This window comes from Salvelinus alpinus, chromosome 29 (genome assembly GCF_045679555.1).
Source record: "Salvelinus alpinus chromosome 29, SLU_Salpinus.1, whole genome shotgun sequence".
Taxonomy (NCBI): domain Eukaryota; kingdom Metazoa; phylum Chordata; class Actinopteri; order Salmoniformes; family Salmonidae; genus Salvelinus; species Salvelinus alpinus.
In genome coordinates this window covers 13,140,661-13,198,543 of record NC_092114.1, presented here as the reverse complement: position 1 = coordinate 13,198,543, position 57,883 = coordinate 13,140,661, and the positions used below count along the sequence as shown (strand labels likewise).

At 45.2% G+C, this 57,883-nt stretch overlaps 3 protein-coding genes across 4 annotated transcripts; 2 read left to right on the top strand and 1 right to left on the bottom strand.

Annotated features, from left to right (window-relative positions):
• Positions 1-7,093: 7,093 nt before the first annotated feature.
• On the bottom strand, positions 7,094-38,660 carry LOC139559052 (homeobox-containing protein 1-like). 2 transcript variants are annotated; one of them, XM_071374702.1, is made up of 11 exons: positions 38,418-38,660; positions 37,805-37,895; positions 34,770-35,208; positions 26,652-26,737; positions 26,126-26,236; positions 24,235-24,495; positions 19,551-19,707; positions 16,526-16,608; positions 16,242-16,337; positions 15,297-15,415; positions 7,094-15,179 (listed from the first exon to the last, which is right to left on the bottom strand). In XM_071374702.1, the coding sequence occupies exons 2-11, from the start codon at positions 37,881-37,883 to the stop codon at positions 15,036-15,038; spliced, it is 1,575 nt and encodes a 524-aa protein (XP_071230803.1). In that variant the 5' UTR covers positions 37,884-37,895; positions 38,418-38,660; the 3' UTR covers positions 7,094-15,035. The 2 variants fall into 2 exon arrangements, with proteins under 2 accessions (XP_071230803.1, XP_071230804.1); XM_071374703.1 differs by lacking the exon at positions 24,235-24,495.
• A 12,952-nt stretch (positions 38,661-51,612) lies between these two features.
• On the top strand, positions 51,613-53,367 carry LOC139559008 (gap junction beta-4 protein-like). Its single transcript, XM_071374600.1, has 2 exons — positions 51,613-52,331; positions 52,578-53,367. The coding sequence occupies exons 1-2, from the start codon at positions 51,796-51,798 to the stop codon at positions 52,879-52,881; spliced, it is 840 nt and encodes a 279-aa protein (XP_071230701.1). The 5' UTR covers positions 51,613-51,795; the 3' UTR covers positions 52,882-53,367.
• Positions 53,368-54,588: 1,221 nt separating this feature from the next.
• LOC139559007 (gap junction beta-3 protein-like) lies at positions 54,589-57,554 on the top strand. The gene is made up of 2 exons (XM_071374599.1): positions 54,589-55,194; positions 56,205-57,554. The coding sequence occupies exon 2, from the start codon at positions 56,277-56,279 to the stop codon at positions 57,069-57,071; it is 795 nt and encodes a 264-aa protein (XP_071230700.1). The 5' UTR covers positions 54,589-55,194; positions 56,205-56,276; the 3' UTR covers positions 57,072-57,554.
• The last annotated feature ends 329 nt before the right edge of the window (positions 57,555-57,883 follow it).

Genomic DNA, 57,883 nt, shown 5'->3' with positions numbered 1-57,883 from the left:
CCAGACAATAGTCTCTCCCAGGCTATAGCCAGACAATAGTCTCCCAGGCTTTAGCCAGACAATAGTCTCTCCCTGGCCCTGGCTTAAGCCAGACAATAGTCTCCCAGGCTTTAGCCAGACAATAGTCTCCCTGGCTTTAGCCAGACAATAGTCTCCCAGGCTTTAGCCAGACAATAGTCTCCCAGGCTTAAGCCAGACAATAGTCTCTCCCTGGTTTAAGCCAGACAATAGTCTCCCAGGCTTTAGCCAGACAATAGTCTCCCAGGCTTTAGCCAGACAATAGTCTCCCTGGCTTTAGCCAGACAATAGTCTCCCAGGCTTTAGCCAGACAATAGTCTCCCAGGCTTAAGCCAGACAATAGTCTCTCCCTGGCTTAAGCCAGACAATAGTCTCTCCCTGGCTTAAGCCAGACAATAGTCTCCCTGGCTTTAGCCAGACAATAGTCTCCCAGGCTTTAGCCAGACAATAGTCTCCCAGGCTTTAGCCAGACAATAGTCTCCCAGGCTTTAGCCAGACAATAGTCTCCCAGGCTTAAGCCAGACAATAGTCTCTCCCTGGTTTTAGCCAGACAATAGTCTCCCTGGCTTTAGCCAGACAATAGTCTCCCGGGCTTTAGCCAGACAATAGTCTCTCCCTGGCTTAAGCCAGACAATAGTCTCTCCCTGGCTTAAGCCAGACAATAGTCTCTCCCTTGCTTAAGCCAGACAATAGTCTCTCCCTGGCTTAAGCCAGACAATAGTCTCTCCCTTGCTTAAGCCAGACAATAGTCTCCCATGCTTAAACCAGACAATAGTCTCTCCCAGGCTTAAGCCAGACAATAGTCTCCCAGGCTTTAGCCAGACAATAGTCTCCCTGGCTTAAGCCAGACAATAGTCTCTCCCTGGCTTAAGCCAGACAATAGTCTCTCCCTGGCTTAAGCCAGACAATAGTCTCCCAGGCTTTAGCCAGACAATAGTCTCCCAGGCTTTAGCCAGACAATAGTCTCCCAGGCTTTAGCCAGACAATAGTCTCCCTGGCTTAAGCCAGACGATAGTCTCTCCCTGGCTTAAACCAGACGATAGTCTCTCCCTGGCTTTAGCCAGACAATAGTCTCCCTGGCTTAAGCCAGACAATAGTCTCTCCCAGGCTTTAGCCAGACAATAGTCTCCCTGCCTTTAGCCAGACAATAGTCTCCCTGGCTTTAGCCAGACAATAGTCTCCTTAGCTAGCTTTTTTTAATGACCAGCACTGTAGGTGCACGAGACAACTTTACCAGCATCATAGCATACGTATCGATGTATTGTTGTGACATATGAAATACGAGTGATAGTGTAATCAATGTATAAAAACGAAGAAAAACATTTATGAACGTGTTAAATTATTATGTGACGTGCAGTCATATTCAGATCCTGATTGGTCATCAAGCTTATTTGACACTTTAAATAGTGCTTTTTAACGTGTATCTTTTTTGACACGCAAAGACCCAAACGGCGTTCCATATAAATCCTGGTTGAGAATGAAATGACTGAACAAATGAACAACGAAACAGCACAGCAAGTAAGTGAAAGAAATAGGTTTTGATTATGTTTTACTGGTAATGGGGACATACGTAAATGTCAACAAAATAACTGTTTGGTCAGTGTGGTGTGGTGTGTGTAACCTTTATTTAAATAATAGTTAAGAACAAATTCTTATTTACAATGACGGCCTACCCCGGCCAAACCCGGACGACACTGGGCCAATTGTGCGTCGCCCTATGGGACTCTCAATCACGGCCGGATGTGATACATTCTGGAACTATTTAACTGTACTATAATGCTTAAAAGGCAGCTAAAATGTAAAATGCGGTTATCGGTATCGTTTTTTTGGGTGAGGCAAGGAAAATATTGGATATCGGTATCGACCAAAAACATATCGGAGCATCCCTAGTTAAAACATGGTAATAACGGTCCTCTGAGTATATTAAAAAAGGTTTGGTATACCTCAACTGGTCCATCCAGCCCTGGAGATTTCCCGGACTTAAAGGCTTTAAGAACACCTCCTCCCAGCTGCCCACTGCACTGAGGATAGGAAACTATGTCACCACCGATAAATGCACTATAATTGAGAATTTCAATAAGCATTTTTCTACGGCTGGCCATGCTTTCCACCCGGCCACCCCTAACCCGGTCAACAGCACTGCACCCCCACAGCAACTCGCCCAAGCCTTCCCCATTTCTCCTTCTCCCAAATCCAGTCAGCTGATGTTCTGAAAGAGCTGCAAAATCTGGACCCCTACAAATCAGCCGGGCTATAGAATCTGGACCCTTTCTTTCTAAAATGATCTGCCGAAATTGTTGCAACCCCTATTACTAGTCTGTTTCAACCTCTCTTTCTTGTCGTCTGAGATTCCCAAAGATTGGAAAGCAGCTGCGGTCATCCCCCTCTTCAAAGGGGGACACACTCTTGACCCAAACTGCTACAGACCTATATCTATCCTACCCTGCCTTTCTAAGGTCTTTGAAAGCCAAGTTAACAAACAGATTACCGACCATTTCGAATCCCACCGCACCTTCTCCGCTGTGCAATCTGGTTTCAGAGCTGGTCATGGGTGCACCTCAGCCACGCTCAAGGTCCTAAAAGATATCTTAACCGCCATCGATAAGAAACAATACTGTGCAGCCGTATTCATTGACCTGGCCAAGGCTTTTGACTCTGTCAATCACCACATCCTCATCGGCAGACTCGATAGCCTTGGTTTCTCAAATGATTGCCTCACCTGGTTCACCAACTACTTCTCTGATAGAGTTCAGTGTGTCAAATTGGAGGGCCTGTTGTCCGGGCCTCTGGCAGTCTCTATGGGGGTATCACAGGGTTCAATTCTCGGGCCGACTCTCTTCTCTGTATACATCAATGATGTCGCTCTTGCTGCTGGTGAGTCTCTGATCCACCTCTACGCAGACAACACCATTCTGTACACTTCTGGCCCTTCTTTGGACACTGTGTTAACAACCCTCCAGGCGAGCTTCAATGCCATACAACTCTCCTTCCGTGGCCTCCAACTGCTCTTAAATACAAGTAAAACTAAATTCATGCTCTTCAACCGATCGCTGCCCAGGTTCATAACCCAATTTAAATATATTACTCAGTCTGCAAACCAGAATTTGTAAGATCCTGGTCGAATGAAACAGAAGGAGGCCCAGCTAAATAGTCAAAAAAGGTATATTCTCGGAACGTTCTAAAGTCAGGAATACAAAACAATTCATTTTATACTGACTTCTCACGCCCATACATTCACACAACCATTCACACACACACACACACACACACACACACACACACACACACACACACACACACACACACACACACACACACACACACACACACACACACACATACAAGACGCACACACACGTCTTGCTACCCAGCCGCCAGAGATTAGTGACCTTGTCCTTGAGACATACTCCCTGTTCTCTCCCAAATCTCTAGTCAAGTCGGCACCGAGCTCAGACAGTCTGTGTTTATAATACCATAAAGACATATTGTCTTTACCCTAATTCTGACTAGACTACACATTTATTGATTATGATGTTATACATTCTAATCACTTCCATACAATTATATGTTTCAGGGCGGAATATTCTAATCATTCAATTAACCGATAATTCTCACCTAACAATCCACCCTCAATGACTAAATAATACACACTGATACATCAATTGTATACAAGAATAATCCAGACCAATACATTGTTTATCATATCCTGCCATATGTTACCCCATCTATTGCAAGCCCAACGGTTTCCCCTCTCTCTGGGTGGGAAGACCTCCTTCCCTGCTATCAGATTCACAGTGGTCATAAGTTGTCTGCCACAGTTCCTTGTCTGCTATGATTCAAACACATTTCACATGTTTTACAGTGACAGGGTGGAATCCTTTTAATTATTGCCTAAACATTTACTACAAAAAATTACACATCTATTTTTATTAACATTGTCAATGTCACTCAAAATCAAATCTCACAAAACCAATATGTGTATTTTTTCTTTGGACACTGTGTTAACAACCCTCCAGACGAGCTTCAATGCCATACAACTCTCCTTCCGTGGCCTCCAACTGCTCTTAACTGCTAGTAAAACTAAATGCATGCTCTTCAACCGATCGCTGCCTGCACCTGCCCGCCCGTCCAGCATCACTAGTCTGGGCGGTTCTGACTTAGAATATGTGGACAACTACAAGTACCTAGGTGTCTGGTTAGACTGTAAACTCTCCTTCCAGACTCACATCAAACATCTCCAATCCAAAGTTAAATCTAGAATTGGCTTCCTATTTCGCAACAAAGCATCCTTCACTCATGCTGCCAAACATACCCTTGTAAAACTGACCATCCTATCGATCCTTGACTTCGGTGATGTCATTTACAAAACAGCCTCCAATACCCTACTCAATAAATTGGATGCAGTCTATCACAGTGCCATCCGTTTTGTCACCAAAGCCCCATATTCTACCCACCACTGTGACCTGTATGCTCTTGTTGGCTGGCCCTCGCTTCATACTCGTCGCCAAACCCACTGGCTCCAGGTCATCTACAAGACCCTGCTAGGTAATTATTATTATTATTTATTTTCACCCCATTATTTCTATCTTTACTTTGCACATTCTTCCACTGCAAATCAACCATTCCAGTGTTTTACTTGCTATATTGTATTTACTTCGCCACCATGGCCTTTTTTTGCTTTTACCTCCCTTATCTCACCTCATTTGGTCACATTGTATATAGACTTATTTTTCTACTGTATTATTGACTGTATGTTTGTTTATTCCATGTGTAACTCTGTGTTGTTGTATGTGTCAAACTGCTTTGCTTTATCTTGGCCAGGTCGCAATTGGAAATGAGAACTTGTTCTCAACTTGCCTACCTGGTTAAATAAAGGTAAAATAAAAAATATATATAAAAAAAATTGCATCCAGAAGTTCCTCCGAGTTACAGCAGGAACGCACAATTCCTCCATCAGTGCTCAGACTGTCCGCAATAGGCTGAGAGAGGCTGGACTGAGGGCTTGTAGGCCTGTTGTAAGGCAGGTCCTCACCAGACATCACCGGCAACAATGTCGCCTATGGGCACAAACCCACCGTCGCTGGACCAGACAGGACTGGCAAAAAGTGCTCTTCACTAACGAGTAGCGGTTTTGCCTCACCAGGAGTGATGATCGGATTCGCATTTATCGTCAAAGGAATGAGCGTTACACCGAGGCCTGTACTCTGGAGTGGGATCGATTTGGCGGTGGAGGGTCCGTCATGGTTGTCGTAGCTGAATCAGAATTAGTTAGGTAACATATATAAATAAGATGTTTTATTTATCTTTATGCTTGTCATTAGAATGTCTTCTTTTGGACTATACTGTTGGCAGTTGCATTTTCCTTTCTCTCTTGGGAAAAGTCACTTGGGGCCCAGAGAGGGGAGAGGTCAGGCTTGTCTTTTACATGTCTGGTAATATGCGAAACATCTGTGAAACCATGTGAAGGGCTCCACTATGTCTGTAATCCAGTCACTCCCTTCTTTTCCCATTGGGGGAGGAGTATGGCAGTGTCTGGAACCATTATACAATCTCTTCTGATGTTGAACTTATCTTTCATAGTATATGCCCTAGAGGTTCACTCCCCTTAGTGAGCTTCTCCAGGAGTGGGGAGAAGATGGGGTGTATTTGAGATGGGCGTATCTAGAATTGACAATTGATATATGCCATTGGATGAGGTAATGTTTTGGTCCTAAGTGGTACCAAGAACGAGATTAGAATCTCGTCTAAAGAGACCAAACTGAACGATAATTTATAGCTAATTCTATCTGGATGGGATACTCCTCTTTCAAGTAAAAGACATGTGACATGTGGTTCATCATGTGAGTTGAGAGGGGTGTGTCTTGGCTATAAAAAAAACTAAGAATTATTTTGTAAGCACTCTCAGAGAATTCATTTATAGACACTGAATTGATCTGAGAGTCAAAGGGCTATGGTGAAGCACATATAATTACGGATGAACTTTAAAATATAACTCTGACGTGTGTGTTTTGTAAACTCATCATTTAGTAATACAGGAAATTACCATGACATGGTCTGGGGCGGTGTGTCACAGCATCATCGGACTGAGCTTGATGTTATTGCAGGCAATCTCAATGCTGTGCGTTACAGGAAAGACATCCTCCTCCCTCATGTGGTACCCTTCCTGCAGGCTCAGCCTGACATGACCCTCCAACATGACAATGCCACCAGCCTTGCTCATTCTGTGCGTGACTTCCTGCAAGACAGGAATGTCAGTGTTCTGCCATGGCCAGAGAACTGCCCGGATCTTAATCCCATTGAGCACGTCTGGGACCTGATGGATCGGAGGGTGAGGGCTAGGGCCATTCCCCCCAGAAATGTCTGGGAACTTGCAGGTGCCTTGGGGGAAGAGTGGGGTAACATCTCACAGCAAGAACTGGTAGATCTGGTTCAGTCCATGAGGAGGAGATGCACTACAGTACTTAATGCAGCTGGTGGCCACACCAGATACTGACTGTTACTTTTGATTTTGACCTCCCCCCTTTGTTCAGGGACACATTATTCCATTTCTGTTAGTCACATGTTCAGTTTATATATATATCCATGACATTCATGATTTCCTTAAGAGCACGAGGGTGATAGTTTGTAGTGCGATTTCCTTTTCAGTCCATTGAGGTATTTTAAAAACAGTATTATAATATTAGAGTCTTATATTGCCTGTAGGGTTGATCAATTATTATATTTTCAAAGACCTGTGGATCATCATGATTTGGTCCGTATAGGTTAATAAGCCATATCTGATTATGGTCCAATAACATATTTAAAATCATCCATACCCCCATGCTTCCCACAATGTTACCAATTGCCTTAGGTCTGGGATGTAAGACTAACAGGGTAACTTTTAATGTCAGCCAACAGTGAATGACTATATGTCACCACCTTGTGGTAAAAATGAGGAGTTACAGGCTTGATGCAGCTCGTTATTACAGGCAGGTACATTGTAATGATATGAGAACTATGTAAACCTACACTGGAATTACACGCTGTAGTTTTTAAATGACTTTACATGGTCAGACTGATGGAACCAAAACACTAGTTTGTTTACATGTTTTCTTTTATTAATTTTTTGTTGACAGGTAAAAGCAGACAGAAAAGAAGAGCTTTAAGAGTCTGTCCATACAGCCCCTTAATACAGATCTATAGGTGACTAAAATATAAACGCAACATGTAAAAGTGTTGGTCCCATGTTTCATGAGCTGAAATAAAAGATCCCAGAAATGTTCCATACGCACAAAAAAAGCTTATTTCGCTCAAGTTTTCTGCACAAATTAGTTTACATCCATGTTAATGAGCATTTCTCCTTTGCTAAGATAACCCACCTGACAGGTGTGACATATCAATAAGCTGATTAAACAGCACGATCATTACACAGGTGCACCTTGTGCTGTGGACAATAAAAGGCCAATCTAAAATGTGTAATTCGGTTACAACACAATGCCACAGATGTCTCAAATTTGAGGGAGCGTGGAATTGGCATGCTGACTGCAGGAATGTCCAACAGAGCTGTCGCCAGAGAATTGAACGTTCATTTCTCTACCACAACGTTGTTTTAGAGAATTTGGCGGTACATCCAACCGGCCTCACAACCGCAGACCACATGTAACCCTGTCAGCTAAGGACCTCCACATCCGGCTTCTTCACCTGCGGGATCGTCTAAGAAGGGGGGGTTCTCAGGAGTATTTCTGTCTATAATAAAGCCCTTTTGTGGGGGAAAAAACGAATTCTGATTGGCTGGCCCTCCCAGGTCCACGGATGCCGTCATGTGAAATCCGTAGATTAGGGCATATTGACTGATTTCCTTCTATAAACTGTATCTCAGTAAAAACTTTTTAAATTGTTGCAAGTTGCGTTTATATTTTTTGTTGAGTATAGGATCAGATTAGCTTCCATTAAACATTATGGCGGAGGACACATAACTGACTTGATATCAGTGTCGGTGGGTAACTTGATCTAGGATGATCTTATTCTCCATTTAAATCTATCCTGATCCTATAGCGGGCCTGATAATGTGTCTAGTGGCAACTTCAGACCCAGTCCGAGGGGGACGGGGTTGTAGTAGGGTTACACAATCCCAGAAACTTTCCTAATATTCCTTGGTTTTACAGAAAAAGCCTGGTTGCAGAATTCACAGATTTACAGTTTATGCTCTCCTAATTCACGGATTTACAGTTTATGCTCTCCTAATTTTCAGGAATGTTCCCACAGCCAGGATTACTGGAAAACCTGGGGGAGTTTGGGGAAAATTACCGTAGCGACCCTAGTCTGTTGTTATAAACAGGGTAACACTACTTTACGCCGACCCTCTATCATCCGGTCTACATAACGCTGTCATGGCAATAACGTAAGAGGTGTCATAAAACAGTCATAACAGCTAATGTTATGTATACATCCGCTGACTTTATAACCTCCCTAACCCAGAGGTCAGGCTACTTGGCTAAAGTTACTGTAGATACTGCCAGTCAGTGACTTAGCAAAAGTTACTGTAGAAATTGCAGGTCAGGCTACTTGGCTAAAGTTACTGTAGATACTGCCAGTCAGTGACTTAGCAAAAGTTACTGTAGAAATTGCAGGTCAGGCTACTTGGCTAAAGTTACTGTAGATACTGCCAGTCAGTGACTTAGCAAAAGTTACTGTAGAAATTGCAGGTCAGGCTACTTGGCTAAAGTTACTGTAGAAATTGCAGGTCAGGCTACTTGGCTAAAGTTACTGTAGATACTGCCAGTCAGTGACTTAGCAAAAGTTACTGTAGATACTGCCAGTCAGTGACTTAGCAAAAGTTACTGTAGATACTGCCAGTCAGTGACTTAGCAAAAGTTACTGTAGATACTGCCAGTCAGTGACTTAGCAAAAGTTACTGTAGATACTGCCAGTCAGTGACTTAGCAAAAGTTACTGTAGATACTGCCAGTCAGTGACTTAGCAAAAGTTACTGTAGAAATTGCAGGTCAGCTACTTGGCTAAAGTTACAGTAGATATTGCAGGTCAGCTACTTGGCTAAAGTTACAGTAGATATTGCAGGTCAGCTACTTGGCTAAAGTTACAGTAGATATTGCAGGTCAGCTACTTGGCTAAAGTTACAGTAGATATTGCAGGTCAGCTACTTGGCTAAAGTTACAGTAGATATTGCAGGTCAGCTACTTGGCTAAAGTTACAGTAGATATTGCAGGTCAGCTACTTGGCTAAAGTTACAGTAGATATTGCAGGTCAGCTACTTGGCTAAAGTTACAGTAGATATTGCAGGTCAGCTACTTGGCTAAAGTTACAGTAGATATTGCAGCGACTTTAACCCAACACCCTCATCAAGGGGTTCGGATCTCTTGGCGTAACGGCAAAGCTGTTTGGTTGACAGTCCCTGGACCCAGTATCAAGTCAGTATCAAGAGGCTACTCCCAAATCCCATACAATATACTAAATCAAGATAATGAGGTAACCTAAACAGTGGTATGTGTCATAACAGGGATAAGTCAGGGGACATAAAGTGCATTCGTAAAGTTCAGACCCCTTGACTTTTTCCACATTCTAAAATGGATTAAATTGTTTTTTGTTTTTTATCAATCTATACCCCATAATGACAAAACAGGTTTAAAAACTTTTGCTAATTTATTTTTAAAAAATATTAAAAAAATATTAAAATAATTATTCAGACCCTTTGCTATGAGACTCAAAATTGAGCTCAGGTTCATCCTGTTTTCATTGATCATCCTTGAGATGTTTCTACAACTTGGGAGTCCACCTGTGGTAAATTCAATTGATTGGACATGATTTAGAAAGGCAATCACCTGTCTATAAAAAGGTCCCACATTTGACAGTGCATGTCAGAGCAAAAACCAAGTCATGAGGTCAAAGGTATTGTCCATAGAACGCCGAGACAGGATTGTGTCGAGGCACAGATCTGGGGAAGGGGATCAAAACATTTCTGCAGCATTGAAGGTCCCCAAGAAGAGTGGCCTCCATCATTCTTAAATGGAAGAAGTTTGGAACAACCAAGATTCTTCCTAGAGCTGGCTGCAAATCGGGGAGAAGGTCACTGACAGAGCTCCAGAGTTCCTCTGTGGAGATGGGAGAACCTTCCAGAAGGACAACCATCTCTGCAGCACTCCACCAATCTGGCCTTTATGGTATAATGACCAGACAGAAGCCTCTCCTCAGTAAAAAAGGCACATCACAGCCCGCTTGCAGTTAAGGACTCTCAGAGCATTAGAAACAAGATTCTCTGGTCTGATGAAACCAAGATTGAACTCTTTGGCCTGAATGCCAAGCGTCATGTCTGGAGAAAACCTGGCACCATCCATACGGTGAAGCATGGTAGTGGCAGCATCATGCTGTGGGGATGTTTTTCAGCAGCAGGGACTGGGAGACTAGTCAGGATCAAAGGAAAGATGAACAAAGCAAAGTACAGAGAGATCCTTGATGAAAACCTGCTCCAGAGCGCTTAGGACCTCAGACTAGGGCGAAGGTTCACCTTCCAACAGGACAACGACCCTAACCACACAGCCAAGACAATGCAGGAGTGGCTTTGGGACAAGTCTCTGAATGTCCTTGAGTGGCCCAGCCAGAGCCTGGACTTGAACCCGATCGAACATCTCTAGAGACCTGAAAATAGCTGTGCAGCGACACTCCCCGTCCAACTTCACAGAGCTTGAGAGGATCTGCAGAGAAGAATGGGAGAAACTCCCCAAATACAGGCGTGCCAAGCTTGTAGCATCATACCAAAGACTCAAGGCTGTAATCTCTGCCAAAGGTGCTTCAACGAAGTACTGGGTAAAGGGTCTGAATACTTATGTAAATGTAATATTTCAGTTTTATTTTTTTAATAAAATGTGTACCAAAAAAAAACTATTTTTCCTTTGTCATTATGTGGTATCGTGTGTAGATTAATGAGGGGATAAAAAAAAAATCCATTGTAGAATAAGTGGTAATGTAACAAAATGTGGAAAAAGTCAAGGGGTCTGAATATTTTCCAAATGCACTGTAAGCTGTACATGTCTACTGGTTCCTAAATGAGTCTACCTCACTAGTCGTCTGTACCTTGGCATTGCTTTGGCATTAGGAAGTAAAATGTCAGCGGGCTTGTATAGGGGTGTGGGGGGGTTGTCTGAGCTTGCCTTTTCAGGCTTATCTTTCCTATTTGCTTAAATGTATGATTTATGGAGAGGTCACAGAGTTCGGTCTGTAAAGTTAGGATTCAGGCCCTGTGATAACAGAAATGTCTTGGTGCATTGCATGACCAATAGAGAATAACAACTACTAAGGCCTTGGGCCAGTGGCTAGGGGGGAGAACAGCTCAATCCATATTGGAAACAAAGTGTTTCCTTAAACACTGTCTATATCATTTTAAGAAGGGAAAACACACGGAGAGAAATATTTTTCATATGCATAAATGTCATTTAGTTTCACCCCCCCCCCCCCCCCAAGCTTTTGACCAAGAGCAAAGAGTTGACAGAACATGAACTTGTACATTAACAGAGTTGTGTGTTTGTTCCTTCCACTTCCTGGAAAAAACATGTCATAAAAGGGAATCACCAGGAAGTGCAGCTTTCAGTCATACACACATACCATATGTAAAGAGTAGCACTAGAATGGGCAGAGGTGCTTATAGCACAACAGACATTACAAGTCATGATTAATGATTAACAACACATTTTATGTCGCCTAGAACACTTTTAGAAATTAAACCTGTAGACTACAGACTAGCTTATCTGGGTTTCAGAGAATAGTAGACTTGAGTGGTTAATGTATGTTGATAAGAGAAAAAAAAAGGACATAATTGAACTAATTATAATTAGTTACTAATACATAATGTTCCTTTGATTAATAGAGACATTCATTGACAAAGAAAGACGAGTAGACGGAAGCATATAGAAGGGAACCCTGGGCTAGCTTGGCTTGCTGACATTAAAAATAAGACATACAGTTGAAGTCGGAAGTTTACATACACTTAGTTTGGAGTCATTATAACTCGTTTTTCAACCACTCCACAAATTTCTTGTTAACAAACTATAGTTTTGGCAAGTTGGTTAGGACATCTACTTTGTGCGTGACACAAGTAATTTTTCCAACAATTGTTTACAGACAGATTATTTCACTTATAATTCACTGTATCACAATTCCAGTGGGTCAGAAGTTTACATACACTAAATTGACTGTGCCTTTAAACAGCTTGGAAAATTCCAGAAAAGGATGTCATGGCTTTAGAAGCTTCTGATAGGCTAATTGACATCATTTGATTCAATTGGAGGTGTACCTGTGGATGTATTTCAAGGCCTACCTTCAAACTCAGGGCCTCTTTGCTTGACATCATGGGAAAATCAAAAGAAATCAGACAAGACCTCGGGAAAAAAATGGAGACTTCCACAAGTCTGGTTCATCCTTGGGAGCAATTTCCAAATACCTGAAGGTACCACGTTCATCAAAGTGCAAATCAATCCCAGAACAACAGCAAAATACCTTGTGAATATGCTGGAAGAAACAGGTACAAAAGTATCTATATCCACAGTAAAACGAGTCCTAAATCGACATAACCTGAAAGGCTGCTCAGCAAGGAAGAAGCCACTGCTCCAAAACCGGCATAAAAAAGCCAGACTACGGTTTGCAACTGCACATGGGGACAAAGATCGTACTTTTTGGAGAAATGTCCTCTGGTCTGATGAAACAAAAATAGAACTGTTTGGCCATAATGACCATCGTTATGTTTGGAGGAAAAAGGGGAGGCTTGCAAGCCGAAGAACACCATCCCAACCGTGAAGCACGGGGGTGGCAGCATCATGTTGTGGGGGCGCTTTGCTGCAGGAGGGACTGGTGCACTTCACGAAATAGATGGCATCATGAGAAAGGGAAATTATATGGATATATTGAAGCAACATCTCAAGACATCAGTCAGCAAGTTAAAGCTTGGTCGCAAATGGGTCTTCCAAATGGACAATAACACCAAGCATACTTCCAAAGTTGTGGCAAAATGGCTTAAGGACAACAAAGTCAAGGTATTGGAGTGGCCATCACAAAGCCCTGACCTCAATCCTGTAGAAAATGTGTGGGAAGAACTGAAAAAGCGTGTGCGAGCAAGGAGGACTACAAACCTGACTCAGTTACACCAGCTGTCAGGTGAAATGGGCCAAAATTCACCCAACTTATTGTGGGAAGCTTGTGAAAGGCTACCCGAAATGTTTGACCAAAGTTAAACAATTTAAAGGCAATGCTACCAAGTACTAATTGAGTGTATGTAAAGTTCTGACCCACTGGGAATGTGATGAAAGAAATAAAAGCTGAAAAAATCATTCTCTCTACTATTATTCTGACATTTCACATTCTTAAAATAAAGTGGTGATACTAACTGACCTAAGACAGGGAATTTTTACTAGGATTAAATGTCAGGAATTGTGAAAAACGGAGTTTAAATGTATTTGGCTAAGATGTATGTAAACTTCCGACTTCAACTGTACATAATACACAGTAAATGCAATGAGGAAAACAAGTTGAAAAGACGTCATTTCAACCCATTTTTGCTCACTGGGTGTTCATGTTTTGGCAGAAAAGAGTCAATATTATTATATGATATGAAACATTCCTTTGAACAAGCTTATTACAGAGAAATATTGGACGATTCATCAGCCTCATCCACCATGTTTGGGTTTACCTGAGATTCCGTTTGTCCCTCAGGGTTGGACTGTTAACACTGACCGGACGACTTGATTGATCACTTGACCCGATCGATAGATTGAGCCCAAAGTCTAACAAGGTTTACTAAGATCAGGTCAGACATTCAAGCGAGCAGAGAAGGCGGATATTATCACGCTGATATTAATCGAAACACTATCGTCACACCAGAGATCAACCAAACTCAGCCTCGCTCGCTTCAACCAAACACACCCGACTCACCTTATCATCGAACACACCTGACCTGCAGGTTGAAAACATTCCTTACTCACTCCACTTAGCTACAGTTCCATTTTACACAACCACTCGTCAATGCCTTTTGAAAAGAAAAATCGCAAATACATATTTTTAAAGAAAGGCTTTTAGCTTATAGAAGAGACGATATATCCGCTTACCGGTACAACCCTCTTCCTTCTAAGGAGTTGTCTTTCGTTTAAGACAGTCTTGGAATGCACTATATATATATATATATATATAGAGATAAATATTGCCATTACTATAAAGCATGATTACTGTATACATACAGTGACCTCCCTACCACTAGAGGCACCAGAGCGACCTGTAGCACCCTTTTCCACTATTAACTCTGACTGTCATAGCCCCTGAAGACCTCTAGGAGGACAGACACTCAGAGCAGACATAACCCCTGAAGACCTCTAGGGGAACAGACACTCAGAGCAGTCATAACCCCTGAGGACCTCTAGGAGAACAGACACTCAGAGCAGTCATAACCCCTGAAGACCTCTAGGGGAACAGTCACTCAGAGCAGACATAACCCCTGAAGACCTCTAGGGGAACAGACACTCAGAGCAGTCATAACCCCTGAAGACCTCTAGGGGAACAGACACTCAGAGCAGTCATAACCCCTGAAGACCTCTAGGAGAACAGTCACTCAGAGCAGACATAACCCCTGAAGACCTCTAGAGGAACAGACACTCAGAGCAGTCATAACCCCTGAAGACCTCTAGGAGAACAGACACTCAGAGCAGACATAACCCCTGAAGACCTCTAGGGGAACAGACACTCAGAGCAGTCATAACCCCTGAAGACCTCTAGAACAGTCACTCAGAGCAGACATAACCCCTGAAGACCTCTAGGGGAACAGACACTCAGAGCAGTCATAACCCCTGAAGACCTCTAGGGGAACAGTCACTCAGAGCAGTCATAACCCCTGAAGACCTCTAGGGGAACAGTCACTCAGAGCAGTCATAACCCCTGAAGACCTCTAGGAGAACAGACACTCAGAGCAGTCATTTTTCTTTCTTTTTTAAAATCCCTTATATATATGTAAAAATCCACACTTTAGTGACGCTCTTCTCCCATAGGTCACTCCTCATCCACAGTCTCCCTTTTCGATTCGTCAGCTTTGTGTTCCAGGACCTGAGGGGCGGGGCTAGGAGGGGGAAGGACATTGACGGCAGCCAATGAGGGGTCTTGTTGATCAAGGTCCTTCCTAGATGAAATCTCTTCCTGTGAAGGAAAAAGGTATTAATTTATTAAACAGTTGACTCCCGATACATGCAATTCAGTTCATTGTTTCAGGGATCATTTAACAAATCACTCTGATTCGTTGATTCACTGACTCACCTGCTCTAAGAATCGTTGATTCACTTGCTCTGCGTAGTCATGTGGCTCCAGCTCCTCCCCGTTGGAGTGACAGCTCGGGCTGCGAACCTCGATACCATGACTCTCCAAGATGGCCGCCTCTGAGGGGGCGAGAGAGGGGAGGAAGGAAAGCGTAAGGAGGGTAAATAACGACTGAGAGGGGGGCAACTTCTTCAGATCTATCTCCAGTCTACAAATTATTTGCAATTATGTTCTGGTCCCCCAAACCATCCGCTTTCTGAAAAAAAACACACCACGGCTGATTCTAGTTGATGGTCCCTGATGTGCGACTTGGCACGGCGCGCGACTTGGTACGGCGTATATGTTAGGTGAGAATTATCGGTAAATTGAATGATTAGAATATTCCGCCCTGAAACATATACAGTAATTGTATGGAAGTGATTAGAGTGTATAACATCATAATCAATAAATGTGTAGTCTAGTCAGAATTAGGGTAAAGACAATATGTCTTTATGGTATTATAAACACAGACTGTCTGAGCTTGGTGCCGACCTGACTAGAGATTTGGGAGAGAACAGGGAGTATGTCTCAAGGACAAGGTCACTAATCTCTGGCGGCTGGGTAGCAAGACGTGTGTGTGTGTGTGTGTGTGTGTGTGTGTGTGTGTGTATGGTTGTGTGAATGTGTGGGCGTGAGAAGTCAGTATAAAATGATTTGTTTTTTATTCTTGACTTTAGAACGTTCCCGTGAATAAACCTTTTTGACTATTTAGCTGGGCCTCCTTCTGTTTCATTCGACCAGGATCTTACAAATTCTGGTCTGCAGACTGAGTAATATATTTAAATTGGGTTATGAACCTGGAGAACAAAATTATCTTATCAGTATATCTTGGTACGGCGTATATCTTGGTACGGCGTATATCTTGGTACGGCGTATATCTTGGTATTGAGCATCAGAGACTCTCACCTATATTAGCCCGTCTCTTCATCTCCTTCCGGCGGTTGGCGAACCAGTTGTACACCTTCAGAGCCGTGACACGCTCAAACTCAGACAGCTTGCCTCCTGGGTAATGACAACAGGGGAAAAAAGATGAACAAGTTGAATACATTTAATTGGGTGAGCTGCTCCCTCTTCGTGATAAAATGAGAGCCTTTTAAAAACCTGGGATTCGATTGACAAAGCAGACATTTGAGAGACCTAACAGATAGATTTGGTTACAGGTGTGTTCTAGCCAAACAAACCAAACTGACCAGGTTTCTGAATGACTGAGTTGCAGGCATTAGCGATCTCCTCTCTCTTCGCCTCGTCAGGGTACTGGTTCTCCACGAAGAAACTGATAGCCAATAAGAAAACAGAAAGATGAGTCCTTCCTGCCCATGACCACAACCAATCTCAAACTCTCATCATAGTGGAGGCGGGAGAAAGACACCATCCCAGCCAATGAGAGTGCAGCTACATCAGCCTAAATCAGGGCCGTTAACCAATCAGAGACACTCATTTAAACGGTACAGTAGATTAATGGACACATTAGGTGGTTTACATTCAGTACTGTTTTTATAACTCTCCCTTTCTCTCCTCTTCTAGGACACCCATAAATAATAACCAAATGTTACAATAACAAATCAAATGTATTTATATAGCCCTTCGTACATCAGCTGATATCTCAAAGTGCTGTACAGAAACCCAGCCTAAAACCCCAAACAGCAAGCAATGCAGGTGTAGAAGCACGGTGGCTAGGAAAAACTCCCTAGAAAGGCCAAAACCTAGGAAGAAACCTAGAGAGGAACCAGGCTATGAGGGGTGGCCAGTCCTCTTCTGGCTGTGCTGGGTGGAGATTATAACAGAACATGGCCAAGATGTTCAAATGTTCATAAATGAACAGCATGGTCAAATAATAATCAGGAGTAAATGTCAGTTGGCTTTTCATAGCCGATCATTAAGAGTATCTCTACCACTCCTGCTGTCTCTAGAGAGTTGAAAACAGCAGGTCTGGGACAAGTAGCATGTCCGGTGAACAGGTCAGGGTTCCATAGCCGCAGACAGAAACAGTTGAAATAACAGAGAGATATACTGCACCAAAAGTTTTCACTAGTTACCACAGACAACGTCCATGTAGTAAGATTCATTGGGGTAAAGAAAATAGTTTTTTAGTCTTAATTTTAGGTTAGCAGTGTGGTTTAGGTTAGGTTCCCGAGGGGTTGGGCTCCGGAGTGGCGAAGCGGTTGAAAGGCCCTCTCCTTTTCTCTCCTCTCGCTCTCCTCTCTCTCCACGCCCCTCTCCTTTTCTCTCCACGCCCCTCTCCTCTCTCCTTTTCTCTCCATGCCCCTCCTCCCTCCATGTCCCTCCCTCCATGCCCCTCCCTCTCTCCTCTCTCTCTCCTTTTCCTCTCCACACCCCTCCCCTCTCTCTTTTTCTCTCCAAGCCCCTCCTCTCTTCCCTATTCTCTCCAAGCTCCTCAACTCTCCAAGCCCCTTAACTTCACAAAATGCAGGAGCAGCATTTTCCTCCGTCCCTCCCTCCTCCTCCTCCTCCTCCATGCCTCCCACCTCTCCCTCCATGCCTCCCACCTCTCCCTCCATGCCTCCCTCCATGCCTCCCACCTCTCCCTCCATGCCTCCCACCTCTCCCTCCATGCCTCCCACATCTCCCTCCATGCCTCCCTCCACCTCCCACCTCTCCCTCCATGCCTCCCACCTCTCCCTCCATGCCTCCCACCTCTCCCTCCATGCCTCCCACCTCTCCCTCCATCACAATAACCTTTACAGTATCGTCCTTCAGTGAACTCTAAACTAGCCCATAAATGAGTAGCAGCACTGCAGTGGTATTGCGTAATCCATATAGCTGTGGGTTGGTGTGCCTTGTCTTAAGTGCCTGTGTATTTCTCATTACTGAGAGTGCCCTCTGCTTAGAAATATCACAGAGTCAATCGTTTATATTAGGATATACTTTGCTAAAAAAAAACAATAATAAAAAAAAAAACGATAGACTGGTTATAAAGAATCTGTTAAGATACATACTGGGCTCTGATTTAAAACATTTCATTCATTTAAAAAGTTAGATGAGCACCATATGAAATTTAGGAGCAGCAGAAAATATATATATTATTTTACAATTTATTGAGATACTAAATATATGAATTCTAGCTACTTTCGAAGCACATGTTGTAACCTAGAAACGAAATACATGTGTCTATTTATGAAAGCTAAAATGTTTATACAAAAACACCTGTCGATGAAATTACAAACGCCACGTGTAATAGTAGGTTTCAACAGTCGAAAAGCACTATTTTCCTATTGAGACGCAACACATTGAAAATTGTACACCGTCTCTTTAAGAAAAAAAAACCGTCAGGTTTGCGATGACAACGTGCAAGACAAGAGATCTGTCACACATTCATTGCTATCAAAGAACGTGTGTTGCTATGATCATTGATCTCCTGAAGAAGCTGCACTTTTTTCACAGTCGACAATATTCAATGACAAGGTGACATTGTTAGGGCCACACCTTGTCATTGAATCTTGTCGACTGTTTTATTTAACTAGGCAAGACAGTTAAGAACAAATTCTTATTTTACAATGACAGCTTACCCCAGCCAAACCCTCCCCTAACCAGGACGACGCTGGGCCAATTGCGTGCCGCCCTATGGGACTCCTGATCATGGACGGTTATGATACAGCCCGGGATCAAACCAGGCCTCTATCACTGAGACGCAGTGTCCTAGACCGCTGCACCACTCGGGGGTTAAATTAGAAGCTCCATCACAAACTTCAATAGACTCAACCACTATTATTGTTTAGTGCTGGGCTGGAGCAAAAGCCTGGACACCACATAGCTCTCCAGCCCAGACCAGGGTTGGTGGACCACTGGCCCTAGTAGAGTAAAGCACTCAGACTCCAAAAACATGTCCACACAGCAGTGTTCTAGATTATTGGACAGTTGGCTTTCATACTGTTTCGAATTCTCAGTGCAACTCAAGCGATGTCGCCAACCACCAACCCGTTTCAAAAATGGTCACACCCGTATTGAACAAGCCACACCTCACCAACCACCAAAACATACCTCCAAAAAGGCACCATTTTGGGGAAACGTTGTCATTCAATACAAACAACGTAGCAAACGTTGAAGCGAAATGAACGCACCCCTAAATATTTTTTTTTGCGACAGAATCACTAACATGAATAGACTCAACCCTTATTGGTTAGCGCTGGGTGGAGAATCTGTTTTGGATCTGTTGTCATGGAAACCAGACCCAACCAGGGTCTGTGATTGGCTCACCTCTCCATGATTGACTGGCACTCCTTCCTCCAGGTGAACCTGCTTCCCCTCCGCAGCCTCAGAGGACCGCCCACCACCCCGCCCCTCTCCCCGGGGCTGACCCCCATCCTCCAATCAGGCTCCTCCTTCACCAGGGAGCGCATCGACAGGGTAGCACCTATAGCGGGTGACAGGGAGGGAGGACAATAAAAAGAATGGACAAACACATTTCTTTTTAAAGATCACTGATTTCAACTAGTAGCCTGATTGTTCAATAACTATTTTATTTTGCTAAGTATAAAACTGTTTCAAGACAAGTCAACATTTACGATACAGGACACAGTAAAAACCCACACACCAGGAAGGCAGACAGTGGACATACAGTGCATTTGTAAAGTATTCATGATCCCTTGACTTTTTCATCATTTTGTTACGTTACAGCCTTTAAAAAAAAATTACATGTTTTTTTTCCTTATCCACACACACACACACACACACACACACACAGAGAGAGAAAGGTAAAACTGTTTTTTTTTTTAAGTATTTAGACCCTGTACTCAGTTGCGTCAACAAAGTACTGTGGCAGAGATTACAGCATTGAGTCTTCTTGGGTATGACGTTACAAGCTTGGCACACCTGTATTTGAGGAGTTTCTACCATTCTTCTATGCAGATCCTCTCAAGTTCTGTCAGGTTGGATGGGGAGCGTCGCTGCACAGCTATTTAAGTCTCTCCAGAGATGTTCGATCGGGTTCAAGTCCGGGTTCTGGCTGGGCCACTCAAGGACATTGAGACTAGTCCCAAAGCCACTCCTGTGTTGTCTTGGCTGTGTGCTTAGGGTCGTTGTCCTGTTGGAAGGTGAACCTTAGGACCTCAGTCTGAGGTAGAGAGCTCTGGAGCAGGTTTTCGTCAAGGATCTCTCGGTACTTTTCCCCGTTCATATTTCCCACCATCCTGACTAGTCTCCCAGTCCCTGCCGCTGAAAAACATCCCCACAGCATGACGCAGCCACAACCATGCTTCACCGTAGGGATGGTGCCAGGTTAACTCCAGACGTGCCGCGTGGCATTCAGGCCAATCTTGGTTTCATCGGACCAGAGAATCTTGTTTCTCATGGTCTGAAACTCCAAGTGGACTGTCATGTCCCTTTTACTGAGGAGTGGCTTCCATCTGACCACACTACCATAAAGGCCTGATTGGTGGAGTGCTGCAGAGATGGTTGTTCTTCTAGAAGCTTCTCCCATCTCCACAGAGGAACTCTGGAGCTCTGTCAGAGTGACCACGACCACAGCCCTTCTCCCCCGATTGCTCAGTTTGGCCAGGTGGCCAGCTCTAGGAAGAGTCTTGGTGGTTCCAAACTTCTTCCATTAAAGAATGATGGAGGCCACAGTGTTCTTGGGGACCTTCAATGCTGCATACCCTTCCCCAGATCTACGGACAATTCCTTCGACCTCATGGCTTTGTCTTTGCTCTGACATGCACTATCAACTGTGGGACCTCATATTTTTTATTCAATCCATTTTAGAATAAGGCTGTAACGTAACAATATTTGGAAAAAAGGGAAGTGGTCTGAAACATTTCCAAATGCACTGTAAGCATGCAGGCAAGGTCAAGTGATCACAGGCATGTGTCAGACAGAGTGGACTAGGTCAAGTGATCACAGGCATGTGTCAGACAGAGTGGACTAGGTCAAGTGATCACAGGCATGTGTCAGCTCCAGTCTTCCATGACTCAGACAGATGTCACAACACAGTGCCCTTATGGAGTCTAAAATAATAAAGCCCCTTCCTCACACCTTTATTCCATTCCAATCTGATCTGATTTGGCCAAAAAAGAAAATTCAAATGTGAAACGATATACAAAACTAAATGTAAACCCAGTTTTTACAGCACTACAACCCTGGAGGAGAGGAGTTGATCACCCTGTTTTGGTTAAGGGGGGGGGGGGGGGGGGGCGGTTCCCTCCTCAGTCCTGTGGCTGCCGGTTACCTGGCTGTGTGCCGGCTGCCGGTTATCTGGCTGTGTGCCGGCTGCCGGTTATCTGGCTGTGTGCCGGCTGCCGGTTACCTGGCTGTGTGCCGGCTGCCGGTTACCTGGCTGTGTGCCGGCTGCCGGTTATCTGGCTGTGTGCCGGCTGCCGGTTATCTGGCTGTGTGCCGGCTGCCGGTTATCTGGCTGTGTGCCGGCTGCCGGTTCTCTGGCTGTGTGCCGGCTGCCGGTTCTCTGGCTGTGTGCCGGCTGCCGGTTCTCTGGCTGTGTGTCGGCTGCCGGTTACCTGGCTGTGTGTCGGCTGCCGGTTACCTGGCTGCGGGGCTGCCGGTTACCTGGCTGTGTGCCGGCTGCCGGTTACCTGGCTGTGTGGCGGCGGCCGGTTACTTGGCTGTGCGGCGGCGGCCGGTTACCTGGCTGTGCGGCGGCGGCCGGTTACCTGGCTGTGCGGCGGCGGCCGGTTACCTGGCTGTGCGGCGGCTGCCGGTTACCTGGCTGTGCGGCGGCTGCCGGTTACCTGGCTGTGCGCCGGCTGCCGGTTACCTGGCTGTGCGCCGGCTGCCGGTTACCTGGCTGTGCGCCGGCTGCCGGTTCTCTGGCTGTGCGCCGGCTGCCGGTTCTCTGGCTGTGCGCCGGCTGCCGGTTCTCTGGCTGTGCGCCGGCTGCCGGTTCTCTGGCTGTGCGCCGGCTGCCGGTTCTCTGGCTGTGTGCCGGCTGCCGGTTCTCTGGCTGTGTGCCGGCTGCCGGTTCTCTGGCTGTGTGCCGGCTGCCGGTTCTCTGGCTGTGTGCCGGCTGCCGGTTACCTGGCTGTGTGCCGGCTGCCGGTTCTCTGGCTGTGTGTCGGCTGCCGGTTACCTGGCTGCGGGGCTGCCGGTTACCTGGCTGTGCGCCGGCTGCCGGTTACCTGGCTGTGCGGCGGCTGCCGGTTACCTGGCTGTGCGGCGGCGGCCGGTTACCTGGCTGTGCGGCGGCGGCCGGTTACCTGGCTGTGCGGCGGCGGCCGGTTACCTGGCTGTGCGGCGGCGGCCGGTTACCTGGCTGTGCGGCGGCGGCCGGTTACCTGGCTGTGCGGCGGCGGCCGGTTACTTGGCTGTGGGGCGGCTGCCGGTTACTTGGCTGTGGGGCGGCTGCCGGTTACCTGGCTGTGGGGCGGCTGCCGGTTACCTGGCTGTGGGGCGGCTGCCGGTTACCTGGCTGTGGGGCGGCTGCCGGTTACCTGGCTGTGGGGCGGCTGCCGGTTACCTGGCTGTGGGGCGGCTGCCGGTTACCTGGCTGTGGGGCGGCTGCCGGTTACCTGGCTGTGGGGCGGCTGCCGGTTACCTGGCTGTGGGGCGGCTGCCGGTTACCTGGCTGTGGGGCGGCTGCCGGTTACCTGGCTGTGGGGCGGCTGCCGGTTACCTGGCTGTGGGGCGGCTGCCGGTTACCTGGCTGTGTGCCGGCTGCCGGTTACCTGGCTGTGTGCCGGCTGCCGGTTACCTGGCTGTGTGCCGGCTGCCGGTTACCTGGCTGTGTGCCGGCTGCCGGTTACCTGGCTGTGTGCCGGCTGCCGGTTACCTGGCTGTGTGCCGGCTGCCGGTTACCTGGCTGTGTGCCGGCTGCCGGTTACCTGGCTGTGTGCCGGCTGCCGGTTACCTGGCTGTGTGCCGGCTGCCGGTTACCTGGCTGTGTGCCGGCTGCCGGTTACCTGGCTGTGTGCCGGCTGCCGGTTACCTGGCTGTGGGGCGGCTGCCGGTTACCTGGCTGTGGGGCGGCTGCCGGTTACCTGGCTGTGGGGCGGCTGCCGGTTACCTGGCTGTGGGGCGGCTGCCGGTTATCTGGCTGTGTGCCGGCTGCCGGTTATCTGGCTGTGTGCCGGCTGCCGGTTATCTGGCTGTGTGCCGGCTGCCGGTTATCTGGCTGTGTGCCGGCTGCCGGTTACCTGGCTGTGCGGCTGCCGGTTACCTGGCTGTGCGGCGGCGGCCGGTTACCTGGCTGTGCGGCGGCGGCCGGTTACCTGGCTGTGTGGCGGCGGCCGGTTACCTGGCTGTGCGGCGGCTGCCGGTTACCTGGCTGTGCGGCGGCTGCCGGTTTCCTGGCTGTGTGGCGGCCGGTTACCTGGCTGTGTGGCGGCCGGTTACCTGGCTGTGTGGCGGCCGGTTACCTGGCTGTGTGGCGGCCGGTTACCTGGCTGTGTGGCAGCCGGTTACCTGGCTGTGTGGCGGCCGGTTACCTGGCTGTGTGGCGGCCGCCGGTTACCTGGCTGTGGGGCGGCCGCCGGTTACCTGGCTGTGGGGCGGCCGCCGGTTACCTGGCTGTGGGGCGGCCGCCGGTTACCTGGCTGTGGGGCGGCTGCCGGTTACCTGGCTGTGGGGCGGCTGCCGGTTACCTGGCTGTGGGGCGGCTGCCGGTTACCTGGCTGTGGGGCGGCTGCCGGTTACCTGGCTGTGGGGCGGCTGCCGGTTACCTGGCTGTGTGGCGGCTGCCGGTTACCTGGCTGTGGGGCGGCTGCCGGTTACCTGGCTGTGTGCCGGCTGCCGGTTACCTGGCTGTGTGCCGGCTGCCGGTTACCTGGCTGTGTGGCGGCTGCCGGTTACCTGGCTGTGTGCCGGCTGCCGGTTATCTGGCTGTGTGCCGGCTGCCGGTTACCTGGCTGTGTGCCGGCTGCCGGTTATCTGGCTGTGTGCCGGCTGGCTGTGTGGCGGCTGCCGGTCACCTGGCTGTGTGGCGGCTGCTGGTTACCTGGCTGTGTGGTGGCTGCAGTGTACCATGGCAACAGGTGCATCAGCAGCTCTCTCTGTCTGCCCCAGGTGGTGGAGGAGGTCGCGGCTGTAGTGGCCATGGTGCCCGTGGCGCCCGTAGCGGCGTTGCCCGTCCCGTCTCTGTCCCCTCCCCTGGCTGCCCTGGGTCCAGAGCCCAGGTTTTGGCCCAGCCCCTGGCCGAGACCACTGAGCCCCAGGCCCAGACCCGCCGGGCCATGCTGGCTTTCACTCCACCTCAGCCCTTCAGTCAGGACAAAACCAAACCGGTGGTCAGGCCGAAGCCAGATATACGGAGACGTTTTGAGAGTTTTAGCAGAAGCCAAGTTGATACTTGCAGTCAATCAAAATCACCTGTTTATATGGCTATCAACAGGAATATAGTTTATAAAAAAAATGGCAGGCCAGACATGATTTGTTTTATAGCTGAATCATACTGAACGTTGAGTTCTGTTGTGAACAGGTATTTAGCGCCAAAGAAGCTAATAATTGTAGAATTATTAAAAGTGCCTGCTTGGTAGACAAAAAAGCATAGAGAAATGCTAGGCAACATGTTAGCATTAGTATCCAGAATTAGCATCTCTGTTAGCGTTGCGATAGGGTTATCATTGTTAGCCGTGTAGGAATGAAAACCAGCACGTGCAGCAACTGAACTGAGCACCACAGAAGACAGCGGCAGAGGAGAGGAGACGGTGTGAGGAGGGCTTATTTCATGCATGTGACTGACACAGGAGTAAAAATCACTTGTCTGGCGACTCAGAGACAAGTGGGACGTAGCCTAAACATTCCATTGTTTAGGGTACGTCGTTTGCTGATGTAGAATTGAGCAAAACGTTTAGTGTGGTTTAGAAAACCCTCCTCGTGCATCAATCTATGTCTGTGGTTGGTGTTAATTCTCTCATCAGGTCACGATGAGACGACTCTAGCTTGTCTTAAAAGGGATAGTTTAAGATTTTGGCAATTAACCACTTTTTCTACTTTACCAGAGTCATATTTTTTATTTTTTATTTAACCTTTATTAAAACTAACAATTTGTTCTTAACTGACTTGGTTATTTACAATGACGGCCAAACGCGGACGACGCTGGTCCAAATTGTGTGCCGTCCTATTGGACTCCGAATCAAGGCCAGTTGTGATACAGCCTGGATTCGAACCAGGGTCTGTAGTGACGCCTCAAGCACTTAGGGGCAGTACCTTAGACCGCTGCGCCACTCGGGAGCCCCACTCATAGATATCATTTGTATGTCTCTGTGTGTAGTTTGAAGGAAGTCGAAGGTAGTTTCTGGAGCCATTGCTAACTAGCGTTAGCGCAAAGACAGGAAGTCAACAGGAACAGCTAGCGTAATTGCCAAAATCTAGAATCTCTCTTTTTTTATTTATCCGTTATTTTACCGGGTAAGTTGACTGAGAACACGTTCTCATTTACAGCAACGACCTGGGGAATAGTTACAGGGGAGAGGACATAGCTAGATGTAAACCACATTCATTCAAGCCAGATGACTTTAACGTTATCGATTAGCATCTACAGTAACAGATCCGTTTATATCCTACTGTGTCTTGTCTCTGTGAGTCATAAATATCTCTGTCTCCTGATCTCTGTCCTTCACTGAACTCTAGCCAGCCCTCCAGGACTCTGTGTGTGTGTGTGTGTGTGTGTGTGTGTATGTGTGTGTGTGTGTGTGTGTGCGCGTCCGTCCGTGTCACAATGCTCGGTCACAGGGATGGGACACAAATTAATGGACAGAGGGACAGATGGCACAAGCAGCTTCCAAAAGACCCCATAAATGTGTCATAGAGTCAACATGAACCCTTTCCTCCCTCTAGCACGATAGACCCAGCGAACAGTAGCCTCCACCTCCTACCGTGGCTCTTACCTGGGTTGCTCTTCTCTAGCAGGTACCAGCGGTAGAAAGATCTGCGTTTGGAGTCGCTCATCTCCAAGCCCTGCTGCAGCAACCACTGGGAGATGTAACTCTGACTGATACCTGAAGAGAAGAGAGGAGAGGAGAGGTAACTCTGACTGATACCTAGAGAGAAGAGAGGAGAGGAGAGGTAACTCTGACTGATACCTAGAGAGAAGAGAGGAGAGGAGAGGTAACTCTGACTGATACCTAGAGAGAAGAGAAGAGATGTAACTCTGACTGATACCTAGAGAGAAGAGAGGAGATGTAACTCTGACTGATACCTAGAGAGAAGAGAGGAGAAAGAGTGGAGAAGGAGAGCAGATGAGAAGGAGAACAGAATGAGGGAAGGAGAAGAGAGCCAGGGTGAAAGTATTAGAAAATATCCTAGACAGAAAGACAGTAATAGTGAAACAAAACGACGTCAACAGTACCTACAAGAAAAAAAAAAGATGCCACAGGTACACTGAAAGCTGTCTGAGCAGAATACATGTATTACCTGTGACCTGTCCTACGATGGCCTGGGAGATCCTACGGTTGTTGAGGAAGGCCTTGATTTCCTCCTTCACCAGGTTACTGTCCCTCCTAGAAGAACAGGCACCACAGAGTTAGCAGACGACACAACCATAGTAGGACCGATTACCAACAATGACGAGACAGTCTACAGGGAGGAGGTGAGGGCCCTGGCAGAGTGGTGCCAGGAAAATACCCTCTCCCTCAACAGATGCACAATTGAGAGCATCCTGTCGGGCTGTATCACCGCCTGGTATGGCAACTGCACCGCCCCGCGACCGCAGGGCTCTCCAGAGGGTGGTGCGGTCTGCAAAACGCATCACCGGGGGCAAACTACCTGCCCTCCAGGAGCCCCACATACAGACAGGGAATCACCAGTCACTTTAATAATGGAACACTAGTCACTTTAATAATATTTACATACTGCTTTACTCATCTCATATGTAGATACTGTATTCTATTCTACTGTATTTTAGTCAATGCCACTCCAACATTGTTTGTCCTAATATTTATAAATTCCATTATTTTACTTTTAGATGTGTGTATCGTTAGATACTACTACTCTGTCGGAGCTAGGAACACAAGCATTTAGCTACACCCGCAATAACATCTGCTAAATATGTGTATGTGACCAATAACCTTTGATTTGAAGAAGAGACCACACACTTCCTGCAACAGACACCACAGAGTAAGAACAGACCACACACACTTCCTGCAACAGACACCACAGAGTAAGAACAGACCACACACACTTCCTGCAACAGACACCACAGAGTAAGAACAGACCACACGCACTTCCTGCAACAGACACCACAGAGTAAGAACAGACCACACACACTTCCTGCAACAGACACCACAGAGTAAGAACAGACCACACACACTTCCTGCAACAGACACCACAGAGTAAGAACAGACCACACGCACTTCCTGCAACAGACACCACAGAGTAAGAACAGACCACACACACTTCCTGCAACAGACACCACAGAGTAAGAACAGACCACACACACTTCCTGCAACAGACACCACAGAGTAAGAACAGACCACACACACTTCCTGCAACAGACACCACAGAGTAAGAACAGACCACACGCACTTCCTGCAACAGACACCACAGAGTAAGAACAGACCACACACACTTCCTGCCTCCTCACATCTGCACTAATGTGAATCTACTAATGCCGTCTGGGGTACGCCAAATAAAAAATGTGATTCACATTTTCAAACAGTCCATTTAGATTTTCCAAAGGGGCTATACATTTGGCTGATGTCCCCGTCCCCCCCCCCCTCACCTGAGTAGCTTCGTTTCACTGCCAAAAATGTAATTAAACCGTCTAGTGTTCAGCAAAATAACAACACAATGTCAAATACAGGTAGACTAGTCAAATAATTAACATCCAATCACATTAACCGATAGTCTCTAGTGGGAATTCCACTAACAGTCCGTATGGAGGCAAACGTACAGAAGTGTGTTGGTTATCAAGGGGCAAAGTAGTGGCAGGTTGTTTTTTAAATTGAGAGACGAGCTTAAAGTTCTTTGCTGACCATAATTTTCACGTGTCTGACCGCTTGCATGATGACGAGTTTCTCACACGACTGGCCTATCTGGGTGATGTTTTTTCCTCGCCTGAATGATCTGAATCTAGGATTACAGGGACTCTCCGCAACTATATTCAATGTACGCGGGAATTAAATCAGAAGCCGTTGCCAGATTTCTGGATAGGTCTGCTCTCAAGAGTTTCTTGCCTTGGCAAATCGCGCTGTTAAAGACACTGATTCCCTTTGCAACCACGTACCTATGTGAGAGTGGATTCTCGGCCCTCACTAGCATGAAAACTAAATACAGGCACAGACTGTGTGTGGAAATTGATTTCAGACTGAGACTCTCCAATACAACCCAACATTGCAGAGTTATGTGCCTCCTTTCAAACACACCCTTCTCATTAACCTGTGGTGAATTATTCATACTTTTTGATGAACAAATAAGATTTGATATGTAGGATGGCAAAAAAAAAAAAAAAGAGCAAAAATTATTGATTATTATTATATTATTGATTTGTGCCCTGGTCCTATAAGAGCTCTTTGTCACTTCCCACGAGTCGGGTTGTGACAAAAACTCACACTCATTCTTATGTTTAATACATTTATCGTATAGTGTGTGTGTGTGTGGCAGGCTTATTACAATGACGGCAAAAAAACAACATTTGAGAGGGCACGATCCTGGTGCTGGAATGTTTGAAGGGGTAGGGGACTATAAATACAGTTTGGGAACCACTGTACTGGTGGAAGTGAACACATTCTTCACCATATGGGTTTTACCCTCCACTGTATTTTCAGATAAACAAGATGAAGGATATGACTCAAGACTCCACATTTCTGGAGATCTACAACGTACACACAAAATCAGAGCGACTGTGGTTTCTGGAATGTCTAAAACCTTGTGGGGGAAGAAAACCCAGACAGGGCTTAGTTTGTTAACAACATGTGAACTATATTTTGTCTCCAATGTTTATTGAAAACATCAATACATTTTCACAATGGAGGACTTGTCTCTCTCAAATACAGTGTTAAGAGTTGTTGGTTAGCTACCTGGCAAATGTTGTTTTTTTGTTGAAAATCACCAAAATTGTATTTCTAACATTTATTTCATGTTAAAAGAGATGTTGTATGTTTCTGGACATAGTTTTAATGTCACGTGCACAATGACAACGACACGCCATTCTCACTCCAAACACAACAATGGAGGAATCTATATGAATGTAGAACAAATACAGACAGGAAATACAAATACGAGAAAGAAAAAAAACACGATAAAGTAAGGTGACTATATACAGGGTCATTACCATAGTAACAATGATACTGGAGTGATGGAGGTAGATATGTATAGGGGTAAGGTGACTATATACAGGGTCATTACCATAGTAACAATGATACTGGAGTGATGGAGGTAGATATGTATAGGGGTAAGGTGACTATATACAGGGTCATTACCATAGTAACAATGATACTGGAGTGATGGAGGTAGATATGTATAGGGGTAAGGTGACTATATACAGGGTCATTACCATAGTAACAATGATACTGGAGTGATGGAGGTAGATATGTATAGGGGTAAGGTGACTATATACAGGGTCATTACCATAGTAACAATGATACTGGAGTGATGGAGGTAGATATGTATAGGGGTAAGGTGACTATATACAGGGTCATTACCATAGTAACAATGATACTGGAGTGATGGAGGTAGATATGTATAGGGGTAAGGTGACTATATACAGGGTCATTACCATAGTAACAATGATACTGGAGTGATGGAGGTAGATATGTATAGGGGTAAGGTGACTATATACAGGGTCATTACCATAGTAACAATGATACTGGAGTGATGGAGGTAGATATGTATAGGGGGAAGGTGACTATATACAGGGTCATTACCATAGTAACAATGATACTGGAGTGATGGAGGTAGATATGTATAGGGGGAAGGTGACTATATACAGGGTCATTACCATAGTAACAATGATACTGGAGTGATGGAGGTAGATATGTATAGGGGGAAGGTGACTATATACAGGGTCATTACCATAGTAACAATGACACTGGAGTGATGGAGGTAGATATGTATAGGGGGAAGGTGACTATATACAGGGTCATTACCATAGTAACAATGATACTGGAGTGATGGAGGTAGATATGTATAGGGGGAAGGTGACTATATACAGGGTCATTACCATAGTAACAATGATACTGGAGTGATGGAGGTAGATATGTATAGGGGGAAGGTGACTATATATCCAGGGTCATTACCATAGTAACAATGATACTGGAGTGATGGAGGTAGATATGTATAGGGGGAAGGTGACTATATACAGGGTCATTACCATAGTAACAATGATACTGGAGTGATGGAGGTAGATATGTATAGGGGTAAGGTGACTATATACAGGGTCATTACCATAGTAACAATGATACTGGAGTGATGGAGGTAGATATGTATAGGGGTAAGGTGACTATATACAGGGTCATTACCATAGTAACAATGATACTGGAGTGATGGAGGTATATATGTATAGGGGTAAGGTGACTATATACAGGGTCATTACCATAGTAACAATGATACTGGAGTGATGGAGGTATATATGTATAGGGGTAAGGTGACTATATACAGGGTCATTACCATAGTAACAATGATACTGGAGTGATGGAGGTAGATATGTATAGGGGTAAGGTGACTATATACAGGGTCATTACCATAGTAACAATGATACTGGAGTGATGGAGGTAGATATGTATAGGGGTAAGGTGACTATATACAGGGTCATTACCATAGTAACAATGATACTGGAGTGATGGAGGTATATATGTATAGGGGTAAGGTGACTATATACAGGGTCATTACCATAGTAACAATGATACTGGAGTGATGGAGGTAGATATGTATAGGGGTAAGGTGACTATATACAGGGTCATTACCATAGTAACAATGATACTGGAGTGATGGAGGTAGATATGTATAGGGGTAAGGTGACTATATACAGGGTCATTACCATAGTAACAATGATACTGGAGTGATGGAGGTAGATATGTATAGGGGTAAGGTGACTATATACAGGGTCATTACCATAGTAACAATGTAGAGGGATACTGGAGTGATGGAGGTAGATATGTACAGGGGTAAGGTGACTATATACAGGGTCAGTACCATATTAACAATGTACAGGGATACTGGAGTGATGGAGGTAGATATGTATAGGGGTAAGGTGACTATATACAGGGTCAGTACCATATTAACAATGTACAGGGATACTGGAGTGATGGAGGTAGATATGTATAGGGGTAAGGTGACTATATACAGGGTCAGTACCATAGTAACAATGATACTGGAGTGATGGAGGTATATATGTATGATTGCCTGGATGCAATCATCTCGTTACCCGCCCCTCCCTACACACCTGACCCTAGTTACCCGCCCCTCCCTACACACCTGACCCTAATTAGCCAGGCTAACAGCTAACAGTAGAAGAATAAGTCATCGTCACCAGGGACTCTGGTCGTTATCTGGTAATGATATAATCATCCTCCTCTCCAAGACTAGTTTCCCCCCCCCCCCCCCCCTCTCTTACTGTGTTCACCTCAAATAACCATCCTTCTCTTTGTCATGTTTCGCTGTTCTGCTCGATGGTTTAGCGTGGCTCCACCTCACAACACTCCATCCTGACATCTAACGGGTTAAAACAGATATGACTAGTTCACACACACTTTCAAAAAGGTCTCTAAAATACTGTATCAGAGACACGTTGTTATCAATTTGATACACCTCTCCTCATTACTGTCCTATAGGCCCACACCTCTCCTCATTACTGTCCTATAGGTCCACACCTCTCCTCATTACTGTCCTATAGGCCCACATCTCTCCTCATTACTGTCCTATAGGACCACACCTCATTACTGTCCTATAGGACCACACCTCTCCTCATTACTGTCCTATAGGCCCACACCTCTCCTCATTACTGTCCTATAGGCCCACATCTCTCCTCATTACTATCACATTGGCCCACATCTCTCCTCATTACTGTCCTATAGGCCCATACCTCATTACTGTCCTATAGGTCCTCATCTCTCCTCATTACTGTCCTAAAGGTCCACACCTCTCCTCATTACTGTCCTATAGGCCCACACCTCTCCTCATTACTGTCCTAAAGGTCCACACCTCTCCTCATTACTGTCCTATAGGCCCACATCTCTCCTCATTACTGTCCTATAGGCCTTTACCTCTCCTCATTACTGTCCTATAGGCCCACACCTCTCCTCATTACTGTCCTATAGGCCTACATATCTCCTCATTACTATCCTATGTGCCCACATCTCTCCTCATTACTATCCTATAGGCCTACATATCTTTTCTCCTTTCCTGTCTCCATTAACTTCTTATGGCTAGAGGGCAGCATTTTCACGTTTGGATGAAAAGCGTGCCCAGAGTAAACTGCCTCCTACTCAGTCCCAGATGCTAATATATGCATATTATTATTAGTTTGATTTGTTTCTACGAACAGTAATATAACTTTCTGGAATTCTCGTCCGACATTTCCGCTGGACTTGCCCACGCCTCATGAGTTTCGATTTCTTAACTAAACGCCCTAACAAAAGGAGGAATTTGGACATAAATGATGGACTTTATGGTACAAATCAAACATTTATTGTGGAACTGGGATTCCTGGGAGTGCATTCTGATGAAGATCATCAAAGGTAAGTGAATATTTCTAATGCTATTTCTGACTTATGTTGACTCCAACATGGCGGATATTTATTTTGGCTGGTTTGGGCTCTTAGCTCCGTACTCAGATTATTGCATGGTTTGCTTTTTCCGTAAAGTTTTTTTTAAATCTGACACAGCGGTTGCATTAAGGAGAAGTGCATCTAAAATTCCATGCAAAAGGTCTCTAAAATACTGTATCAGAGACACGTTGTTATCAATTTGATACACCTCTCCTCATTACTGTCCTATAGGCCCACACCTCTCCTCATTACTGTCCTATAGGTCCACACCTCTCCTCATTACTGTCCTATAGGCCCACATCTCTCCTCATTACTGTCCTATAGGACCACACCTCATTACTGTCCTATAGGACCACACCTCTCCTCATTACTGTCCTATAGGCCCACACCTCTCCTCATTACTGTCCTATAGGCCCACATCTCTCCTCATTACTATCACATTGGCCCACATCTCTCCTCATTACTGTCCTATAGGCCCATACCTCATTACTGTCCTATAGGTCCTCATCTCTCCTCATTACTGTCCTAAAGGTCCACACCTCTCCTCATTACTGTCCTATAGGCCCACACCTCTCCTCATTACTGTCCTATAGGCCCACATCTCTCCTCATTACTGTCCTATAGGCCTTTACCTCTCCTCATTACTGTCCTATAGGCCCACACCTCTCCTCATTACTGTCCTATAGGCCTACATATCTCCTCATTACTATCCTATGTGCCCACATCTCTCCTCATTACTATCCTATAGGCCTACATATCTTTTCTCCTTTCCTGTCTCCATTAACTTCTTATGGCTAGAGGGCAGCATTTTCACGTTTGGATGAAAAGCGTGCCCAGAGTAAACTGCCTCCTACTCAGTCCCAGATGCTAATATATGCATATTATTATTAGTTTGATTTGTTTCTACGAACAGTAATATAACTTTCTGGAATTCTCGTCCGACATTTCCGCTGGACTTGCCCACGCCTCATGAGTTTCGATTTCTTAACTAAACGCCCTAACAAAAGGAGGAATTTGGACATAAATGATGGACTTTATGGTACAAATCAAACATTTATTGTGGAACTGGGATTCCTGGGAGTGCATTCTGTTGAAGATCATCAAAGGTAAGTGAATATTTCTAATGCTATTTCTGACTTATGTTGACTCCAACATGGCGGATATTTATTTTGGCTGGTTTGGGCTCTTAGCTCCGTACTCAGATTATTGCATGGTTTGCTTTTTCCGTAAAGTTTTTTTTAAATCTGACACAGCGGTTGCATTAAGGAGAAGTGCATCTAAAATTCCATGCATAACACTTGAATTTTCATTCAACATTTATAATGAGTATTTCTGTAAATTGATGTGGCTCTCTGCAAAATCACCGCATGTTTTTGGAACAACTGAACATAACACGCCAAAGTAAAATGAGATTTTTGGATATAAATATGCAGTTTATCGAACAAAACATACATGTATTGTGTAACATTAAGTCCTAAGAGTGTCATCTGATGAAGATCATCAAAGGTTAGTGATTAATTTTATCTCTATTTGTGCTTTTTGTGACTCCTCTCTTTGGCTGGAAAAATGGCTGGGTTTTTCTGTGACTTGGTGGTGACCTAACATAATCGTTTTGTGGAGCTTTCGCTGGAAAGCATTTTTGAAATCAGACACTGTGCCTGGATTAACGACAATTGTATCTTTAAAATGGTGCCTAATACTTGTATGTTTGAGAAATTTGATTTATGAGATTTCCGTTGATTTGTATTTGGCGCCCTGCAATTTCATTGGCGGTTGGCGAGGGGTTCCTCTAGCACTCTCTCAAACTGCTCTCTTTCCCCCTCCTCACCTCATGTACTCCTCCACCTTCTCCTCCAGGTCCCAGTCATCCTCCGCCATGATGTCATAGCTGAATGACCTCTGAACTCCGACTGCCGGGGGGTACAGCGGCGGGGGCGAGGTTTCGTAGCTGTTGCTAGGCGACATGGAGGCGCCATCCAGCCCGGGTGTCTGCGTGGTGACGGAGGCCAGGGAGAGGGAGGAAGAGGAGGAGGAAGAGGAGGAGGGGGCTGGGGCAGAGGCTGTGGTAGGGGTAGTGTTGGTTATGGGGTTGGCGGTGTGTGTGTCATTGCAGTACGGGGGGCGCTGGTCGGGATCTAGCCGCTCTAGGGACGCCAAAGCCTGGATGATCTGTGGCTTGGTCATCCCTGAGAGACGGAGACGCTGGAGGAGGTCGATCTGCTCGATGGTATAGCGTGGCTCCACCTCACAACACTCCATCCTGACATCTAACGGGTTAAAATAGACATGACTAGTTCACACACAATTTCAAAAAGGTCTCTAAAATACTGTATCAGAGACACGTTGTTATCAATTTGATTTACAATTAAAAATATAGCTGGATTTGGAGTCAGTGTGAGGCTGCATCCTTCTCTATGGGGTAACTCTGGGTCATTCATGAATCTGGCTTCCCTTGTCCCGCAACTAGGCATCTATATTAACATTTAACATCTCCGACTTACTTTAACTGAGGCCTCAGTAAACATAAAAGTAAAAAGTCAGAACTGTTAATGTAAATGCCTAGCTGCGGGCTGAACTTTGGCACAGTCACAACACTTACATATTTCTCCTGGGCATAAGACAGTGCTGATTCACAGCCTGATTACTCATTAAGTTATATAGTGTATTCGGAAAGTATTCAGACCCATTCCCTTTTTCCAAATGTTGTTACATTACAGCCTTGTTCTAAAATGGATTAAATAAGTACAATTCCTCATCAATCTACACACAATACCCCCATAAGGACAAAGCGAAAACAGGTTAAGAAATGTTTGCACAATTTAAAAAAATAGAAAACAGAAATAACTTGACATAAGTATTCAGACCGTTTGCTATGAGACTCGAAATTGAGCTCAGGTGCATCCTGTTTACATTGATCATCCTTGAGTTCTTTTTAAAACTTGATTGGAGTCCACCTGTGGTAAATTCAATTGATTGGACATGATCTGGAAAGGCACACACCTGTCTATATAAAAGGTCCCACAGTTGACAGTGCATGTCAGAGCAAAAACAAAAGCAATGAGGTTGAAAGACTTGTCTGTAGAGCTCAGAGACAGGATTTAGTAGAGGCACAGATCTGGGGAAGGATATGCAGCATTGAAGGTCCCCAGGAACACAGTGGCCTCCATCATTATTAAATAGAAGTTTAGAACTCTTGGTGATTTTCATAGAACTGGCCGCCCAGCCAAACTGAGCAAATCGGGGGAGAAGGGCCTTGGTCAGGGAGGTGACCAAGAACCCGATGGTCACTCTGACAGAGTTCCAGAGTTCCTCTGTGGAGATGGGAGAACCTTCCAGAAGGACAACCATCTCTGCAGCACTCCACCAAACAGGCCTTTATGGAAGAGTAGCCAGATGGAAGCCACTTGTCATTAAAAGGCACATGACCGACTGCTTGGAGTTTGCCAGAAGGCACCCAAAGGACTCTCAGACCATGAGAAACAAGATTCTCTGGTCTGATGAAACCAAGATTGAACTCTTTGGCCTGAATGCCAAGCATCACGTCTGGAGAAAACCTGGCACCATCCCTATGTAACGGATGTGAAATGGCTAGCTAGTTAGCGGGTACGCGCTAGTAGCATTTCAATCAGTTACGTCACTTGCTCTGAAACCAATATGTAGTGTTGCCCTTTGCTCTGCAAGGGCCGCGGCTTTTGTGGAGCGATGGGTAACGACGCTTCGTGGGTGTCAGTTGTTGATGTGTGCAGAAGGTCCCTGGTTCGCGCCCGTGTCGGGGCGAGGGGACGGTTTAAAGTTATACTGTTACATTGATGCTGTTGACCCGGATCACTGGTTGCTGCGGAAAAGGAGGAGGTTGAAAGGGGGGTGAGTGTAACGGATGTGAAAAGGCTAGCTAGTTAGCGGGTACGCGCTAGTAGCATTTCAATCAGTTACGTCACTTGCTCTGAAACCAATATGTAGTGTTGCCCCTTGCTCTGCAAGGGCCGCGGCTTTTGTGGAGCGATGGATAACGACGCTTCGTGGGCGACTGTTGTTGATGTGTGCAGAGGGTCCCTGGTTCGCGCCCGTGTCGGGGCGAGGGGACGGTTTAAAGTTATACTGTTACACCTACGGTGAAGCATGGTGGTGGCAGCGTCATGCTGTGGGGATGTTTTTCAGCGGCAGGGACTGGGAGACTAGTCAGGATTGAGGGAAAAATGAACAGAGCAAAGTACAGAGAGATACTTGATGAAAACCTGCTCCAGAGCGCTTAGGACCTCAGACTGAGGCGAAGGTTCACCTTCCAACAGGACAACAACCCTAAGCACAAGGCCAAGACAAAGCAGGAGTGGCTTCGGGACAAGTCTCTGAATGTCCTTGAGTGGCACAGCCAGAACCCGACCGAACATCTCTGGAGAGACCTCAAAATAGCTGTGCAGCGACGCTCCCCATCCAACCTGACAGAGCTTGAGAGGATCTGCAGAGAAGAATGCGAGAAACTCCCCAAATACAGGTGTGCCAAGCTTGTAGTGTCATACCCAAGAAGACTAGAGGCTGTAATCACTGCCAAAGGTGCTTCTACAAAGTAGTGAGCAAAGAGTCTGAATACTTACGTCAATATCATATTTCCTTAAAAAAAAATCTAAAAAACAGTTTTTACTTTGTCATTATGAGGTTTATGGGTATTTTTAATCTATTTTAGAATAAGGCTGTAACATAACACATTTTGGAAAAAGTCAAGGGGTCTGAATACTTTCCGAAATAACCTATGATGTTGAATGCTAGCTATGTACTGACATGAATAATTAAATCTGTGCATTGATTGTAAAATAATGAGTGTCATTGCCCCTGCCCATGGCATTACAGTGCCAGACTGCAGCCTACCTGATAGCGGGGGTGAGAGGCGCCCTGTGGGCAGAGGTTCGGTTCGCGGTGCCGCAGCCGGGAGGCACCACTGTCGCATGGCTCGATGGAGCTGCCGGGGAGAGGTAGGCGACAATTGATGATGCGGTGTAGGAACGAGGGAGGAAATGTCACTGTAGTCAACTAGCCAGCTAGCTAGCAACTTCACTTCAAATATGATCAAAGTTTGTAGTTAAATTAGACGTTGCCTGTTGCTAAATAAGTTAGCTAACTAGCTATCAAGTTAGCTTGTTGTTAGCCATTTGCCAGGTGAGATGCGCCAGTCACTTTCACTGACGTGCTGCAGTCTGGTTCGGTTATATGGTTAGCTTATCATGCTAGCTAATTATTAGCTTGCTAGCTATCTATAATCTGTTGACAGTAACTTGCAAGCTATTAAAAGTAGCAAACTTTAGCTAAGTTGTAAAGCTAGCTAACTCATTGCATCCACCCTGCACCAATAGCTAGCGCACGCTAATTAGGTCATAAACCAGAGAACTTTGCACCAAAATTATCTTGATTTAGCCGAGGTGGGAGATAATGGCATGCTAATGGAGACACATGATGCTAACCGGCAGCGCCCCTTTTATCTTACCTCCCGCTGCTGTGGCAAGCTGCAGCCGTTTAAATGGGTAGCTATAACGCAGCAGGGGACGCTATGTGGGCACTTCTCTTGAAATGCTCAACCGTGCACGTCGACCGACCAAACTTCGTAACGGTTTCCAACTAGCTAATGAAGGTGATCCGTGCAGGGTCACATTGTCCCGGGATGCAGCAGCAGAACCGTAGAGAAACAGATTCGGTAAACGGGGAGTCGGTCTCAGTTTCTGACCTCTAACCCCACCACACTGTCCCGGGATGATATAGGAAGTTATTCATCTGGGAGGGAAAATCAAAACGTTTTGTTTTATTCATTAATACATTCAGTTCTCAAAAAAAAGTTAATAGTGCAAACCTTATAGCCATTAGCCTATAACAAAGTGACCTGTAAAGCACATTGAGGCAAAGCATTTTGTGACAAAAAAGGCTTTGTTAATACGTTTGATTGATACATTGATTGATTGATAAAACACTATTAGGCAACATTCTATTCCTTCTGTAGCATGTTGATATTTCTGTATCTGATCTGTTTATAAAGTAGGCCCTAATGGCAGTCCAGGAACAACTACACTATGGGCTTTTGCCCTCAGAACAGCCTCAATTTGTCGGCGGGCATGGACACTACAAGGTGTCATTCCACAGGGAGGCTGGCCCATGTTGACTCCGATGCTTCCCACAGTTGTGTCACGTTGGCTGGATGTCCCTTGAGTGGTGGACCGTTCTTGATACACACACATAGGAAACTGTTGAGCATGGGGAAAATTCCAGCAGCGTTGCAGTTCTTGATACAAACCGGTGCGCCTGGCACCTACTACCATACCTCGTTCAAAGGCAATTCAATATTTTGTCTTGCCCATTCACTCTCTGAATAGCACACATGTCTCAAGGCTTAAAAAACCCTTCTTTAACCTGTCTCCTCCCCTTCATCCACACTGATTTGTAGTGGATTTAACACGTGACATCCATAAGGGATCATAGCTTTCACCTGGATTCACCCTGTCAGTCTGTGTCATGGAAAGAGCAGGTGTCCTTAATGTTTTTCATTCTCAGTGTATATGTCTCTTATGCATTTCATTCGGCATGATCACATATCAATCAGATTGCATGCAGACTTATAAATGGCATCAAGTGAAAGATAAGGTGCCATCAGAATGTATTCATACATACCACTTGACTTATTCTACATTTTGTTGTGTTACAGCCTGAAATAAAAACATTTTTTTTAAAGAATTACATTTATTTTTCTCTCACACATCTACACACAAAGTGAAAACATGTTTTTACTGAAAATACAGGTCAGTCAAAAGTTTGGATACAACTACTCATTCAAGGGTTTTTATTTGTACTATTTTCTACAATGTAGAATAATAGTGAAGATATCAAAACTATGAAATAACACATATGGAATCATGTAGTAACCCCAAAAAAGTATTTTAGACACTTCGAAGTAGCCAACCTTTGCCTTGATGATGGCTTTGCACACTCTTGAAATTCTCTCAACCAGCTTCATGAGGTAGTCACCTGGAATGCTTTTCCAACAGTCTTGGAGGAGTTCCCACATATGCTGAACACTTATTGGCTGCTTTTCCTTCACTCTGTGGTCCAAATCATCCCAAACCATCTCACTGACAGTGTCACCAGCAAAGCACCATTGCACCTCCTCCTCCATGCTTCACAGTGGAAATTACACATGCAGAGATCATCCGTTCAACTTACTCAGTGTCTCACAAAGACACGACGGTTGGAACCAAAAATCTAAAATTTGGACTCATTAATCAATCAATCAAATGTATTTATAAAGCCCTTTTCACATCAGCAGATGTCACAAAGTGCTATACAGAAACCCAGCCTAAAACGCCAAACAGCAAGCAATGCAGATGTAGAAGTTACCATTTTGGGGCGGTAGGTAGCCTAGTTGCTGGATCGAATCCCCGAGCTGACAAGGGGGAAAATATGTCGTTCTGCCCCTAAACAAGGCAGTTGACCCACTGTTCCCCGGTAGGCCGTCATTGTAAATAAGTAAAGGTTAAATAAAAAATAATTTAAAAAAAGAAGCTTGACCAAAGGACCAAATCAGACCAAAGGACAGATTTCCACCAGTCCATTGCTCATGTTTATTGGCTCAAGCAAGTCTTTTCTACTTATTGGTGCCCTTTAGTAGTGGTTTCTTTGCAGCAATTCAACCATGAAGGCCTGATTCACACACTCTCCTCTGAACAGTTGATGTTGAGATATATCTTATTTGAACACTGTGAAGCATTTTTTGGGGGCTGCAATCTGAGGTGCAGTTAACTCTAATGAAACGCTCTGCAGCAGAGGTAATTCTGGGTCTTCCATTCCTGTGGCGGTCCTCATGAGAGCCAGTTTCATTATAGCACTTGATGGTTTTTGTGACTGCACTTGAAGAAACATTCAAAGTTCTTGAAATGTTCCAGATTGACTGACCTTAATGTCTTAAAGTAATAATGGCCTGTTGTTTCTCTTTGCTTATTTGAGCTGTTCTTGACGTAATATGGACTTGGTCTTTTACCAAATAGGGCTATCTTCTGTATACCACCCCTACCTTGTCACAACACAACTGATTGGCTCAAACGCATTAAGAAGGAAACAAATTCCACAAATTAACTTTTTAAGAAGGCACACCTGTTAATTCAAATGCATTCCAGGTGACTACATCATGAAGCTGGTTGACAGAATTCCAAGAGCTGTGTCCAAACTTTTGACTGATACTGTATGTATTCACACCCATGAGTCAATACTGTAGAAGCACCTTTTAGCAGTGATTACAGCTGTGAGTCTTTCTGGGTAAGTCTCTAAGAGCTTTCCACACCTAGATTATGCAACATTTGCCCATTATTCTTTACAAAATTCTTCAAGCTCTGTCAAATTGGTTGCTGATCATTGCTCGAAAACCATTCTCAGGTCTTGCCAAAGCTTTTCAAGTAGATTTAAGGTGAGTTCATCTCCCAGTGTCTGGTGGAAAGCAAACTGAACCAAGTTTTCCTCTAGGATTTTGCCTGTGCTTAACTCCATTCTGTTTCTTTTTTATCCTGAAAAACTCCCCAGTCCTTAATGATTACAATCATACCCATAACATGATGCAGCCACCAATATGCTTGAAAATATTTAGAGTGGTACTCAGTAATGTGTTTTATTGGATTTGCCCCAAACATAACATTTGGTATTCAGGGCGAAAAGCGAACTGCTTTGCCACATTTTTTTGCAGTATTACATTAGTGCCTTCTTGCAAACAAGTTACATGTTTTGGATTATTTATATTCTGTACAGGCTTCCTTCTTTTCACTCTGTCATTTAGGTTAGTATTGTGTAGTAACTACAATGGTGTTGATCCAGCCTTAGGAGAAAACTATCATAGCCATTAAACTATGTAACTGTTATAAAGTCACCATTTTTGATCCATCCTCAGTTGTCTCCAATCACAACTCTGTGTCACAGCCCTTTGTCTCCTGTTTCCAATGTTGCCACATTTTTTTGCAGTATTACTTAAATGCATTATTGAAAACAGGATACATCTTTTTGGCATATTTGTATTCTGTACAGGCTTCCTTCTTTTCACTCTGTCATTTAGGTTAGTATTGTGGAGTAACTACAATGTTGTTGATTCATCCTCAGTTTTCTCCGATCACAGCCATTAAACTCTTTAACTGTTTTAAAGTCACCATTGGCCTCATGGTGAAATCCCTGAGCAATTTCCTTCCTCTCCGGCAACTGAGTTAGGAGGTACACCTGTATCTTTGTAGTGACTGGATGTATTGATACACCATCCAAAGTGTAATTAATAACTTCACCATGCTCAAAGGGATATTCAACGTCCGTTTTTTTTTTACCCATCTACCAATATATGCCCTCCCTGGTCTTTGTGGTTGAATCTGTGTTTGAAATTCACAGCTCGACTTACAGATAATTGTATGTGTGGAGTAAAGAGATGACGTAGTCATGAACAAATCATGTTAAACACTATTATTGCATACAGAGTGTGGACATGCAACTTATTATGTAACTTGTTAAGCACATTGTTACTCCTGAACTTATTTAGGCTTACCATAACAAAGGGGTTGAAGACTTATTGACTCAAGACATTTCAGCTTTTCATTTTTTATTCATTTGTAAAAAAATATATATAACAAAACATATTTCTAATTTGACATTATGGGTTATTGTGTGGAGGCCATTGACACCAAATCTCAGTTTAATCCATTTTAAATTCAGGCTGTAACACAACAAAATGTGGAAAAAGTCAAGGGGTGCAAATGCTTTTTGAAGGGCCCTCACCTCATCGTACATGCGCACACACACACACACACACACACACACACACACACACACACACACACACACACACACACACACACACACACACACACACACACACACACACACACACACACACACACACCATTGAAATGAACATGCCCTTGCTGAAGTTGCATTCTTCTTGGTCTCCGACCCAACAAATCTCTCTCACTTCCTCTCTCTCACTTCCTCTCTCTCACTTCCTCTCTCTCACCTCTCTCTCGATTCAATTCAAATGGGCTTCATTGGGAAACGTGTTTACAAAGCAAGTCAAATAAAATAAATAAAACAACGACAAAAACATCAAAGCCAATTAAACTAAAAAACAATCAGACATTATCAATCACATTTCAATCACATTTATTTATAAAAGCCATTTTTACATCAGCCGATGTCACAAAGTGCTGTACAGAAAACCAGCCTAAAACCCCAAACAGCAAGCAATGCAGATGTAGAAGCACGGTGGCTAGGAAAAACTCCCTAAAAAAGGCAGGAACCTAGGAAGAAACAGGCTCTGAGGGGTGGACAGTCCTCTTCTGGCTGTGCCTGGTGGAGATTATAAGAGTACATGGCCATTAAGGCCAGATTGTTCTTACATGTTTTTATTTAACCTTTATTTAGGCAAGTCAGTTAAGAACAAATTCTTATTTACAATGTCGGCCTACCCCGGGCCAAACCCGGACGACACTGGGCCAACTGTGCGCCGCCCTATGGGACTTCCAATCACGGCCAGATGTGATACAGCCTGGATTCGAACCAGGGACTGTAGTGACACCTCTTGCACTGAGATGCAGTGCCTTAGACCGCTACGCCACTCGGGAGCCCGAGGTTAGATGTTCAATCGATCAAATGTATTTATAAAGCCCTTTTTACATCAGCCGATGTCACGTTCAAACGTTCATAGATGACCAGCAGGGTTGTAGAGGGTGCAACAGGTCAGTACCTCAGGAGTAAACGTCAGTTGGCTTTTCATAGCCTAGCATTCAGAGGTCGAGACAGCAGGTGCGGTAGAAAGAGAGTCGAAAAACAGCAGGTCCGGGACAAGGTATTACGTCCGGTGAACAAGTCAGGGTTCCATAGCCGGTGGAGCAGTTGAAACGGTGGACTGGGGACAGCCAGGAGCCATCAGGCTAGGTAGTCCTGAGGCATGGTCCTAGGGCTCAGGTCCTCCTGGAGGGGAAGGTGATAGGGAGAGAGAGAGAATTAGAGGGAGCATACTTAAATTCACACAGGACACCGGATAAGACAGGAGAATTACACCAGATATAACAGACTGACCCTAGCCCCCCGGCACATAGACTATAGCAGCATAGATACTGGAGGCTGAGACTTGGGGGCGGGTCAGGGGACACGGTGGCCCCGTACGACGATACCCACAGACAGGGCCAACCAGACAGGATATAACCCCACACCACTAGATGGATATCAACAGACCACCATCTTACTACCCTGAGACAAGGCTGCGTATAGCCCACGAAGATCTTCTCCACAGCAAGAGCCCGAGGGGGCGCCATGATCACATCTGACTCAACCCCCTCAAGGGACGTACCCCTCCTAGGGACGCATGGGAGAGGACCAGTAAGCCAGTGACTCAGCCCCATAATAGGGTCAGAGGCAGAGAATCCCAGTGGAGAGAGGGGAACCGGCCAGGCAGAGACAGCAAGGGCTGTTCGTCGCTCCAGTGCCTTGTCGTTCACCTTCACACTCCTGGGCCAGACTACACTCAATCATATACACTCAATCATAGGACCCACTGAAAAGATGAGTCTTCAGTAAAGACTTAAATGTTGAGAACGAGTCTGTGTCTTTCACATAGATAGTGTTTAGCAGTTGATGTTATTCTTCAATAACACAGGCCCCAAAGCAAATCAGGGGGAGAAAAATATATTCGAAGAGAACAAATCATAGTTGTTATGCTGGAAAGTTGATGGTCGATCAGTGTCTTCCTGTGTTTTCTCCACTGAACAAAGAGACAGGATGTACTTTATACCCAAGCCTAGCCTGTGGTCGACCAATTAGAATTCCTTGCAATAAAATTGGGCCAACCGCCAAATACCAAGTAACCCGTTTCAGGCTCAATGTATACTGTAGACAATTTGGACCAATGAGAACTTGCCACATGTAGCTTTGAGTCCCAGACTATAATTCCTACACAGATCCTAAACCGATGTTGACCTGAAAAACACTAGTTCCAATGCTCTCTAGCCCTCTTGACCTCTAGTCCTCTGCGTTGTGTATTTACAGTATCTTATAATATTCTTACAATAGGCAGACCATTCCATAAAAATGGAGCTCTATTGGAGAAAGCCCTGCCTCCAGCTATTTGCTTAGAAATTCTAGGGACAGTAAGGAGACCTGCGTATCGTGACCCTTGCCTGTCCTGACTCCGAGCCCGCCTGCCTGACCACTCTGCCTTTCGACTGATCCTGAGCCAGTCTCAACGTCAACAGTGAAGAGGCCACACAGTGTCTGTGTTATTTTGACCATCTTAATATTTTCTTTTTATTGGCCAGTCTGAGATATGGCTTTTTATTTGCAACTCTGCCTAGAAGTCCAGCATCCCGGAGTCGCCTCTTCACTGTTGACGTTGAGACTGGTGTTTTGCGGGTACTATTTAATGAACCTGTCAGTTGAAGACTTGTGAGGCGTCTGTTTCTCAAACTAGACACTCTAATGTACTTGTCCTCTTGCTCAGTTGTGCACCGGGGCCTCCCACTCCTCTTTCTATTCTGGTTAGGGCCAGTTTGCGCTGTTCTGTGAAGAGAGTAGTACACAGCGTTGTACGAGATCTTCAGTTTCTTGGCAATTTCTCGCATGGAATAGCTTTCATTTCTTAGAACAAGAATAGACTGACGAGTTTCATAAGAAAGTTTTGTTTCTGGACATTTTGAGCCTGTAATCGAACCCACAAATACTGATGCTCCAGATACTCAACTAGTTAGATACTCAAGGAGTTAGACTGGAGGGAGAAGTTAGACTAGAGTGATGTTCCATATACTCAACTAGTCTAAAGAAGACTAGTTTTATTGCTTCTTTAATCAGAACAACTGTTTTCAGCTGTGCTAACATAATTGCAAAAGGGTTTTCTAATGATAAATTAGCCTTTTAAAATGATAAACTTGGATTAGCTAACACACCGTGCCATTGGAAAACAGGAGTGATGGTTGCTGATAATGGGCCTCTGTACTCCTATTCCATAAAGAAAATCTGCCATTTCCAGCTACAATAGTCATTTACAACATTAACAATGTCTACACTGTATTTCTGATCAATTTGATGTTATTTTATTGGACAAAACATTTGCTTTTCTTTGAAAAACAAGGACATTTCTAAGTGACCCCAACCTTTTGTACGGTTGTGTATGTACGGCAGAACCAAATCGGAGAGGTAGGTAAGAGGAGCCCATGTAATGCTTTTTAGATCACCACTGGAGTAACGTGATCACATGTTTCGGCCTCTGAGACATTAGGGACAAAACCCACTGAGTTGATGATGGGTCTGTGGACTTTTCCATGTGAATATTAAAGTCACCAAAAAAAATAGAATATTTATCTGCCATGACTACAAGGTCCGATAGGAATTCGGGGAACTCAGTGAGGAACGCTGTATACGGCCCAGGAGGCCTGTAAACAGTAGCTATAAAAAGTGATTGAGTTGGTTGATATCAGGTAGGAAGGTAAGACCCAGATACAGACCATTCGAATAAACAATAGTTTAATATTTCAACAAGGGCAGACAATCAACAGCTCAAGGCAGGCAGGGGTCAGTAAACCAGAGGTGGGGCAACGGTACCGGGCGACAGGCAGGGTCAGGGTAAGGCAGGGGTCAGTAAACCAGAGGTGGGGCAACGGTACCGGGCGGCAGGCAGGGTCAGGGTAAGGCAGAGGTCGGTAATCCAGAGGGGGGCAAAGGTACAGGTCGGCAGGCAGAGTGGTCAGGCAGGTGGGCTCGGAGTCAGGACAGGCAAGGGTCAAAACCAGGAGGGCGAGAAAAGAGAGACTGGGGAAAAAACAGGAGCTGAGACACAAAAAAGTTGGTTGACTTGAACAAACAAGACGAACTGGCAACAGACAAACAGAGAAGACCGGTATAAAAACACAGGGCTTAATGGGGAAGATGAGCGACACCTGGAGGGGGGTGGAGACAAACACAAAGACAGGTGAAACAGATCAGGGTGGGATTTCATGACTAGATGCTCAGACATTTAAAAACACAGTAATTTTGGCAGGGGTAAATTGAAATGTTCTGTCGTACATGTCGTACATGTCAGCAACATCTCTGCCTTTGCGGGATGAGTGGGGGATATGGTCACTAGTGTAACCAGGAAGACAGGCCTAATTTAACACAATAAATGAATCAGTCTTGAGCCATGTTTCAGTCAGGCCAATCACATCAAGATTATGATCAGTGCCTTGGAAGTGAGGCCTCTAACATTAAGTAGCCCTATTTTGAGATGTGAGCAAAATAATAATAACAGGAAAGGAGGCCTTCATTCCAGTGAGATTGCTAAGGCCAAAACTGCTATGTATAGTTCTGCCCAACCTAGATTGTGTCACAGATACGGTCTCCATGGGGATAGCTGAGCTGACTACACTGACTGTGCTAGTGGCAGACTCCACTAAGCTGGTAGACTGGCTAACAGGGTGCAGGCCAGGCAGCAGGCTATCTCATTGTGGAGCTAGAGGAGTTACAGCCCTGTCTATGTTGATAGATAAGAGAGCACCCCTCCAGCTAGGATGGAGTCCCGTCACTCCGCATCAGGCCAGGCTTGGTCTTGTTTGTGGGTGAGTCGCAGAAAGAGGGCCAATTATCTACAAATTATATATTTTGGTAGGGGCAGAACACAGTTTTCAACCAGCGATTGAGTTGTGAGACTCTGCTATAGAGCTCTCTGAGTACCAGAGACAATTCCTCGATGCCAACAGACGTCTGACTGTTTAATCCTAACATCGTTAGTGCTGACATTGATAACAATATCCCTATATAACAATATCCCAATATCTAAGATCGCCAGTTTTAGCCTTAGCCAGCACCCTCTTCAGATTAGCCTTTACATCGGTAGCCCTGCTCCCTGGTAAACAGTGAATGATCGCCGGTTGATTATTTTTTACGTCTAATATTGCGGCGGGTAATGGAGTCGCCAATGACTAGGTTTTTCAATTTGTCAGAGCTAATGGTGGGAAGCTTCGGTGGCTCAGACCCCGTAACGGGAGGAGGAGAGACCTGAGAACGCTCGGCCTCAGACCCCGTAACGGGTGGAGGAGAGACCTGAGAACGCTCGGCCTCTGACTCCGTAACGGGTGGAGGAGAGACCTGAGAACGCTCGGCCTCTGACTCCGTAACGGGTGGAGGAGAGACCTGAGAACGCTTGGCCTCTGACTCCGTAAAGGGTGGAGGAGAGACCTGAGAACGCTCGGCCTCTGACTCCGTAACGGGTGGAGGAGAGACCTGAGAACGCTCGGCCTCTGACTCCGTAACGGGTGGAGGAGAGACCTGAGAACGCTCGGCCTCAGACCCCGTAACGGGTGTAGGAGAGACCTGAGAACGCTCGGCCTCTGACCCCGTAACGGGTGGAGGAGAGACCTGAGAACGCTCGGCCTCTGACCCCGTAACGGGTGGAGGAGAGACCTGAGAACGCTCGGCCTCTGACCCCGTAACGGGTGGAGGAGAGACCTGAGAACGCTCGGCCTCTGACCCCGTAACGGGTGGAGGAGAGACCTGAGAACGCTCGGCCTCAGACCCCGTAACGGGTGGAGGAGAGACCTGAGAACGCTCGGCCTCTGACCCCGTAACGGGAGGAGGAGAGACCTGAGAACGCTCGGCCTCTGACTCCGTAACGGGTGGAGGAGAGACCTGAGAACGCTCGGCCTCTGACTCCGTAACGGGTGGAGGAGAGACCTGAGAACGCTCGGCCTCTGACCCCGTAACGGGTGGAGGAGAGACCTGAGAACGCTCGGCCTCAGACCCCGTAACGGGTGGAGGACAGACCTGAGAACGCTTAAATGTATTAAATGTAAAAATCAAAAGTTTGGCAGATAGCCAAGTAACAACAAACAGCACAGCAGCACAGAGACAACATTACGCAAAAAAGTTTCAAGAAAATAACAACATTTATATGATATTTATATTATATTTCTGTCACGGCCATCAAAAGGTGGAGACCAAGGTGCAGCGTGGTATGCGTACATTCTTCTTTCTTAATAAGAATGAACCCTGAACAAAACGAACAACATGTGACGATATACAAATGAGTGCTGAACAGGCATCTACACATAGACAAGAACCCACAAATAGCCAAGGGAAAATGGCTACCTAAATATGGTCCCCAATCAGAGATCATGGCAAACAGCTGCCTCTGATTGGGAACCATATCAGGCCACCATAGACATATATATACCTAGACCTACAAAACCACTAGATATACAAAAAACCCTAGACAAGCCAAACTAGCATACCCATCCTCATCACACCCTGACCTAACCAAAATAATAAAGAAAACATAGATAACTAAGGTTAGGGCGTAACAATTTAAAAATATGATATTATGATGTTAAAATAGTAGAATGGAAGAATGATGGGGGGGGGGGGGGGGTTAAATAGGCAGATAATTATAGGTTATATTCACATTGGTGTTTCTGACCCCCTTTTCTGGTGGCATCCGGTCAGGATGTTAGAAAGTGCAGCTCGGTTTCCACCTCATTTTGTGGGCAGTGGACACATATCCTGTCTTCTCTTGAGAGCCAGGTCTGTCTACGGCGACTCAATAGCAAGGCTATGCTCACTAAGTCTGAATATAGTCAAAGATTTCCTTAATTTTGGATTAGTCACAGTGGTCAGGTATTCTGCCACTGTAGACTCTCTGTTTAGGGCCAAATAGAATTCTACTTTGCTATTTTTTGGTTAATTCTTTCCAATGTGTCAAGTAATTATATTTTAGTTTTCACATTATTTGCTTGGGTCTAATTGTGTTGCTGTCCTGGGGCTCTGTGGGGTCTGTTTGTGTTTGTGAACAGAGCCCCAGGAACAGCTTGCTTCGGGGGCTCTTCTCCAGGTTAATTTCTCTGTAGGTGATGGCTTTGTTATGGAAGGTTTGGGAATCGCTTTTCTGGTTTTTGATAATAAGTGGGTATCGGCCTAATTCTGCTCTGCATGCATTATTTGGTGTTTTACGTTGTACACAGACAATAGTTTTGCAGAATTCTCAATTTGGTGTTTGTCCCATTTTGTGAATTTTTGGTTGGTGACCCCATACCTCACAACCATTGAGGGCAATGGGTTTATAAATGATTCAAGTATTTTTTGCCAGATCCTAATTGGTATGTGAAATTGTATATTCCTTTTGATGGCATAGAAGGCCCTTCTTGCCTTGTCTCTCAGATCGTTCACAGCCTTGTGGAAATTACCTGTGGCGCTGATGTTTAGGCCGAGGTATGTGTACTTCTTTGTGTGGTCTACGGCAATGGTTCTAGGTCGATTTTATGTTTGTGGTCCTGGCATCTGGACCTTTTTTGGACACCATTACTGAGATTCACTGTCAGGGCCCAGGTCTGACAGAATCTGTGCAGAAGATCTAGGTGCTGCTGTAGACCCTCCGTGGCTGGGGATAGAAGCACTAGATCATCTCCAAACAGTAGACATTTGATTTCCGAGCCCGCTAGAGTGAGTCCTTGTGCTGCATACTGTTCTAGTGCCAATTCATTGATACAAATGTTGAAGAGAGTGGGGCTCATGCTGTTTCCCTGCCTCACCCCCCCCCTGGGCCGATGGAAGACGAATCTGTGTGTTTATTGCCAATTTTGACCTCACACTTGTTTGTGAACATTGATTTTATAATATCGTAGGTTTTTCCCCCTAACACTGCTTTTCATCAGTTTATATAGCAGACCCTCATGCCAAAATGTTGTCAACATTTTGGTTTCAACAAAGCATGAGAAGACTTTGCTTTTGTTTTGTTTGTTTGTCAATTAGAGTATGCAGGATTTACACGTAGTCTGTGGTTTTTTAATAAGAAGCCAATTTAACATTTGCTCAGGACATCATTTTCACTGAGGAAATGTTGGAGTCTGCCGTTGATGAGGTTACTGTTGACATAGATTCCGTGGTAAATTATTGGGGTCAAATTTGTCTCCGCTTTTGTGGATCGGGGTGATGAGACCTTGGTTCCAAATATTGGGTAAGATGCCAGAGCTGAGGATAATGTTGAAGAGTTTGAGTGTAGCCAACTTGAATTTGTGGGCAGTTTATCTTATCATTTCATTTTTCTTATTTCTTAGTGTATTTCTGTACTGTTTTAGTGTTTCGCCATAGTATTTGTATTTATCCGGGCAGCAGCTACTCTTCCTGGGGTCCAAACCCATTAAGGCACTTACATTACATAGTGAAGGTGTATGTTCCTGTTTTCGAGGTCTCTGTGTGTTTGGTTTGGTGGGTTTCACATATTTTAGGGGGGGGGGGGGGGGGTTGTTTTACACTCTTCATCAAACCACTTCTTTTTGCTGTTCATTTTCTCAGGTTTCTGCTTGATTTTTTTTTTTTTACAATTTGATGTTAGCTGTCAAATATACTGTTCAGACTTTATTTTGCTAAGTTTACACCTTCACTATTGCAAGGAAAATATTTCTCTCTCTCTCTCTCTCTCTCTCTCTCTCTCTCTCTCTCTCTCTCTCTCTCTCTCTCTCTCTCTCTCTCTCTCTCTCTCTCTCTCTCTCTCTCTCTCTCTCTCTCTCTCACTCCTTTTTGTGGTTTGAATCAGTCTCCTTCTCTCTATGGTAAAAGTTGAATAATAAGTTGTCAGCCACTCCCTAATCTACTCAAACACTGAGCTGAGGGTGTTGCGGCTATGTTTACCTAGCTAGTGCACTCAGTATGGGCATGCAGAACATCCCTCCCCTCTTGTGCCAACCAAGCTGAGTAAGTCTTATTAAAGACCCACCTTTCCAGAGTGCAGTTGAGTATTTTTTTTAGAAGGCCACTGGGAACGAGAGGCGGTTGAGACAAGAGTGGCCTGTTGGAGGCTGAACTGAACTTCTACTACTACTTCTACAACTTGTACCTCCGCTATGAACTGGGCGTTTTTGCAGGGCCTGCTTAGCGGGGTCAATAAGTACTCCACGGCGTTCGGTCGTATCTGGCTCTCCGTCGTCTTCATCTTCAGACTCATGGTCTTCGTCGTGGCTGCGGAGAAAGTGTGGGGTGACGAGCAGAAAGACTTCGACTGCAACACCCGCCAACCTGGCTGTCACAACGTCTGTTACGACCACTTCTTCCCCGTCTCCCACAGCCGGCTCTGGGCACTCCAACTCATCTTCGTCACCTGTCCCTCGCTCCTGGTCGTCCTCCATGTCGCGTACAGAGATGAACGAGAGCGGAAACACTGTCTGAAGCACGGCGAGGGATGCACCCGTCTGTATGACAACACGGGGAAGAAGCGCGGCGGCCTGTGGTGGACCTACCTCTTCAGTCTGCTGTTCAAGATGGCGGTGGACGGCGTGTTCATCTTTCTGCTGTTTTACATCTACGAGGCGTACTTCTTCCCGCTGGTGGTGAAGTGCTCAGAGGACCCCTGTCCCAACGAGGTGGACTGCTTTATTGCCAGGTATTATTATTACTATTATTACAAACAGAGCACACTTTGCACTGATCATTGCCATGGCCCTGCGGTTCCGCTGACCAGGTGAGACCATCAGGAGAATCTCTTGAGTGCTAAGTATCACAAATGCTGCACTTGTTGAGGTGTGGAACGGCGTGAGCTAAACCAGTATGTGATTACAATGCTTTTTTTTGAACAACCAACAGTCCTGTACTATTTCACGAAGCTCATCTTTTATTGTCTGCTCCCCAGGCCAACAGAGAAGCGAGTGTTCACGGTCTTCATGGTGGTGATAAGCTTGGTGTGTATACTCTTGACCCTGTGTGAGATCCTCTACCTGCTGGGGAAGAAGTGCAGGGAGTGTATTGGCGGTGGAGGACCCCGTGCCATCAGGGAGAGTCCCCAGTTTACCATGCCAGCTACCATACCCCTGACAGAGAAAGATCCCTCTGTATTCAAGCAGTCTGAACTGAAGAAGATGAATATGGCTGACGGGGATGGCGGAGTGTGTAAGAGAGAGGGCCCTGCTCCGGGTTACAGTGTGACTGTCTCTTGATTTCATTCTGGTCCTGGAGATGCCAATAACTTGTACAGGCTTTCGGTTCAAGCCCAGTATTAATACCTGATTAGTTGCATCTAATCAAGGCATCGATGATTCGTTGATCCGTTGTGTTTTAGTAAGTCTAGTAGTAGTTAGTAGATAGTACAGGTCTTTGAAGAAAAGCCTACGGAAAGACTACAACATCCTGTCATGTCTGTGTCAAGGCGGGGGCCGCATATACTGTTCAGTGTGAGTATATGGGTCTGATACTCCAAAATGTTGTTTACAAAGTCACTGCCAAAATGGGAAAATATTTTGTACATGTTTAGTCATGATTAAATAGAGAATGACATGCCATCTGTTTTTTTTGTTAAACGTTTTTATTTCATGAAATGTACATTTATTTCTAGTCTTGTTCAGTTATTGATATATGTAATATAATTTCAAGCCTGATGATTGTAGTCTGCTTGTCATTTGAAATAAAAAACATATTTTATTATGATCTATTATACTTTTGTTGTTGTATTTTCTATAAATATAAAATGTTTCTTTTAAATTTCAACTAAAATATCATGATGATTTTCAATTTAAAAAGTAAAGTCCATTGAACACAGAACTGATAGTAAATCAGATCCAAAACCTCTTCTTATTCATTCCAGCAACCATTTCTCGGCCATTTTACGGTACATATAGCACGCTAACACAACAGGAGGTGCAGCAGTATTCCACTAGAAGGTATTGAATTGAGTAGTATTAAATGAATCACATATTTCACCTTTATTTAACCAGGCAAGTCAGTTAAGAACAAATTCTTATTTACAATGACGGACTAGGAACAGTTCTGCCCAACAACAGATTTTTACCTTGTCCCTCGGGGATTCGATATAGCAACCTTTCGGGTTACTGACCCAACGCTCTAACCACTAGGCTACCCCAACAATCTCACAGATAAATGATCATATGTGATGTATACATTTTGATTTATGTTTGTTCAAGAGTCACTCTTAAAACATTTCACATGAACCTTTATGTAACAAAGTTAATTCCATGTGGCATGCAGCTTGCAAACACCTGATGAGATCAAAGTGTTGTTGTTTTTTGCAATGAAAGAGAACCACAAAATGACACACCTTGATAATGAAATGAATTAAATAGTAGTTAATTCTACAGGTTGGCAGTAATAGGTTGGGAGTGGTCAGTAAGCAGGGGTGATAGTACAGTCTATCTACATTCAAATGACCCCTCCTAAATTATCTGATCACGGTCACATCCGGCATGACTAAAAGTCCCATTAGCCTCGGCAGTGGGACTAGCTGTACAGCTGTGTGATGTGCTGGCGATAGGTGACACGTTCTATAGCTAAATGAACTGTCTAGTCTAGATAAAGAGTGTCTGCTAAATGAATCAAATATACATGTACATTTGCTGAATGGGCACGAACACCAAATGTCCAGTGTTTGAGTGTTCTAGAAATATGAATCAACAACAAATACTACAAACACTAGTAGTCACCGTATCAGTGAGACTGGAGTGCTCTACGTCCACATCCCGATACCTCTGTACCATAGGTCCAGCTCTCCAGGCAAATAAAGGATCAGCGTTTATCTCGGGAATCCGTGGCAGTGCCGGATAAATGAGGGTGACTAGGCAGACATGGAGTGGTACCAAACCATACTCATCTGTGTGGACCTGGAGTGTTTACCGATACCAGAGGCACCTGGTGGGAACACTTAGTCACCATGACAACTCCAATGTTGATTTTAACAAGGGTATTGCATCACTAACTGGCCAGTGGAGGGAGAAAACAAAAAACACCAGCACTGATTCCAAATCTTGACCACACCTCCAGAGTGTGGCTAAACCATCATGTCCAGACAAACAGTAGTGCAGCCATTTTGTTCTGCCCTGCCATTCAATAGTCAAATCAGACTGAGGCAAAGTTGAACAGAGAGACGGACAAGCTTTGAACAGAGAGACGGACAAGCTTTGAACAGAGCGACGGACAAGCTTTGAACAGAGAGACGGACAAGCTTTGAACAGAGAGACGGACAAGCTTTGAACAGAGCGACGGACAAGCTTTGAACAGAGAGACGGACAAGCTTTGAACAGAGAGACGGACAAGCTTTGAACAGAGAGACGGACAAGCTTTGAACAGAGAGACGGACAAGCTTTGAACAGAGAGACGGACAAGCTTTGAACAGAGAGACGGACAAGCTTTGAACAGAGAGACGGACAAGCTTTGAACAGAGAGACGGACAAGCTTTGAACAGAGAGACGGACAAGCTAAAATGGATTGAGCATCAATCAGCCTAGCGATCTGAAACAACTGTAAGTACGACTTGACTAATAATCCATCTGTACTCGTGATACGAAATACTTTTGCCTCAAAATGATGTGTATTCAGCAACAAGTAATCTATCATATACTCTACCTGTTATTTGAACATGATTCCACTGTATTCATAAGACATTACTTTGCTCAAGATGTTCTCCTATGAAATCCCACAATAACAAAAAAAATGTGATTTTGTGAGCATTAGACTCTTGATGGAAGGCAAACAGTGTTTTGATCAAATATTAAAGCCGCCTTTCTTCAAAGAACGCCTTTAAGCAAACAGCTTCAGAAGGTGAAGAGAGAGTCGCAGGGAGATTTGGATGAAAAGTTTGATCAGAGTCTAAATAGAAGGCTGTGAACAGATCTTTCAAAATAAAAATACTTTAACGCCTTGATGAAATGTATTTCTATGTAAAATTTATTATATTATTATATTATTATTATTATTATTATTATATGTTGTTCAGCTGGTAGATGTTTCCTGTTTGTAGCTCTATTACCTATCATGCTGTAGCCTTCCAGTAGGACAGGCGATGGCAGTGTTAGTGTTAGGCGATGGCAATGCCAGTGTTAGGCGATGGCAATGCCAGTGTTAGGCGATGGCAATGCCAGTGTTAGGCGATGGCAATGCCAGTGTTAGGCGATGGCGATGCCAGTGTTAGGCGATGGCGATGCCAATGTTAGGCGATGGCGATGCCAGTGTTAGGCGATGGCGATGCCAGTGTTAGGCGATGGCGATGCCAGTGTTAGGCGATGGCGATGCCAGTGTTAGGCGATGGCGATGCCAGTGTTAGGCGATGGCGATGCCAGTGTTAGGCGATGGCAATGCCAGTGTTAGGCGATGGCGATGCCAGTGTTAGATGATGTCAAGGGGTCTGCAACTTGATTTTAAGTAGATCCCTTTCCCTGAAATGGAGGATGGACTGGCTCAATTCATACATACCCTGGTTGTTCAACCGTTATTCATACACTTATTAATGAATCACTTTCTCTTCTTCCTCCAGCTTCAAATCCAAAGACAGACAGCCGGGTGAAAGTTCAACGGTGAAAGAAGGGGATCCCACTCCGATCTCACCATGGACTGGAAGACGTTCGAGGCGCTGCTTAGCGGGGTCAATAAATACTCTACCGCGTTTGGACGTATCTGGCTCGCGGTGGTCTTCGTGTTTCGCGTCATGGTCTTTGTCGTGGCCGCAGAACGCGTCTTTAGTGAGGACCAGAAAGACTTTGACTGCAACACCCGTCAACCCGGCTGCGCCAACGCCTGTTACGACCACTTCTTTCCTTTCTCCCACACCAGGATCTGGGCAATCCAGCTCATCTTCGTCACCTGTCCCACCTTCATGGTCGTGATGCACGTGGCGTACCGTGAGGAACGCGAACGCAAGTACCGCATCACACATGGTGAAAACGCCCGTCTCTACGACAACACAGGACAGAAGCACGGAGGACTCTGGTGGACATATCTCCTCAGCCTCTTCTTCAAGACGGCCATCGAAGTGGCGTTCCTCTACCTCCTCCATCTCATCTACAACAACTTTGACCTGCCGCGCCGCGTCATTTGCGACCTCTGGCCTTGTCCTAACCAGGTGGATTGCTACATCGGCCGGCCCACAGAGAAGAAGGTGTTTACCTACTTCATGGTAGGGGCGTCGGCTGTGTGTATAGTGCTCAACGTGTGTGAGATCTTTTACCTGATAGCCATCCGGTTGCTGAGGATCAGTCATCGGGGAAGCCTCCGTACCTCCCCCAACATTAGGTGCTCTGAGCTGGACTGTGATGGGTGTCAGATGCTGGCGGCGACAACAGAGTACCAGGAGTGCAACGAGGCCAACTCGTCCATGGAGAAGAAAAGTACATCTATATTTTGAGTCAGACATTAAACTTTTTACAAACTTTTATTAGATGACACATCTTTATTGACTAAATGTTGTCAACCAAAATCTGAGTTTTATCAATACATGAGGGTGAGGGTGAGAGACTGACGAAGGTTAAGAGTTCTTGAAAGTGATTTGACAGGTCGTGTTTCCCCTGCTCAGACGTTGCTGACGAATACCAGAGTTTACAACACATGGTCGGTATTTTACATATCAGCTAACCGCATCTTATGCTAATCTGGTGCCCGACTGCACAGTCGATGTTGTCGCAGCCAATCATTGGTTGATGCACGTAACGTCTCAGCAAGGAAACGCAACACCCTGCTCATCTGATCTGGTCCCCTGCTTTTTTCTGTTCATTTATTATTATCATCATTTTTTTTTTATTTTTTATTTTCCTTATTAATTTCAAGTTTTCTTGCAGTGAAATGCAGGGCGGTGTACAGACCTTTCAGGGAGCAAGTGCTCAAAATGAAAAAAGCCCCCCCCCCCCCCCGCCCTTGAAAAATATAAATCGACTTTTATCATTCATGTCTTGAACTTCATAACATAGACTACTAACTGCCTCGGTAGCGAACATTTTCAATGTTTTCAGCATAGGCATGTTTATTTCTGCAACAACACACTCACTCGTCACAAACTGTAAGCAAGCTAGTTACAGTGCCTCCAAAAGACGTGATTGACCTCTGAAAAAGGGTATCAGCTGATTTTTAAGTTAAGAAAATGTAACCTTTATTTAACTAGGCAAGTCAGTTAAGAACCAATTCTTATTTACAACGACGACACTGGGCCAATTGTGCGCCGCC

Coding starts and splice junctions, on each gene's coding strand:
- LOC139559052 (XM_071374702.1), bottom strand. CDS start 37,883: ATGCGACAGTGGTGCCTCCCGGCTGCGGCACCGCGAACCGAACCTCTG. Junction 16,609..19,550: donor TGCCAGTCAATCATGGAGAG/GTGAGCCAATCA, acceptor ATTGGCTATCAG/TTTCTTCGTGGAGAACCAGT. Junction 15,180..15,296: donor ATCAACGATTCTTAGAGCAG/GTGAGTCAGTGA, acceptor TTTCCTTCACAG/GAAGAGATTTCATCTAGGAA.
- LOC139559008 (XM_071374600.1), top strand. CDS start 51,796: ATGAACTGGGCGTTTTTGCAGGGCCTGCTTAGCGGGGTCAATAAGTAC. Junction 52,332..52,577: donor GTGGACTGCTTTATTGCCAG/GTATTATTATTA, acceptor TCTGCTCCCCAG/GCCAACAGAGAAGCGAGTGT.
- LOC139559007 (XM_071374599.1), top strand. CDS start 56,277: ATGGACTGGAAGACGTTCGAGGCGCTGCTTAGCGGGGTCAATAAATAC.